Source organism: Crocuta crocuta, unplaced genomic scaffold, assembly GCF_008692635.1.
Source record: "Crocuta crocuta isolate KB4526 unplaced genomic scaffold, BGI_CrCroc_1.0 scaffold118, whole genome shotgun sequence".
NCBI classification, from domain to species: Eukaryota; Metazoa; Chordata; class Mammalia; order Carnivora; family Hyaenidae; genus Crocuta; species Crocuta crocuta.
The window spans coordinates 12,977,595-13,049,683 of record NW_027551558.1 but is presented as its reverse complement, the minus strand read 5'-3'; the positions used below and the strand labels follow the sequence as shown (position 1 = coordinate 13,049,683).

Below are 72,089 nucleotides of genomic sequence, written 5' to 3'. Positions count from 1 at the left end.
GAACAGGCATGGCTAAGGGCACAGACCTGGATTTCCTCCCTTTGCCTGAAGTTACATTGAGGACATGTGGGGCCCGTGGGAGCAAGTGACAGGGAGGCGGATTTTAGCTCAACCCTGGAAAGCCTACAGGCTCTCACAGGGGATACCAGCGGAGCTCAACATTGTGCAGACAAGACTTCTCTGGGGAGCGTGGCAGAAGGGACGCCTCCTGGGCTGGGGCAGACGGAGCGATGTCAGAGCTGGAAGGCCACAACCTGCTTCGACCCTGACCTCCTGGCTTCATGAGCTTGAACCAACGGTCTCCTCGTCCCCCTGAGCCACGGGCCCTGCGTTTGGGAAAATAGGAAAGTGAGGCCTTCCTAAAAGAGGGTGGTGTGAGGATTGGGAAGTACAAGCTAACAGATGCAAATGCACTCCTGGTGTGGCCCTGGACTGGTTTTTGAAAAACCTGCTGCGAACCTAAGCCAGTGAGGGCTTGGCTGGCCCGGAGGACAGTGCCGATTCCCTCCAACTCAGGGTGTCTACTTATCAGTACTCTGGCCACAGGCACCAAGTACCCAGGGGCAGAAGCCACCAGACCAAGTGCCCACAGCGTTGAGAGAGGATCTGCTAAGAGAAGGCAGGTACCACAGAGCCTTATCCTGGGACCGATGTTCTTCTGAAGGGGACAGTGGAGAGGACGGGAAAGAAAGCCCCATCCCATGTCCTCCGAGCTACATGTGATGGCTGTAATTGTGCCGTGGATGTGCTGGGAGGGGAGCAGCGACTGACGGGGCCTGGGCCACATTCTCTAGGTCCTCTTCCCACAGAAGCGTCCAGGGGGCGGAATCGGGCCCTCTTCGCGGTGCCAAAACAAACTCACATTGTTTCCAGCAACACAAGAGGCCTCGGTGAAACAGCTTTTGCCAAACCCTATAAGGAAGTCAGGGAAGGGAGGGGAGCCCGGAATGAGACATGCTCCCCGCTCCCCACCTCCCCAGCTTTCCCTTGACTTCCAGAAAACTCCATGTAGGCAAGCCCTAAAGCAAATACCTGTGGGTGCCATGGGAATCTGGGCTTTCAGGTGAAAAAGAAGGGACTGGAACTCCCATTTGTTGAATGCTTACTATGTGCTGCTTAACTTTGCTTATAAAGGCAGTCATGTTAATGAGTTGGGCGTGCACACAGACCTGGGTTCAAATTCTGGCTCTGTCAGTTTTGCTAACTGTGTGGTCTGGGCGAGGAAACACTACTCTGAGCTTGTTTCTTCATGGGTGAAATGGAGCTCCTAAGAGTACACTTCAGAGGGCCATATTGAAGATGAACTCAGGTAACGTGCTTCGTGCTTCGTTAGCGTAGTGCACGGGACAAAAATGTTGTCATTATTATTACATAGCTGCGACTGGTAATAATAATATTATTTTCAAACTTGTTGACAATGCTGAGAAGTAAGTGCTGTATGTAACTATTCCAAGTATGGAAACTGAGGCTTGAGAGGGATCTAGGCACCTTTTCAGGGCCTGACTCAGGACTCGAACTCAGGTCTACTTGGCTCTAAGGCCCACACTTGTCATGTCTGCATCGGAGATGGAGGCCCAACTGGGTATCTTGATGCAGATGCCAGGTTGCTCTGGGGCTGGGAATCCGGAGAGCAACCGAAACGGAGCCTGCTGGGCATCACTGTCATGGCCCGACTGCTCCATAGACTTCATAGGCTCGGCCACCATCCAGCTGGGCCTGGCTGGCCACCAGGTTGCCCTTGCCAGGCCCCAGGACTCCTCCGTCCCTGGACCATCGATCTGAAGTGAGTGTCTGCACAATCGGACCCCAGGCTGCCCAGCTGGCTTCCCATTCCTTCATGGATGGTTTATTGAAGTTGATCCAAAGCAGGCTGGGATTTAAATGTTGGCTCTGTCACTCACTAGCTGGGTGACATTGGGCTTATTACTTGCTCTCTCTGAGCTTCAGTGTCATCATCTGTAATGCTGGGGCAATGGTATCTAGCTTTCTGGGTCCCTGTGAGAATTACATGAGACGATGGACATAACAGTAAGTGTCTGGAAGGTGTTCGCCCCCACTCCCGGCCTCCCCTGTCTTGAGACAAATTCTCTCTGGGACCACGGGACTGGGGGGCCCCAGGCCGGCACCGATTTTTCCCTCCTTAGATATGGATTCTCTGCATGTCATCCTTAATGAAAAACGAATAACGCATGTGTTCATTTCATTAAATGCTGCCCCCACAAAAGTGTGGGCTTGTGCAATTCTCCAAAGACTGTCAACTGGAAGATATCTCAGAATTCCTCGTAAATCAGAAGGTTTCATTTTGCTGCCAAGACAGTCAATTTTCTCTGCCTTGAGTCAGGCAGAGGGGCGGTGCTGGGCTGGGATCCGAGTCAAGAGACCTGCCTGCTGGTCCGGGCTCCGCCAATGATCAACACAGGATGGGAGCAAGCCGTTTCTTTTGCACTGAGACTCTGAAGTCTCGGTTTCCTCCTCCAAAAAATGGGTGGTGTGTGTCAGGGTGGCCCGCTAGATGGTCTTCTGTCTCTTCCGCCACTTCTAAAATTCTGGAACTTGATCTCTCCTTCTGCCTCTGCTTCTCTCTACCCTCCCAGACTCCACCTCTCCAGCCCCCTTCCTGCTCTCCTTCTCCTTGCCCTGTCCTGTCTACCTTTCCTGTCAATCAGGCCAGATCAGCCCAGGGCAAGCAACTGGAGAAAAAAATGTCTATGCATTCCTGGCAGACAACAATCTTCTAATGCCCTTATTGCAAAAGCAGCCCTTCTTTGGGGTGAAAAGAAGGGCAGCCAAGATCTGTGTTTCTATGATGGGGTCCAGAAAGGGGGGGGGGCGTTTGCTCTTGGAGTTGGGGATGGATACATTTAGGAGTAAGAGGTGGCCCCTTCTCTGGCTGCGGCTTTGGGAAGGGGTCCTGGGCCAGCCCAAGGGGGCTTCGTGGTCGCCTGGTGGGGCAGATTCCAGGCCACCCAGAGGGGTCTGTGGCCTGCAGGGGGGTGGGGTGGAGAGTATGGAGGGCAAAGGGCCCAGAGGGAGTTCAGCTGCCTATGAACTGCAGTCTGAGCTGGTCTCTTGGGGTCAGTAGGGGAGAATAGCTATCGTATTTGGGTTTCTTCAGCACTGAGTTCATCTGGCTGACAGAGGGAGATAGAAATAGAGGCCTGGAAAGATTGCCCAGTGCAGGGGTTGGGAGGGAGAAGGAGAGCCAGAGAGAGCTCGAGGGGCCAAAGAGAGAAGCAAAGAAGGGAAAGAGGAAGAGAGAAAAGAGAGAAGGGAAAGAGAGAGGAAAGCAGGCAAGAAGGAAGGAAAAAAGAAGGAAAGAGAGTGAGGAAGGAAAATGTTTCCGAAACTGTGTCATCTGAGTGCTGCAGGCCATCCCTCAGGACCAAGGGGGCGGGGCGGGTGTGCTGAGAGTCCAGCCTGTGTGGGGCCACCTTCCCCCCATCCCTCTCCTGGGGTTTTGCGGCACCCATCGCTCCGCGGCCTCCCTGGAAGAGGCCACTTCCGAGCCTCCTCATTGCCCCACTCTGGGAGCTCCCTGTTTACCTAAAATACAAAGTCAGTAGCTGCTCTGGAGCTGTGGGAGTAGCGGGCCTGGTGTGACTGGCAAGTCCCAGAAGCAAGTCCTAGCAGCACAATTAGACGGGCACATAACCGAGTACTCAAAATACGGCACGCACTGTCCCACTCACTAAATCACTATGCTTTTGTCTCTGTTTTTACCATACTAGCACATTTACACGTATAAACCCACTCCATTCACCATGTTTGGCTTTAGAAATCTCTTCACTGGCTCTGAAAATAAAATCTGCTGAAAAACCTGCAACCACTAAGGGTTCTATCTGTCCATCTACTCATCCAGAGTCTGCCCTTTCAAGGGACTTTGATTTTTATCTATCTATCTATCTATCTATCTATCTATCTATCTATCTATCTAATGTTTCTTTATTTTGAGAGAGAGAGAGAGAAAGTATGAGTCAGGGAGGGACAGAGAGAGAGTGAGAGAGAGAATCCCAAGCAGGCTCCATGCTATCAGCGCAGAGTCCGATGTGGGGCTCGAACGCGTGAACCATGATATGACCTGAGTCAAAGTCAGACGCTGAACTGACTGAGCCACCCAGCCGTCTCTCAAGGGATTTTTAATTGAGTATCTATAGTGTGCCAGGCATTCGGCTTTACTGGGTCAACCACAAAACTGAGGCCTTGTCCTCAAGGGGAACACTTTCTGTTGGGTAAACACACATAAATAACTTATTATAATATATCATTATAAGTGGAATAATAAGAATGTTAGCAGTTGTTATCTGGGAAAAACAAAACAAGACAAATCAACTGTGCCAGCCAACTGTTATATATAATCTGTAACGTGGGCCCTGACTTCCAGCAGGGGGTGCCCTGCTCTCTGCCACCCATCCATGGATAAGATGACCTGTCTGGCTAGTGTGTCCTGATTCAGAACTGGCATCTACTTTTTTAAAGAAAATATTGTTTTTTAAATGCATGAAAATGTGGTGCTTTGTGGCTCAGTCGGTTAAATGTCTGACTTCAGCTCAGGTCACGATCTCGTGGTTTGTTGAGTTCAAGCCCCGTGTTGGGCTCTGTGCTGATAGCATGGTGCCTGGAGCCTGCTTTGGATTCTGTGTCTCCCTCTCTCTTTGCCTGTCCCCTGCTCGTGTTCTATCTCTCTCTTTCTCTCTCAAAAATAAAGTAAAACATTTAAAAAATGCATAAGACCTATAAAGCAAATATCTTTGTAACCACCAATGAGATCAAGAAATAGACTAGAACATCTCCAGTATCTGTGAAGTGCTCCGAACTCCACACCTCTCCCAATCAAATCCCCTCCCCTCCTCCCCAGATGTAACTCTATCCTGACTTTTCTGGTCATTACCTTGGTTTATGGTTTTACCCTCTATGTATGCACCCTAAAAATATTAGAGTAAACTGTAGGAGACAAAATGGTTGGATAACAGCAATTTTATACAGTTTAAGCTAGTGGTTAATCTACCTTTAGGCTTGGTAAATAAGCATTTACTGTATGCATTCTTTTTTTTTTAATTGAGATATTAATTGACTTTGTGTAACCTACCATGCTTCCCTATTCTAGGATGTGAGTATAATAAAACCTTTTATTTCATTTTTTAAAAATGTTTATTCATTTTTGAGAGAGATAGAGTGTGAGTGGGGGAGAGACGGGAGGTGGGGTGGGTACAGAGGATCCAAAACAGGTTCTGTGCTGACAGCAGAGAGCCCCGATGCTGGGCTCGAACTCACAAACCATGAGACCATACCTTGAGCCACAGTTGGATGCTTACCTGACTTAGCCACCCAGGTGCCCTAAAGCCTTTCATTTCATCTGCCTCTCCAAGTACAATGTCCATGGCCATGTTGGAGCGATCTGTAAAGGCCCCACAAGGTACTTTCTCCTCCTTTATGACACGTTTCCCCATTACTCTTTTTCTCCGGCATCATTTTTTCAAAGTCTGTTTTTCCCCCCTCACTGCTCTGTAACACTACCTCTATCATATATCAAGTAACCCTATATGTATGGATCTGTTCTTGGGTTCTCTATTCTGTTTCAGTGATCTATTTCTCTATGCCTGTGACAACGACACATTGGTTTAATTACTATGATTTTGTGGTAAGTAACAATCCCTGATAGGACAATTCCTTCACTTTGTTTTTCCTCTTCTTATTTCACTCTCATATTAATTTTACAATAAGCCTACCAAATCCTACGTGCAATAATGTGTTGGCATTTTTATTGGAATGCATTGAATCCACATATAAATTTTGGAAAATGACATCTTTACAATGCTGACCTATCTATCCACTAATATAGTATACCCCTGCATTTCTTAGAGCATCCTTTAATGTCTCCCAGTCAAGTTCAATGATTTTTTTTAAATAGAAGTCTAACATACCGGCCATTGGAGCCCTGTGTTGCTGCCATTTCTTCTGGGGCCAGCGTGAATGATGTCCTGCAGTGTCTGGTGGGAGCAGCTCAAGCTGGAGGCCAGCATGGAGAGGATCAAGGTCTCACAGGCACCTGCGGAACTTCAACAGTATTGTATGTGGAACGCCTGCAAGGATGCCCTGCTGTTAGGTGTTACAGCTGAACGCAACATTTTCTGGGACCCAGATCCTGCACTTTATTCTAAAGGCTGGGAAGAGGTTCGCTGAGGAATGCTTTTAAGCATAAAGTGATGGATGACTGCTTCAAGTCTCAAGAAAACACTTTTCTCCAGCCAAATGACTTTTAGATATTTCGGGCCTGTCTTGTGGCCTGGTCCTATAGCCAAAATTCTACAGAAATTGATGAGTTTCTACTCGGATAAGGGAACTGAGTGAAGGAACAGACTTTAGATAATAATGGCCTGAAGTGCTTTTATATGTAAGTCAAACAAAAATGTTGCCATAATTTTTTAAAATTACTAGTGTTTCTATACCTGGAATATTGTTTGTTCTATTGACTAGATGTTTACATTTTGGGAAGGAAAACATTTTTGTTAACAAATTAGTACTTTGTTAATTTGTTGTTCCTAAGATTTTTATACCATAACAAAACTTATTATTTTCTCATGAATTTAACAGTTTCTAAATGAAGACAAGCAAGTATAAAACTAGGGGTAAGCAGCTTTATTAATTAAATGATGTCTTGATTTTTCTAAATGAGAAGATTGTCTTATTTGTAACACTAAACGTGGGAGCCATTTCTTAGCAAATTTATTTGGAAAGATTCAGTCTTTGTATTAAGTTCCTCTACTATACAGTTGTGGTTGTACTTAAAAAAAAAAAAAGTACAGGGGCGCCTGGGTGGCTCAGTCGGTTGGGCATCCAACTTCCGCTCAGGTCATGATCTTACAGTTTGTGAGTTCAAGCCCCGAGTCGGGCTCTGTGTTGACAGCTCAGAGCCTGGAGCCTGTTTCAGATTCTGTGTCTCCCTCTCTCTCTGCCCCTGCCCTGCTCATGCTCTGTGTCTCAAAAGTGAATAAACGTTAAAAAAATCTTTTAAAAAGTACATCATTTCATGTCTTAAAAAATGTTTAGGGGGTGCTTGGGTGGCTTAGTTGTTTAAGCGTTCAACTTCAGTTCAGGTCACGATTTCATGATCTGTGAGTTCAAGCCCTGCGTTGGGCTCTGTGCTGACAGTTCAGAGCCTGGAGCCTGCTTTGGATTCTGTGTCTCCCTCTCTCTCTGCCCCTCCCTCATTTGTGCTTTGTCTCTCTTCCTCTCAAACATAAATTAAAAAAAAAATGTTTAAATGTGATCTTCTCAACATTGCCAATGAGTAAAAACAAAATAATGAAAAATACTACAAACTAAATGAATTCTTAATGCCACAAGTGTTTTACTTTGATGATGTGCCTTTGATTTAATTTGGGATACTTAAAAAAATTTTTTATATTTTTATTTATTTTTGATAAGAGAGAAAAACAGAGCATGACCAGGGGAGGAGCAGAGAGAGAGGGAGACACAGAATCTGAAGCAGGCTCCAGGCTCTGAGCTGTCATCACAGAGAACCCGACATGGGGCTTGAACCCACTGACCGAGATCATGATGAGCGGAGGTCAGACCCTTAACTGACTGAGCCACCCAGGCACCCCAATTTGGGACACTTGTAAAAGGATACTTTGTGTTTGTAGTAATCTTTAATGAGCTTGGAAATGAAATTTCTGCTTAATTCATCATTTTCTAAAAAAAAAAAATATACATTTTGTTAGACTCATTCATAAATACCTCATTTTTGTTGCAAATGTAAATGATCACTTTTTAAAAATTTCATTTTCTCTTTGTTCATGTATTGAAAAAAGTCTCATTTTTGCTATGTTAATTTTATACTCGGCAATCTTGCAAAACTTTCTTACTAGGTCTAATAATATTAGTTGACTCTTGGATTTTTATTCATATAATATTATTTCTATACATTTAAAATTTTGTTTCTTTCTTATCCCTTACATTGTTTTTCCCCCCCTTTATTTAAATGGGAAGGGCTTCCAGTACAATGTTGATAGAAGAAGGATTGTCTTGTTTTCCATCTCAAAGGCAGTGGTTGGACAAGACGAGCTCTTGAGTGCCTTCCAATGTGAAGATCTTGATTCTTCTCATGATCATATTCTTTCTGGATAAGACAGCTACTCAGCCGTCTGGAGTCTTTCTCCTGGTCCAGAGTAAAAGTCATAATTTGTATCCAGACCTTTAATAGTTGCATATGTCCAGCCCGAGTCTAGAAGATCCTAGAGTTTCATCTCTTATTCTCCAACATTTCATACTCGTTGAGTCATTTCCTCTCAAAAGTCAGTTCCTCGGCAAATTCTCAAACCATTTCTGGTTCAAATTTTGAATCATGACTAATACTCAAAAAAACTATGATGGCTGTGCACATCTTCCTTTTTCGAAATTCTCCCTAATGTCCTTCAAGGAGGGAGAGGAAGATAGTGACTTTGCTCCCCAGTCTAAACCCTGCCTGAAAGACCAGTCATGCTACACTGTGCTGTCTTCTCTGGGGTGTCTAAGCTACATCCTGATACCAGGTACAGCTAATCATCTGATTAGCCCTCTTTCACCAGAAGTGCCTAATATTCTAGTCTACTTTTATGAAGGTGATAAAACAAACAGCTATTGGAGGAAGGTTTGTAAAATAAGCATTGAGACTAGTGTTCACCATGTTGTTCAATCCTCATTGTATAGAAAGGAGGCATAGAATATAGTTGACCTTTGAACAATGTAGGGGTTAGGGGTGCCAATTCCTCATGCAGTCAAAAATCCACAAACAACTTTGACTACCCCAAACTTAACTACTAGTAACCTACCATTGACTGTAAGCCTCACTGACAACATAAACAGACAACTAATACATATTTTGTATGTTAAATGTCATATGTACCGTATTCTTGCAATAAAATAAGCTAGAGAAAATAAAATATTAAGAAAATCATAAAAGAAAATACATTTACAGTACTATACTATACAAAGTCCTCAGGACCTGGTGCAGTTCAAACCCCTGTTGCTCAAGGGTCAACTATACATTTCTGGTGAAATTTAATATCAGCACAGTTGGTTTCACCTGTTGAACCATTATGTTTCTGCAATGGGGATAGAACTTTTAGATGAATTTTCATATCCCGTAAATCTTGTTATTCTGGGGTTTCTTGTCCACTGAAGCAATGTTTGGGGCAGGCAGTGAGAGGAAGGCACATAAAACACTAGTTCAATTTACTCAGATTAGATTTTTGTCTGTATCTGTAGCAAGATTCTTGGATGGAATGTAGTCATCGTTAAGAGAACAGGCTTTCTAAATTCCTTCAACTCTCATTTAACACAGCAAGAATTAGGTCTGCCTGACTAGTTCTGAGAAAACGAAGAGCAGAACACCTGTTCCTTCTATTCTGACAGACTGTGAGGAGGAGAAAAGGATAGAGAGGGAATAGGTAGATCAGGCAGCAAAGGTTTTTCTCTGCCACTACCATTCTTGCCTCCACCACCTTCCCCACACACAACCTGGCATATTGGGACTTTCTGAAGCATCCAGAAAAGTATGAAAGAGACAGTTAGTGTCGGAGCCAGGGGGGCCCTTACATGTGGGGGAAGACCACAAGTCCAGGAGAAGCATCCGCAGGACAGCATGGGGGTGCAGCAGGAGGTGGTAGGTAGGGAAGCCTGAGAGAGCAGCAGAGTAGGTGCTGAGAGAGTTAGCAGAGTGGCAGAGGACAGGCCTGGTGACGGGACCAAGAGGTCACTTGGGCAACTGGGAGAGACCATGGGCTCTAGCGTTAGCTCCATCCTAGCAGAACACCCCAGGAAGCCAGATGGGACCCATCCTACTGTGTTGGTCGTCAGTTCGTGGAGCAGCCTAGTCTAGCTTCTCCTGGAGGAGGGCAGTGAGGATCCAGGGCATGTCACAGGAACTCAGGGACCCTCTCCCGGTTGCCATGAGGATCTTGGTCAGAATCACTCACGTTAGGTTTAGGAAGCAGAGAAAGCAGACTACCAAAGGTTGAGATTCACCCGAGTCATCCAAATTACTTAAAAAAGACCACTTTAGTTACTGAGTCAGATTGGATTACCAATTTAGAGAAAATTTAGTTTCTATCCCCCACCCCCACCCCCAACTCTGGGCTAGACCCCTAGCAGAACTGATAAGAAAGAGTAGATTAGTTATAAAGCAAATGAGGAAACTACACTTTCCCCCCTATAATCACATTGTAAAGTGAGTACATGTGGCTCAGTACACATCCTTTTCATGAAACAGAATTATTTATCTCCTTGTGGTCTCTTTTTAGTCTTAGAGCTGAGTTGCATGTTATGTTCAAAGACAGCAAATCATCTCACTTAGGCATGGAAAGAACACAGGTTTGGAGTTAGGCAGGCCGGAGTTTGCCGCACAGGCCTGCATTACTCTGGGGGAGTCTAGGCACTTTTACATTTATGGGCTCCTTCCTCCATTAAAAAAGTAAAAACTGTATTTTACAATTATATTGTTATAAAGAAATATTAATATTATGTATTAAAACATTTCTTCAAGCTAAGCTTTCTTCTTCCTCTTCTTCTCCCCTTTCCCCTCCTCCTTCATATCCTTCTTCTCTTCCTTCTCCTTCTTCTCATTTTATAAGAAATTTTAAGACATTTTCATGGGCTCCTGAAAGTATCATGGGCCCCAGACACCATGCCTGTTGTCCCTGCACTTGCCCTGACGCTCCTCTTTGTTCTTGGTTTTCTCATCTGTCAGATGGGGTTGTTGGATTCAACGACAGAATGCACTCAAGAACTTGGCACATGGTAATAACGTTGGTTTCTTTTCTTCATTTCCATGGGTTTTATTTTCTATTTTAGTTATCTTGCTGTATGTGTGGTTTTCATTGTGAGTCACCTTCAAATTCTCTTTGGAAGTAGAGGGGGTATAACTTATAAATAAAAATTCCTTTTTACTTCCTCAGCACTTAGCACAATGCCTTGCTTTATATTCTCAATCCTTGTTTGTTGACTATGCCGGTAAATGGCTCCCTCCCTTCCCAGCCTCCGCCCACCACCCTGTCCCACTCAGACCCTGACATACTGTAAAAGCATCCTTTCTCCCTTTCTTTTTCCTCTTTTCTATCCCTCAAAATTGCTTTTTCCTTAGTGGCCTGTGTTCAGTGGGCACTGAGAGTGTGGAAGGCACCCACGGAGTTCACACCGTTGAACCAGGTGGTCTCCTCACAGCCTGGTTGGGTAGCATTCTAGCCCTGTTTTGTCAGTAGGGCAGCTGTGGCTCAGAATGTAAGGAATTTGCTCAAGAAATGCTGAGACAAGGATTTGAACCCTGGCCTGTTTGACCATGGCATGGCGTGATGTGTTAAGCTCCTTCACAGAGCGGGACGACTACTTGGGGAGGTAACCCACGATATGCCTTTCCAGTGGGGAGAGAATGCTTTTAGACACTTCGCAAGGGTTTCTTCATGCTGCTCAGATCAAACATCTTAGTCCCTATAGGCGTGTGCTGAGCTTTGTCACTGTCACCTGCTACCGGCCATTCACCAACGTGAAAGTTTGTGCTGAACCCCCTTCCTGAATGTTAGAGGGCAGTGATGCCAGAAGTGATGGGGAACAATAATGAGCCACGAATATCAAGCTGGGGGTTAAAATGTTGTGTCCATCAAGACAGGACTGAACACATTTCCTTCACAAGCTAGAGAGTTGAGCGCTATTCCTCTGCCCAGCGTGGAGACTTTAAGATGGTGTCAGCTCATTCTGTGAGTGAGTGCTTAGAGCAAACAGCACCTGGCATAAATGTTGGCCCAACAGAGCAAAATGCACACCTTAAGCACCTACTGTGCCACGTGCTGTGGAGAGAAACGTGGATAAAACATCTTCCCACAGATTCAAGAGAAGACGAGGCAAAAATTGCCCTGCGATGGGATGGAATCTACAATTAAAAAAAGGCGAGGCATGTGAAGGCTTATTTATGTCCTATTACACAAGCTCCTCCATTCTCCGCCTCCACCCTCACCCCCAATCTGTCACATTCGGGGATCTGGGGCTCCAAGCATTAGAATGAATTAAATAGATTCAGTGGCATGTCGGGGCTGGGAGGCAGAGAAAAGAAGGTGGAGGAATGAGATGGAGGGACAAGTTAAAAAGTCCATACGCGAATCTCCTGGAGAAGAGACTGTGGGTCAGACAGAGACCTGGAATGTTCCAGTTGGAACCATCATGGTATTAATAATAGTGACAAAGCCTCACATTTCCTGAATCTGTCCACTGCCAGGCAGCCTTCTAAGCCTTTTTACACATACTAGCACACGTCATCTTCCAAATTACCTCGTGAAGTAGCTTCTATCACAAACCCCATATTGCTGATGAGAAACCAGAGAGGCCCAGGGACTTGAGCCAGAGTAATGCCACCAAGAGGCAGCCTCCCACCTGAGCCTGCCTGCAGCTGGAGACAGGTGAGGTCAGTGTGGGCTATGGTCCCTGACCCGAGGGGGTTAGAGCAGAAAGTGCAGAGGGGTACTGCATCTGGGCTCACCGCTGCTAACTCCGTGGCCTTGGGCACATTCCTCATCCTTTTTGTGTGTCTGGTTTCTCATATATTAAATGCAGACAGATGATGATGATGATGATAGTGGTGGTGATGGTGATGGAGCAGCACCCCTTATAGGGTGGTTGTGAGGGTCAAATATGATTCTGCAAAAATCATATTTGGTTTAGCATAGCGCCCGGTCCCACAAGTGCTCGGTGAATAGCAGGAGTCCCCAAGTCTACGATTTGTTTCCTAACTGGGCTCCCACCATGCCTTGGGCTTTGTGGACGCACTGGGACTCATGCTCACTCAGCGCTCGTGTCCAGCAGCCAGCCTACCGTGCTCACACAGGCCAGCCTGCACCTCAAAGTGGGACCACAGAGAGAGAGAGAGCGAACGGCTGATGATAAGTGCCTCCGCCCATGGGGCCTGTCCCCAAACCCATGGCCACGTTGGGAGTTGAGGATGGCTGGTCCTGACCCATGGGAACACCTCGGACATGGGTGGCCTGTGACTGGCCACAGGGATGCTGGAGAACAACAGCTGGTCCCCACCTTCAAGTGGGCACGGTCTGGCTGGGGGCACAGGGCTCTGCCATGCAAAGCAATGAGTGGACGAGGCAGGATTTCCCTAGGGCCCCGCAAGTCCTGGCACTCAGAGGGCAGGTGTGAGCAGAGCAGACAGGGAGAAGGCCAAGGGGCTGCAGAAAGTGATGAGAGAGAGAGAGAGAGAGAGAGGAGAGAGAGAGGGAGAGAGAGAGATGACTTGGCTCTCCCAAGGACTTTGGTTGATCTCCACACTTTTGACCAGGCATGTATACTTTTCTTCCTTCTTTTCCTCCTTTGTGTGAGGAGCAACCTTGTGGCCTTAGGTGAGGCACAGCTGAGCCTGAAGGTCCCCTTTCCAGGGCTGCTCTGGCTCAGGCTGACTATGCAGTTTGAACGTGCAGGGCTCCTGCTGCACTGTCCCCCGCAAAGCGGGCCAGTACAAAGAAGCCCTTCAGAGATGTGCTCATGCAGATGATTCTGTCCCACCTGTCAACGAGGGAGGCCCGGCAACCATCTGTTAGATTCTTGATTCCCACCCCTCCCCTTTCATTTTTAACCACAGATTTTTCACAGTTTGCACTACTTATTTAAATCTGTTATTTGAAAAAACACACGTACTGCTAAGTCTGGTGATGGCCGCTTTTGCCCAGTGAAGTCTGTTCTTTCCCATTCTTGGTCGCTGGCTGTGGCCCCACGGGAGACCCTCTGCAAGCCTGCGTGTCCCTTGATCAGGATGGATTAAGATTCAAGATTAGGACATGATGCTCTGTACCTGAGTTGGGGAAGGGGGACACAGAGTAAGGATTTCATCCTTGGGGCTTTGTTGCTGATTCTCCTTGTTCCTTACTGTGAATTTTAACAACCTAAGAATAAAAATGAGCCCTCAGTTTCTTTTCTTTTTTTTTAGAGAGAGACAGAGACAGCGTGAGTAGGGGAGGGGCACAGAGAGAGGGGGAGAGAGAGGATCCCAGGCAGGTTCCACATGTCAGCAGTGAGCCCAATGTGAGGCTTGAACTCACAAACTGTGAGATCATGACCTGAGCTGAAATCAAGAGTCAGATGCTTAACCAACTGAGCCACTCAGGCGCCCCGAGCCCTCAGTTTCTTGATCTCTATGATGGGAGGTTGCTGATCCCTACTCTAACCCAGGGAGGACACTACATGTTTAAATTCAATGCTCCTCAAGTCATGCTGCACAGCCAGACCATGAGTCAGTTATTCAGCACCTACTGTGTACCAGGCACCAGAGATACCTTGGGGCAAGCGACAAAATCCCTATTTCCATGGAACTGACACTTTGGTGGGGAGAGATAGAATAAAATCCAATAAGGACAACTTGGGGTCAATGCTGTAAAAGAAACAAATGGGACCACATAGAGAAAGAGAAGTGGGAAGGACCTATGGGCGAGGAGAGCCCCTGGGGGGGGCACACGGAAGCTGGGATCCAGAGGATGAGAGGCAGGGACAGTCCTGCACACAGAAGCAAAGCAGGTGCAGAATCACTGAGGTACAAAGAGCTGGACATATGGGAGGGGCAGGAGAATAATCTGGGCCTGGGCCTCCTTCCTACCCTCAAGACCTTGGGTCCCCGCCTGGCCATGTCTGTCTTTGGAACTCGTCAAGAATGGGAAGGACCAGACACAGCACTTCAGCCATTCCTGCAGAGCTCCCAGGAGTGCCTGACCTCCCTGCTTGCCCGTTGCTTAACCGACTGAGCCACCCAGGCACCCCATCCTGCTTACCCATTGGTTTCAGGTGCTGCCATGCCTGCACCTGGCCACAGGCCCGGAGATCTGAAACCTCCTCTTGCCCACACGTGCTTGCATCCCACCCTGCCTCCCTGTGGCGGCCGGCTCACCAACTCTGCTGCCTTCTTGAGTCTCCAATCCCTCCCCTACAGCCTCATCACCCTGCTTTTCTTTTGCTGTGGCCACAAAGCTCCATTCACTGCTCCTGTCCAAATCTTCAGCCTTCAGCTCACTGCCAGGAAGGTGCTACTGCCTATCAGCCTTTCTTCCTGATGATTTCTTCAAGGTCTCTTAATTTTTTTTAAGCTTGTTTATTTATTTTGAGAGAGAGACAGAGAGAGACAGAATCCCAAGTAGGCTCCATGCTGCCAGCACAGAGCCCCATGAGGGGCTTGAACCCACACAGCCACGAGATGATGACCTAAGCCAAAACCAAGAGTTGGACACTTAACCGACTGAGCCACCCAGGTGCCCCTCTTCAAGGGGCTATTCAAATGCCACTCCCTTCCACACCCCCAGATGCTTTCCTCTCTCCTTCCTCTATGTTCTTGGCACTTCACTATAACACTGACCCATTGCTAGTATTGGAGTCCCTCTCTTCAGCTTCCCAAGGACTGAAGCACTTCTATATTTTCCTTCCTAGTACCTTAACAGAGTAGATTGATCAATAAAGCTTTGTGGAATGAATTCCTCCTGAGCCCCTTAGAATAACAGCCTCATTCATTTATTCGGCATTTGCCAAGGCTCTTTCAAAACTCTGTCCCAGTCTCCAGACATGATGGGAAAGCCTCTGTAGGACACTCAGTTCAGCTGAGAGTGTGACTTCTCTTCTCCCCCTGCTAACTGAGCCCATGGGGAAATGGAGAGGGGGACAGAAGACCTCAATGTAGGCCCACAGCCCCACCTGACCTGTCACTGAGGTTGTGCTGGAACCCTAGTGAGGCTCCAAAGCTTCCCTAGGTTGGCTTTAAAGCCTATGGACTTAGCACATGTGAATCGCACAGCAAAGCAGGCTTGGTGGAGCCCTTCTCTAATCCTTCATTCAGAGCCAGGCATCAGCACTGGTTGGGAAGCAGGCAGGGCTCTACAACCTTTTATTCTGTCCTCAGGCAGCACAGATGCATTTTAGCAACTCTTTAACCTCAAAGACCTGTGGGTCACTGTGGAGCAGATGACATGCATCTCTGGCTGAGCCCACTGGCCTTATCACAATGTCCTTGACCTGCTGTTCATGGCCTATGGAGGCCATCAGGTAAAAAGTCATACAGTCCTACATTGCTCCTCATGGCTCAACACAGGAGATAGTCACTGATGAAAACATCTATTGTGTTCCAACAGATATCTTGGGGGAAAAGTCCTCCATCCTTTTTTATAACTTCTCTCAATGTTTGATATCTTTTCTTCAGCTCTAACCTAAATTTAACCTCATATTATAAAACAAACCAGTTCTTTTGGTCTGATCCTCTGAGACAGCCCATTGAGGGAGAAACTCCAGGCTCTACACATTATATTGGGAGTGGGATGGTGGGGGACAGAAAGAAAAGAAGAGGGGAAATCCCTATAGCAATTTCAAAACAAGCAGAATTGTGGTAGATGCCACAATAACCATGGTCACCACTGATTATTGAACACCCCCTTCAGAGTAGACACCCTTTCTGGACTTTACAAACATTCCACTTGAACAACACATGTAGACCTCATTAGCCATCCTACAAATGAGGAAACTGGAGCCTCAGGGACGAAGTTACTTGCCTGATGTCATAGTAGTCGAGGGCAAAACTCATATCTAAGTAAACGCTTACGAGTTCAACCCTGTAATATTCACCTACTTAAAAAAAAACCACTTGTGGAGTATCTACTATACACCAAGCACTGTTGTAGGTATTGAGAACATGGGCAAATACAAACATAGACAAATGTCCCTGTGCATTTCAGAGACATTCGCGGAATCACAGCTGCCCTGGGGACGTAAGTAATCAGTACAGATGAGTGAGAGGGGCCCAAAGACACTGAGTGGCATGCTCTTGGTCACTCAGGATGTCTAAAGGCAAAACCAAGTGTCCCAACTTGGGTCTTTCCTTGCTATTCCCACCATCTTTGGAATTGAACCTTTACCAGGCAGTCAAAAGATCTTTTACTTCCTGGATTCCCTGGCTGGGAAGTCCTCTTCCATGCCTTGGAGGTGTTGTCCTTGCATAGGACCTCTAGGTCTAAGGCCTGGGGACCTTGGTGGGGTCAACTCTGTTGGGGTCTGGTGTGCAGAGAGCTGGCTGGGTGCTGCCGCTTGCAGCGTGCTCTGTTTCTTGCCCCAGACCTTCATCTTTTGGAAGGATGTAAGTGCACGGCATTAATTTTGTTTTTTAATCACTGGTATTTATGAGGTTTTTGTCCCCCCTGGGACCACACCATGTTCTGAAATGTGAACATGGCAAGCAGGATGGATACATTTTTAGATCAGTAAGTACAACCAGATGTGGATGGGGCTGAAGAAACAGCAAATTTTTGTGAGGTATGCAGGGCCCTTTGATGTGGCCTGGTTCTCTCCTCCCTGGGGAAATGAGTTCATGACTGGCAAAAAACCACACAGGTCTAGGTACTCTCTGGATGAGTACCAGCTCCATGTAGCCCCAGCCAGGTGGGGGCCCTGGTCCTGCATCTGTCCACTCAGCTCTCAGTGACAGCAGATAACAAGCAGGTGCCTGACACGGTTCTCTCTTATCTCACTCCAACACACACAGCCACAAAATTGATGAGGAAAATGTGAGTCAGTCTGGCTCAGTGACTTAGCCAGAGTCACACAGGTAGGCAGCAGGCAGGGCTGAGATTCACAGCAGGATGACTGGACTCCAGAATCCATTTTCCTTAGACCACTACATAGTTTCTCTAGACCATCATTTTGTCCCCAGGGGTATGCTGGCCAGGGGTGGGAGACCCGCAGGGATCCAGCAAGCTGGGGAGTCTCCGTCCCAGGTAACAGACAACTGGAAACACCTCCTGGCAGTGTTGGGGCAGGCAGTGATAAGGGTGCAAGGGATAAAAGGTAGTAGTCAGCCTTGAGGAATTCAAAACCAGAGGAGAGGCAAGACACAGGTGCATCTATACGTTGTGCACGGCACATGGCACACACAACCATGCTTCACTCTGCCCCTGGGGAAACACTTAAAGCGAGTGCTTTAAGAGTTCTGAACTGTGACTTAGAATAACATGGGAGGCATTTGGGTTGGAGGGATTTAAGTCTCACCTTGAAGGGCAGGAGGAATTTAGAAAGGGAGAAGGCTGTGAAAAGTGTAAAAGGCTGAGTGTGTAAAATGGCAGGAGCACAGAAAGGGATTAAAGAGGTGAGACTGGGGTGATGACAAATAATATTTATTAAGCACTGATCATGTGTCATGAATGGTGCTGGGGGGCTTGGATGGAATTAACTTATTTATTTAAATCAATTATATTTAGTTTTAATTTACCTGTAAGAAAATGCATACACTTTAAGTGTACAGCATAGCCTCGGTGACCTGTGCAATAATACCAGGCAGTTCTGTGTCCACGAAACTGGAATTCCAGAAAGATACAAGAGAGGAGGAATAAAAAAAATAAAGAAATTATGGCCATATTTCCCCCCAAATTTGATGAGAACTATAACTGTACAAATCCAAATGTCTCACACAATATGATTAAGTTTCTGAAAAACAGTGACAAAGAGAACATCTTTAAAGCACCCAGAGAAAAAAGACACATTTTGTACAAAGGAACAGAGAAAATTCATCACAGACTTATTATTACAAGTTATGCACTCCAGAGGACAGTGGAATGCATCTTAAAGTGTGGAAAGAAAAAAAAATGTCAACCCAGAATTTTAAATCTAGCAATAATATAATTCAAAACTGAAGGTGAAATGATGACTTTTTCAGACAGACAAAAAGATGAGGGCATTTGTTGCCAGTAAGCTTGAACTTAAAAAATATTATAGTTCTTCAGGCAGTAGGAAAATGGTGCCAGATGGAAACTTGGATCAACACAAAGGACTAGAGAGACCAGGAAATGGTAAATATGTGGGTAAAAATGAAAGACTTTTTTTTTCTCATTTAAAATTTTTGTGAAAAAAAATGATTTAAAGCAAAAGAATACATTAGAGCGTTAATAACACATAGGGCAGCAAAATGTATGACAACAACAGCACAAAGTTCAGAGGGGGAGAATGGCAACACAGAAGGTTGGGATGTTCTGGTATTATATTCACATATAATAATATTTGAAGGTAGGTTGTGATATATTAATTTTATTTTAAACCCTACAGAAATTGCTAAAAAAAATAAAACAAGGTAATACAGTTTAGCAAGTCAATGGTAGAGATAAAATGGAATACTAAAAAATGCACAATTAATGCAAAAGAAAACACAAAGACTAAAAGGGGAACAAGGAACAGATGGGACAAGTAGAAAATGAGTAGCAAAGTGGAAGATATAAACTTGACTCTATCAATAATTACATTAAATGTAAATGATCTAAACTCTTTCCCCTGATGCACAAATGGGTTTCAGAAACACTCCTTCCTCCTCGAGGTGGCTCAGGGAAGGAGGTTTAGTGCAAAGATCTGTGTGGAAGGGATGGTGACCACTAGAACAGGTGCCTTGACTCAACTGGCTCTCATGGGAGCTGGGATCTGAGATGGGAAATCTATCTTGAGCTAAGGCCATACTCCCCATCTTTCTAGGAATTGGGCCTCTAGCTGTTGCCCGAGTGTCTGCTCCATGATCATGTCTCTGCCCTTGGCCCCTTCAGGCCCTCACCCCACATGTGACCATCATGGTGAGCACCTGCTTCTCTCCTCTTTCTGCACCACAACCTTCTGCTTTGGCTCCCATTTCTAAATGTCAGTAGCCTCTCAGTTTCCCCTGCTTACGTCCTGAAAGAGTCATCTTAGTAGCCCAGATCATCTTTTTCACCAGGCCACAGCTCAGGAGACGTAACCTCAGGTCAGAGGCCCACGCTGGTAGGTAGTTGCACTTGAGGTGGGAGGAGGGGCAGTTTCTGGTGGGAGTGGGCTATAGAAGAGTGAACAAGATTGGCCTCTCACCTGACATCCTTTTCCTCAGTGGGAACAGAGAGGACAAAAGCCATTCTTCTGAAGATTCAGAGATGGCCTTTTCACAATATTCTCCAAACTTTAAACTTGCGGTTAATTCTGTGGCAACTGAAATATTATAGAATCCACAGAAAAAAAAGTTTCCATGTGAAAATAGACTCAGAACTTGAAGGCCTGAAAAGGAGCTAAGAGAACAGTAGTTCTTATTGGCCTCTTGGGAGAGCTAGGCATAACAGCATAGCATTCATAATTGACTCTCTTATTAAAGACCCCCCCCCCCTTTTTTGTCTGATTCCAGCAGAGGAGTTTATAATTTGCTTTGTTAAATCTTCATCTTCCTGGGAGGGGACAGGAGGTTAGAGTGAAATGCTGGTCAAGACAGGTTCCAATTCCCTGCAGGTGTTGAACGTAACAAACTGGCAGGTGTTCAAGTAGAAAGAGCATTGATCAACCTCCCTGCTCCCAATCAGGAGACCCTGGGCCACCTCCAGGACTCTGAGTTCTCCTATCCATGGGGCCAGGCCTGCTCCACGTGAAGGCTGAGCAGCAGAGCCAGGCCCAGAAGGATTTGGAGTCAAGGGAGCTGGGGCAGGGCCCCTGTTTCCAGCCCCACAGACAGCCCTGCCAGGAGGGCTTGGAGCTGCTCCCTGGCCTGGGACCACCCCCTGGGAAGCAACAGGCTACAGGCTCTGAGCCAGGGCATCAGATCAGGGCTGGAAGGGTCACAGAATCCGGCCAGAGCAGAGGCTGCCATGGCCCTAAAGCAGCCTACCTTACCCAGGGTGGGGAGAGCAGGAAGCCCAGCCTTGGTCACACAGCCTCCAAGTGACCACACTTCCTTATTATTGCTTTCATCATATTAACACAGAATAACAAGTATTTTCAACATCCTAAATGATATATTTGGAAGCTGTAGCAGGTTAGAAAAACACAAAGCCTACGAAGACTTGGCCACTTGTCTGAGCTTCACGAGGTTCACATCACCTTGAGACCTGTCACACTTGATCCTGAACTCGGCCTAGCGTCACCAGGTTGTCGTGCCTCAGCAAGGCCAGACGCTGTGGGTGTCCTTGCTAAGGCACCAGCCAAGTTCCAATGTTCTATCCAAATGTCGCCATCTCCAGAGCCACTTACAAGAACTAGGGTTTGGAAGCTGGCTTGGTAAAAAGAGCTCGCCATTAGAAACACAGCCAGCCACAGTGGGGGGCTGGGAGGGCAGGTGCTGTGGAATCAGGGTGGGCAGGACTGCCTTGGGCCTCAGGTGGCTGCATCTATTCACTTGATCTCTGCCCCCAGAGGGACAGCACTGTCCTCTGTTGTAATAGTTCAGTCTGGCCCCAGCTGAGGGGTCATACTTTCAGGGGCCTGCAGACCACTTCCCCCCCATGCTGCATGGAGTGAGTGAAGTCACATGCCAGGCTCTGGGAGCCCCCCCCCCCGTAGGGTGGTGCTACTTATAGCTGGGTCACCTTGGGCACATTAGCCAGCATCTCAAGAGATGGGAGTACAAGACTCCCTTGCCTTGCTCACTGCACCAGACCATTGTGTCAGTGTAAAACGAAAGAGCTATATAAATAGCCAGGCACTGAAACATGTAATGATAGCACCTACTGAAATGACATTTAACCTGGAGGATGTATTTTATTACCCACTGCATTTGCCCACAAAAATGCAAGTGGCATCTCTTCCTTCTCTTCCTGTTGTACTAGATACCAAACGAGATGCCTTCCCCCTCACTTTGTGGAAACTGCCTCCCACCAACTCAGTGGGTAAAAGCCACTGGCCCTGTTAGCTACTGTGTGCAGTAACTCATGATCGTGGCCCCGATTATGGTTAATTATTTCAGGAGTGGGATAAAAAGCTATAAATTTAGAATATGAACATAGCAAGAGAGCAGTGAGACCGTCTCTTGGTGGCTGGATGTGTAACGTAAACTCAAGAGCTGGAGAGCAGCCAGAAGGGCCAATGTTTTCTACCCCCTCTCGAACCTGGGGCACAGAGCCCATGCAGTCCTATCGAGGGGGTGCACCGCACTTGCTCCAATGGCCTCCTCCACTCCTCTCTTTTTTTCCCCCTCCTTAGCAATGTTCAGTAGTTTTCAGTTTTTCTTGAGCAATTTTGGTTAGATTTAGTCCTGGGTACCTGATGTTTTTTATTCTATTGTAAGTGGCATTAGGTTTTAACAGATAGTTTTAATGTTGGCCAGATGGAAACCTGGCAGTCATGTCTCTGACTTCTGAGGCCAGTTTGGGCCCCAGAGGGAGCAGGTTCTAAGGGCCCCTAGCCACTCTTTCTGCTCTATTCCTTTCTGGTGATTTGAGCTGCATTCTGATATCATTTCTTTCTGTCTGAAAAAAAAAAAAAAAGAAAACCAACAACTGCCTTTAGCCTTTCTTTGTGCTGGTGTCAAAATCTCTTAGTTTTCTTTCATCAGAAAATGTCCTTATACTGCCTGCATTCATGAAGGATATTTTTGCCCACTACAAAGTATGGGGCTGACAGATTTCCTTTAGAGCTTCGAAAATATTGTTCTACTCTCTCTTGGCCTTTACAGTTTCTAATGAGAAGTTAGCTCTTTATTGAAGTATTGTTCTCTGGATGTAAAATGTTGTTCTTTTCTTGCTACCTCTGTACGATTTGTCCTTTATATTTGGTTTACGATAGTTTGACTCTAACATACTTGGGAGTTCTCTGAAATCTATAAATTTTTATTTTCATCAAATTTGGGAAATTTCTACTCATTATTTCTTCAAGCATTTTTTTCCTATCTTATTTTCTCTTTCCTCTCCTTTTGCAATTTCAATGATACATATTTTAGACTGATGCCATCAGAGATCTCTGAGGCTCCATTTACGTTTTCAATCTTTAAAAATAAATCCCTGTGTTCCATATTGGATAATTTCTATTGATCTATCTTCAGGTTCACTTATTTCTCTGTGTCCATTCTGCTGTTAAATTTATCCACTAGATAATTTCTATTGATCTATCTTCAGGTTCACTTATTTGTTCCTCTGTGTCCATTCTGTTGTTAAATTTATCCAGTAGATTTTCTAAGCCCAGTAGATAATGGAGTATCTATTTTGTTTCTATCTGCTGAAATTTCCTATCTTGTTTCATTGTGAGCATATTTTCTCTTATTTCATTGAGAATAGTTATGATGACGGTTGCTTTAAAGTTCTAGTCTACTAATTCCACATCCAGTTCAGCTCAGGTTTCCCTCTCTCCCATGAATATTCTTTCCTCAGGAATGTGTTCCATATTCTTGGTTCTTTGTATGTTGGGTACTTTGAGATTGTATCCCCCTGGATGTTACGAAGGTTAAAATAGGAACTCTGGATTATGGATTATGTTATTTTGATGAATTTTCTTTCTTTTCTTTTTCTTTCCTTTTAAAAAATCCTCCCTTCCTTTCTTCTTCTTTTTTAAAAATTTTAAAATTATTTTTTAAGTTTATTTTGAGAGAGAGAGCATGCATGCATGGCATGAATGGGTAAGGGACAGAGAGAGAGGGAAAGAGAGAATCCCAAGCAGGTCCCAGACCATCAGTGTAGAGCCTGATGTCAGGCTTGATCTCATGAATCCCGAGATCATGACCTCAGACAAAGTCAGATGCTTAACCGATGGAGCCACCCAGACACCACTCTTCTTTCTCTCTCTCTCTCTCTCTCTCTCTCTTCTTTTTTGTAAAAATGTTTTTCTTAATGTCTATTTATATTTGAGAGAGAGAGAGAGAGAAACCTAAGCAGGCTTCATCCATCCACACTGTCAGTGCAGAGCCCAACGTGGGGCTCAAACCCATAAACTGTGAGGTCATGACTTGAGCCGAAGTCAGACGCTCAACCAACTGAGCCACCTAGGCGCCTCCCACTAGTTATTTCATTTAAAGAATCAGAACTCCGGTGATCCAATTTTAGGCTCTACAAGACACATCAAACAAAGAAAAAGTAGCATACTCCCCCCTTCCCAGCATATTTAAGAAAATTTAAACTCATTCAAAACTGTTGGCTCCCTAGGGTGTAGTGTGGAACTCCTGTGGGACTCTCATTTTCCGGGGGGTTTGTGAGGTCAAAACTATTTCACAATAATACCAGGACATTATTTGCTTTTTTCACTTTCATTTTCTCACGAGCATATAGTGGAGTTTTCCAGGGGACATGTGGTGTATACTGACATTGCTCTGGCAACTAATGGAATGTGTGTTTGGTGTTTTTTAGAGCTTTCTAAGGTGATAGGTTGAGGGTACAAATATGTGCATTTTCAGACATTAACTCAGCATGTTTGCAATACCTGGACTACACTCTTTCTATCTGTCCTTATACCTGCCATGATTTCTATAACTTCATTATTGTCCAGTGCATTGTTGTGAAATCCCAAAGTTTTCCTTGCACCTGTCTGGAGACTCACCAAGAAATGAGTATATTTTATTGTCGCTTTTTGCAATAATTTAAGTTTTTTCAGAAACGTTTCAAATTTTAAAAGTTGTATCTAAAAAGTTTCTTTAGAATTCCATATTTTATTCAAAGATTAAAAAAATTCAGAGGATATTTTTATTACTTGTAAGGATAGACCAGTGGCCTGAAAACAAGAGATAAGAAGACTCACTCTCTTGATCCAGCCCTGTAGCCTCTATGTCCAAAGATACTGGGGAAAATGAAACTGAAGAATAGCCACAGTTATTTGAAAAGGCTGCTAAATTCCTCGTCTCCTTTTTCCAACTACATATCTATGTGAGGCCAGATTTTCTTCATATGTTTTAACCAAAGCAACGTATTGCAACAGATTGAATGCAGAGGCAGATAAATATAGCCGGCTGTCTTCTATTAAGCCAGATATTGAAGAGACTTCAAATATTATAATAATGCTGCTCTTCTCACTATATTCCTACAAAACATACTTATTTTCCCCCCAAAATGTATTTTATGTTGATGTATGATGGATTATTATTTTTAAAATAGCAAGTACATATTTTATTTTGTCTTCATTTCTAAAAGTGAGTATTGATAAATGAACAAATAAAAGGTTTGGGGGGTCATCAATACTTTTAGAGAGTGTGATGGAGACCAAAAGAATTTGAGAACTGCTTCCCTAAACTGATGAGAGTCTAGGATTTTAGGGAAATGGGCTCAAGCAACACTCCATTCACCTTGACCTTCCTTTACATCCTGACAGGCCTGGGGCGAATATGTGCCCCTGCACTGAAATAGCACACATCACACATGCCACTACACAGGCCAGGATGCAAGGACAAGATGAGCACTGGAAGTCACAAACCGTTAAAGTCAAAATACTGCTTTCTTTGGCTTGATCTGAATCATGGTTTTCAGCGACATTCCTCAAAAGTGTAATATAGTTCACAGAACATTCCATGAGAAACTGCTCCAGTGTGGGTCCCAAGGACAAGATCCTGCCTTAAGAGAATGAAAGCACTTGGGGCGCCTGGGTGGCTTAGTCGGTTAAGCGTCCGACTTTCGCTTAGGTCATGATCTCACGGTTCGTGGGTTCGAGCCCCGTGTCGGGCTCTGTGCTGACTGCCAGCTCAGAGCCTGGAGCCTGTTTCAGTCTGTGACTCCCTCTCTCTCTGATCCTCCCCTGCTCACGCTGTCTCTCTCTCTCTCTCCTAGAAATAAATAAAACATTAAAAAAAAAAAAGAGAATGAAAGCACCTTTCTGGATATCCATCAGGCATACACAGAAACATTCAGGAGGGACAGCTCTGCGGTCTTTCAACTATGTCCCACTGTCTTTGGTCTCTTTTTAAGGAAACAACTCTATATGTGAATTAGGTAGAAGCCGTTCCCTCCTTTTACAGATGCCCTACAGGTCATATGAGCCCCACTTCTCAACAAATGGTAGGCACATCAACTCAAAGCAAAACTGGCATCTTCTAAACCTCCAGCATTTCTAGAATTGAAAGATGTGAAGGCAGTCTCTTTATGGTTGAAAAGGGGGTTTATAATAAGACCTAAAAAGGTTGCATCTCAATTTCAAAGTTAATAAAGTTGGAGACTTTTAGCGATAAGGCAGTCGCTAATTAAGTCATACAGTTAGAATAAAGCACAGTGACTTTTTATTATTAAGGTTTTTGACATAAGGCAAGGTAAAACAAGAAGTCACACAAGGCCATCTTGTTCTTCAATTCTTTCAAATCAAAGGGAATAAGATTTTAGGGGAGAAGACCATGTTTTGTACTTTTAAAATATATGCACAATAGATACTTAAGTTGTTTTTGAAAATTAATTCATTCTTTCAACAAATATTTACTGAGTGCCTGCCATGAGCCAAGTAGTGAGCTGGGCACTTGGGGATACAGCTTATAAACATGATGGCAAACTCTTTGCCCTCAAGAAGGCCACAGTAACAACTGGCAATGATTCCATATGTAAAATGGGGAGGTCCCAAACAGATTAGCTGAAGGGGACACTAGGGAGTTTTTCCAGAAATCTCAATCATGAAAGGAGCCACACTGGTTTTCAAAGTGTCAGGCAGCAGTTGATAACACTGTGGATTTCCTACAGGATGACACAGTTGTGATCATTTGTATTGGTACAAGATGGCTACTATAGGTGTTATGGCACACTGCAGCCATGCCCCATGCCGTGTGTGTGTGTGTGCGCGTGTGTGTGCGTGTGTGTGTGTGCGTGTGTCCTGGTCCCACAGCCAAGGTTATAAAACAGAGTGGTGCATTTGGGGAAAAAGAATTAATGAAACTCTTCTATGTCTACTGCCATATTTCTACTAGAACGTAAAAACATGAATTAAATTTATAATAACTACACTTCTATTAATTTCAAGAATAAATTCTTTTGCTTTATGGAAGACTGAAACACCTTATGAGCACTGAAATAAAATCTGAATAGAATCATGGTTGGCTTTATTCTATCTGCTTCCCAGTAATTCTCTATCCAAGAAGTTTTATAGATTTTCTTCCCCATGAAGATATAGAGATCATGTTTCAATGTTTTGACTACGTCCTTCAATAAAACCACATATTTAGCCAACAGTACATAGGAGAATTACTGGCTGAATTTATATTTTAGCCATGCTTTCAGCAGAAAAAGACAGACCAATTTTGATAAGGAGCTCTAGATTTCAGTCCTGCATTTCTACTAATGGGATCATTATGATGGATGTAAGGATCGGGAAAACAACCACATTTATTGAGCACGTATTACATGCCAGGCACTGTGTGTGCTATGCATGTCTCAAGGACTATTCTATGCAGCATTTCCACACCAGGATGAGGTAGATGAAGAAACCACACCTGAGAGGTTAAGAAGCTTACCTGTTAGTAGGTAGCTGAGCTGAGGCACATCCCGGGTAGTTTGATGACAGCTACACAGCTATGAAATAAATTTTAGTTCCTTAGGAGAAAAATGCTTATAAAGAAGAACTCCCTTCAAGTATGCCACAGTATTTTGTTCATGACAAGAAGCAAAGGCAAGAGAGAACTGTGACTTGACCAAGATGACCTGAATGTTGGCTCCTGAGCCCGAACACACGTCTTCCAACACCGCCACATGCCAACTCCCTGTATACCTCATCAGACCTCATACAATGTTCCTTCAAGGGCATCGCTTTCGTTCTTCTTTTTTTAATGACTCTCAGTACCATGTAACTAAGGTCTGTATTCTCACTTATAGTTTCATCCAACCCCATGTTTATTACCTTAGTGTTTCCAGCACTCATTTGTTCTGGGTTTCATTCATGGGTTTCCCCATTTGCCACGCAAGGCCATCACATTAGTTATTTCCTTGTCTTTTTTTGAAAGCTACCTTGATGGCCAGCTTTGGGCCCAAACCATGAGAGAACAGTCTCTGCATTTCATCCAAACATGAGCTTTTAAGTCCCCTTGAATCTCTTCATTCAATTAACAAGGACTGAAGGATTAGTAATCTTGCAGCAATCAGTCCACTAGAGGTTTGGTTCAGTCAACTGAGATTCTAACCACAATCCATTTGAAAACATTATACCATACTTAGAAACTTTCTCCATTTCAAAGCAGCATCCTTTAGTGGCCTTACTGAAGTTCTAGATAGCTTTAAGGTGTTAGTATGAAAACACTCTTTACCTTTTGTAGTTATTTTATATATATACCTTCTTTGTATTGGAACTCACTAGAAGCTACCCAAAAGACTGAAGAAAACAAAAAAGACCATGCATGCTTAAAAAAAATCTGAACGTATGTAGGAGGAAGATGAAGTGGACACTAAGTAAGAAAACAAGATTAGGGAAACAGATGAAAGAAAAAAAAATCGAGCAGCGTCTACTTGGTTTTATCATTCCCGGGGTCCTGCATTCTGAATATTCAGGCAGAAAACACCAACTATATTTTTTGTTCCTATCTTATTTGTATTATACTCTGAAACAACTTTTTAAAGTTTCAGAGTTGGTATATTTCCAACTTTCTCTTTTAATGAAAGATCTTACTCTTCACTCTTTTAAACATCTAGCTGTACTTTTAGCATTTACTACACTGGTGTACTTCATCTTAAAGGGCTTTTCAAGAGGAATTATTTGAGAGTCACCTGTTTTTGCTACACAGCTGTGACATATTTAAAGATGATCCCAATGCATTGAAGAAGATATCCAACCTACTACTAGGAAAATATTTTGATTTAAACACACACACACACACACACACACACACACACACAGTTTTAGTAATGTAGGAGATAAGTAGATGATAAAGAAAGTCAGTTGTATAATGTTAATGGATGATGGGAAAGCAGAGTTATCCGATTCCTGCTACACCGCCTTTTTCTGAAAAAGGCAGAAGAAATGCTGGCAACAGAGCGTCAATGGTCCAAATGGGTGAAGAGATTTTAGGAAAAAACCCAGTTGATATAAACATGTTCAAATATCCTGGCCTAGGTTAATTTTTTTCCCCTAAGAATTCAGAATCTGCAAATAAGGGCTCTGAAGGCTGAGTCATCAGAGGTGTTGAGGAAAGGGAAGGTACACTGGAAGACCAGAGAAAGGCCATTCCTATCTTTAAAAAACGGGAAGTAGGTGGTTCCACAAACTGCAGACCTATGAACTTGACATAATCCTGGGCAACATTCTGGGAAGGATTACTAAAGGTAGGAGGGCCTGTGAGAATTTAGGAAAGAAAGTGGTAATCTCTAGGAACCAGCATGGGCTCCCCAAGAGCAATTCATGGCAGAATAACATCTCGTATTATAAAATAACTTAATAGATTATGGAAATAGGTAGAGCAATCTAGATTTTAGGACATACAATAAGGCTTTTACTATATTTCTGTCAGTAAAGTGGAGAAATGAATGTAAGTGGATTATTAATATGTTCACTCATTTAGCAAATATTAAGTATCTACCTATCTGTGTTAAGCATTCTGCTAGGCACTGAGGATAAAACAGCAACCAAAATAGACATGGTCTTTGTTTTCAGAGTTTCTCAAGAGTGAGAGTCAAAATCCAAAAACTCAAATAAAATATATGCAAATTTTTATAATAAAGACTATAAAGAAAACAAAAGCAGGGCAGAGACAGAAAACGATAGGAAGGAAATCTCCTTTAAATGGCGAGATCAGGTCTCTCTGAGGAGGTGACATTTAAGCTTAGGTGTAAAGAATAAAAAGACGCTATCTTGCTATGTGGGAGATGGGGAGATGAGAATTTCAGGAGGGAGCAACATGTGCAAAGTCCCTGAGGTAGGAAAGAGACAAGAGTGGTAGAGCCATTGAAAGGCCACTGTGATAGGAGAGTAGTGAGCAAGGGGCCAGAGTTGGAGAAATAGTTGGGGGCACTCACCAGATAATGAACTGGAGAATATGAACAAGGAGACTCTCCTTGGCCTGTTCTTTCAACACTTTACCAATGGATGATGGGAAAGCAGAGTTATAGCAGGCTTATAATCTGTTTTTACCAGTTGTTGAAAATCTACTGTCCTCTTGAGATGTCAATAAAAAATGACAGCGGTAGAAGAATCATTAATTCGGCCAACAATATTAATATCCAAAAAGTATAGCGGAAAAGGGCTTAGGTTCTGGCCTCAGACCTGTGTTTAAATCTAGCTCTGACATTCACTCTCTGTGACCTTGGACAAGTTATTTAACCCCTCTAGGTCAGGTATCAAAGACACGTCGAGGCAGCTCAGGTAAATCTTATGTACTACAGAATAATCCATCTGATTCCAGGTTATATATGGTTTGCTGGCTCCAGAAGCTATTCTGACCGTTTTCCCGCTACGATTATTTTTAGGTATATCACCCAGCCTCTGATGTAAGTGTTTATAGATCAGATGTAGACCCTTCCATTTATTTTGTTCATGTCACCAATACTGCCTCTCAGGCTATCTGATTGTTGGATATTAAATTTAGCAGAGCCAAACTTTATAAATTATTTTTGGTGATCTAATCCTATTATCATCATTCAGAAAGAAATTGCTCTAAATTAAGACAGTGTTTTAAAGATATGATTTGCAAATTTATATCATCCAGTGTTGGAACTACCATACCAGAATATTTCTCTATCCCCGAGATTTCGTTAACATTCAATAGTGTCTCAACAGCACCCAAGAGCACCTACAAAATATTTATAAAATTACATGGCAAAGTGTTCAGTTATTACAGTTCAATTTTGAAAGTATCTTAAGGGGTTTAAAAAAAAAGCCCTAAACATTTTAATAATTCATCCTAAAAACAGAAGCAATAAAAGGTAGGATGAAGTGCTTGACTGTATGTATTTTAAAACAGATGAGAAAAGAGTAAACCATTTAGTGTAATGATGAATTTCCCTGAAGTTAAAAAAAAATACCCTAAAATCTTGGGTTTCTAGTTAGAAAGGGGTGACTAAACACCAAGAGAAAGAAATGTCACGTGGTAATATTATACATTTCTAAATGTAACCTTGAGTATTAAATAAAAATTCAATGCAGTTTTCACTTATTAAAATAAATGAGACAAACTATGTCAGTCACGATAGCATTTCGGGGGTTAAATTCATGAACCCCCTCTTCAATCCCTTTTGCCGTGCTTTCACAGCATTTTTGTCAGGTGAGAAAAAAACTTTTGATGTTCCTTTAGATTTTACTTAATTTTCCCATTTGCTCTATGAAAGTATATCTAGGAGTGCTAAAGTTTTCCTTATTTGATCAAACATTTATTCATTTTTTTGCATTAAAAATCTGCCTTTCAAAAATGTACTATCTATATTTTGCTATATTTAAAAACAGGATGTGGATTATATTAAATGGGAGATACTAGCTTGGCTTCCTTATGATTTGCATGAATTTGGAGAAAGTATGACAAATTTAACTCGAAATCTCTTAGGCAAGCAAATTGCTTGCCTTTCTTTACCCCCAACTGTGCTATTTTTCTTCTCTTGCAGCTTCAGATGTACTCCTCAGTTTAATTCTAGTGCTAGAAATCTGATCTAGGCAAATTTCACAGGGCTTCCTGTCTCTAGTCTCTCCCGGTTACAATCCATCGTACAGCTGCTGGCATAATTTCTAATACTATCTTGCTTAAGAACCTCGATAAATTCAGACTCTTCAGTCTGGCACATTCAAATGCCACAAACAACAGGTTCTTCTCCCTCAGTCCTGCCCTTCATCAGTTGCTAGTCACCATCACCCTTCCAGACCTGGCTTCTCCACTACCATCTGCAAAGTCCAATTATTAGACATTCTTGTAATGAAACAGACCTAAGACACCAAATCACCCCGCGTCCACTTGGATCATTTCTGTTTTTCCTTGTCAAGCATGTAAGCAGGTTTTTTTTAAAAAATGGTTTTTTTATTTTCATTTATTTCTGAGAGAGAGAGAGACAGTTTGGGCAGGGGAGGGTCAGAGAGAGAGGGAGACACAGAATCTGAAGCAGGCTCCAGGCTCTGAGCTGGCAGCACACAGCCCGAAGTGGGGCTCAAACCCACGAACCATGAGATCACGACCTGAGCCGAAGTTGGACGCCTAACCGACTGAGCCACCCAGGCGCCCCAAGCAGGTTTTTTTAAAATTACTTTTTGCTTGGTCTATTTTCATATATTGTTGTCATTACACATTTCTGTATTTGTCTGTGTCCCCACTAGTTTAGAAGTTCCCTGTGGCGAGGGTTCTCCTATTGAAATTTTATCTGAAGAAGCTATCAGTGACAGGGCTTTTGCAATGTCAGTTACTCTTACCCACTGAATGATCTGTCTCAAGAGTCGGAAGGGACCGAAGAAGATCTAAGGTCCCTGCTGTTTCAAATAATGGGTTGAATCTGTATACCCTTCTCAAAATAATTCAAGGACTACAACTATCTTCCTCTTTCTGTATGTTACCACTTATCTGTATCTTATAAAGTTTTGAAATTTTCACAGTAAAAACTCACGAAAGAATAGTGGAAGGGTATATAATAAGTGTTGATAGCAGTTACCTCTTGGAAGATTACAAAAACAGGAGTTAGGAGGTGCAGGGGCATGGCTTGTGATGGGAAATGATAGAGAAAATGATACCATGGGCTGTTTTGAAATTTTGGGGGCACAAATTCTTTATAATCTTCAGTCCTTCCTAAATATTACATAATGAACTTGGATTTCTCACATAAAAAAATCTATACTAAAAAAGAATCACAAGCTAATTTGGCATAGGAACCATGACAATCCAACTTGACATGGATAAAACTTTAAAATTGAGTGCAAGGTTTGGGATTCCAGTATATAAAAACTTTTTGAAAGGTGAAATCCTCCACCTCTACCAAATCCTTTAGGTTTTCAAAGAATCTAATGATAAAGAATCTTGAATTGACAAATTAAGATAAATGTGTCCATAGTTACCCTCCCCAAAGAAATACTTAGTCCCATGCAAAATTTCTAGCCATTTCCATCCTGTCCTATGGTTTGAAATAGTACCCATATAGTGACCTCCACCCCCCCCCCCAATTTCTTCCCCTAATTCTACTTTCATATATACAACTGCCTGCTCAGTGTGTCTGTTGTGGGTAATTAATAGAAATCTCAAAACTCAACATATCCAAGGCAGAATTTAATTTACACCTTCCATTTTGCTCCTCCACGGGTTTTCTGAAATCTCAACTAATGGCATCACCACCTTTGCTCAAAATCATTTTTTCTTTCTTTCTTCCTCCCATCTGATCCATTACCAGATTGTCAGCTTTACCAGTAAAAGAGACATCCTCAATCTGAGTTCTCCCTACAACTACTACCCAAGTCCAGACTCTCACCAAAACTCACCTAGATGACTATGATAGTCTCCTTTATTTTATCCCACTCTAGCCTCTTTTCAATCTACTAGAGAAACAGAACATCACTCCATTGCTTAAAAACCTCCAAAGGCTTACCACCACAGCCAGAATAAAATATAAACTCCTTTCGATGGGCCCACAGTCTGATGCAGTCTGGCCCTTGCCAATCTTTACCTTATCATCTGCCATTTCCCATCACACTCATTGGACTTATGGTCTTATGGCCATTCTCTTTCTCATCATATAAGCTCATTCTGGCTTTAAGAGTTTTAGTTTCACTGTTTCTTTCATCAAAATGCTCTTTGCTTTGATCTTGGTTATTTTCTTCTCACCATCCAAAATCACTATTCCCTAGTGATCCTATAGCTTTGTCTCGTACCCCAATGTATAACCATCACCTAAAATGGTAACTGGCACATGAGCCTTCAACAAATAATTGCTGAATGATGGCCAAAAAGAATCTAAATATTGAATCAAGCTTCCTGGGCACAAAAACAGTTGTTCCAACTGATCCACACTTCGCAATGTCAACTCCTCCATCCATCCCACCCCCCTCAAAAAACCCCACCAACCAGGTACCTTCCACAAAAATTCCAACCCCAAATCTCCTTAGAAGATACCTATGTTTGGTATCAGCTGTTGCAAAAATATGAAACAAAACCTGAGCCTCATAGATATACAATGTTTATGCGCGCGCGCGCACACACACACCACACCCCGTGCGGTATTGTCCCCTTTGGAGACCTTTTTTCACCTTAAAAGTCAGCCCTTTGTGTGCATTTTATTCTAATTTCATCTAGGTAAAGTCATGTGTTGGGCTACAGGGCAAGTGGAGAAACTGGTTTGAGTTCCCCTGTGTTAACACACTCCCAGAGATGGAGACAGGCTCTGCCTCTTTCCTAGGAGACGGCTGACTCACCCACAGCCTCTGTGCCTCTACCAAAAAGCAACTTTATAGCTTTCTGTGCTACAAAAATAAAAGATCTAAAGACCAATCTCAATAAAAGTTACCAAACTAGTGTTTAGTGTCATGGAGCAAAGGAAGCTTGGGATAAAAATGAATAGCAACCAGATGAAAAAGTCAAGTAAAAAGGTTCATAAACTCTGAATTTTGTCAAAGTGAAGCATAGAATTCAAGTTTCAATTTTTATGGCTCAAGCCATTTTAAATCTTATACAAACATTCCAACGGACCATAAGAACATAGAGCAGGATGATTATTGGGGCTCAATTTTCGTTGAAGAAATATAAATTTAATAATGACTTTTAGTAACTGTATTTAAACCAAGTTGTTTCTTCTTCAACAATTTTGTACTGTGTTTAGCCAGAAAATAACTGATGCACGCTTTCTCGTTGCAAGGGGACTGCATTACAAGTAAGACTGTATCAGCAAGACTAACCTTTAGGTGTAGATAGTCAAATTTGAATGGTACAAGGATAGTGTGTGTGTGTGTGTGTGTGTGCGCGCGCGTGCATATATATACACACATATATATATATGAATAAGGCCTCTAAATGATTTTAAATCAGATGGCAATATTATTGTTTAAAGTAATATTAACATCATAAATATATATACGCATGTGTATATAATCCGTGTGTGTGTTGTGTGTGTGTGTACGCATACACAGAGAAAATGAATGAATCAATGGATGAATGAGAATGGACAGGAATCAGACCACCCTTTCCTTGGGTTAATTACTTTACTATGAAGATATGTCCAAACCTCTAAAGAATTTCCTGGTTTGTATTAAAATGCACTTCAAAAAGACCATGAAAACAAAAATTTAGTTGACAGGCTACAGTGGGATTCAGAAAAAGACACAGTGAATATAGACTAAGGTGCAATTTCATGCTGGTGATTTTTCTTTTTTAAAATGTAAGCCACTAATTTTTTAAGAAAAAGAATTTTAAACCAAAGGTTGCATATTCATATTACACAGAAACTGGAACATGTGACTTTTAGCACAGTGTATACATGCTCACACAAAACTCAAATATTTACACATTTAAAACAATTTCCATTTAACATATGAAAGTTCTGAGATACATAAAAGCATTAGTATTTTCTATAAAACTACAATTAGAACATCAATTTGCTACAAGCATATAAAACATCAAGTGTTTTCTTGGAGTTTCAAGTTTCCTCTTTAAAACAAGATCTTGCTTGCATATATAATTTTTCTCCAATAATCAGTAAGGACTTTTTTTTCCCCCCAAGCGATTATTTTCCAGATACATTATAAGCTCAAGAAAACGGACCCAACAGTTATGCAATATAATTATGTCATAACAACTTAATTGCACATAATGCTTTAAAGTAGGTTTGGACGACGTTCTCGAACACTTTGGTATAAGTTCTTCAGGGACTTGTATTAGAAATAACAGGAATTATAAGTCCCTTCAATTCCCATTTTGCTTTAAAAATGGACAAGTCTTTGGTTAAAGTTCTACATTTTGGGCATTTATGATTAATAAAAGTGGTCCCCAAACCAATAAATGGCGCTGATATATTCTTTAGTTCACAAGACTTCATTTAACTTGTTTCTGATGAAGTGAGAGACTAAAGATCTTCACTTATTATAACACGTCATTGATAGTTTCAAACGGTCATTTACAAGCAGAGAAATCAATAGGTTAGTCGATATTTCTCTGTTCCATTTGTGTTATAATCTAAACTGTACAGTAAGGTGCAGTAACTATAGATACTGTTCCACAGTATACGTGAATATGATTGGAAAGACGAATAGCATTAAATTTAGAGTCTGCTTACTCAGAATAAGTCAGTATCAGACTGTACAGTAATTCTGCATTAACTATAGTAGGTTGTCGGGTAATGCTTGTTTAAAAACCCCAATACCATTCCATTTATAAGAGAAATTGTTGCAAATGTATAAAACAGCAGATATACAAGGAGAACACCAAACATACTTTATTAGCACAAAAAAGCAGCCATAACAAGGCACAGCAAGCAGAAACGTACATTAGCAGTCAAAGGGTTAGTGTTGCATACAAATATAGCTTCTCTTTTTTGTAGCCTTGGCAATAGCCTTCAGAATGTAAAAGAACTTTCCATAGCAGCAGGTAAGGAAACCAAGGAGCACTCACCAGTGGTACAGAGCACATTAACAAAAAGACACAAGAATGGATTCGACTAGTGCAAAATGTCTAGGACAGAACTGTAAATTCAGTTCAATACTAAGAAGCAAACACTAGAACTTGGTATTACTTCCAAAATAGCTCACTCAAGTAGTATTGCATACTATTCTAAGTGACAAAAAGGTGCTAAGTAAAGTTATTTACAGATACCAGGGTTGTACAGTACCTTTTAAATCTGCAATGTAGGTTTCAGATTTTGCATTAGAAATTAACTGCACTGAAATTCTCTAAATTGTACTTAAGCAATTCAGCTACGAGAGTTTACAACAAAGATAAATACTGCCATCCAAATTGTTCATTACAGTTTAACAATAATCTCAACACCAGCAACCACTGTAGTTATTATTATCTGAGTTGGTTGGGCATCTTCTAGTCTCATTTTCTTCATGGTTCACAACCTCATCATGGGCACAGAAAGGTCCAACTTTAACTAATGAATGATTAGAATGCACGTATTAAATTTAAAAAAAAAAAATCACACACAGGACTACATTGCAGCTATTCCCAATGTGTTTTAAGTTAAAGCACTCATTAAAAAAAATTAATACCTAAGGCCTTTAAATAATATTCTACTACCAACTTTGTAAGCCTGAAATTTTAAGAACTATTTAGAAAACCTGGTTTATTTAACAGTACCTTTTGCAGAAGAGACAGGGGACTGACTATAAACTACATCAACACTTAAGTGAACTGCACTATGCCCTTGTGGCCAGAAAATTGCATTTTTTTATTCTCAAAGGAAGGCAGTCTTTATTTTTTGGACTTCCAAAGCTTGATTTATAGTAACTACAAACATCACTACTTTTGGAAGGTTATAGAAAAGTTCTTAGAAAAAATAACAATTTCAAACATTAGTCACACTGTTGAAATACTCATCCAATAGTAATAATTTGTTCTTCAGTAAGAAATAGAATTCTTCATAGCAAATGCCCCCGAGTTGCCTCACTCAATTACTACAGTCATTAAAAACCAAACTGTCAGCTCAATCGACAAAGCGTTTTGGTAGCCTTACCGAATACCTGTAGCTCTGTCCTCTGTTGTCTCAATAGGCACCACGTATATCTGAGTAACAGCAGACCGCATCTGACAGATACTAACACTAAGACTACATACTGCACTGAAAAAACCTAACACTGATACGTGTGCTTGCTATAGGTGTACTGTCTGATGCACATAAAAGCAGATCTAGTTAATGCCCTCTGGGGGCAGGAGAGTTTACTTCGCCTTGACTGGTTCTCGTTCTAACCAGCGAACTCTAACTTTCTGCTTATAATGATACTCTTTCAAAAAATCCTGCAGCATTGATGGTAAAGGGAGGCCATCTATTCCATCATATGTAGTGCATCTACAGATTACCGCACGGCAGATATACTGCAGGCTAAAAGGGAAAGTCCTGTTTAGCGAGATAGTAAGCAATGGTTCAAAAAACATGCAAGAGCTGGGATCTTTATAATGTTCTAAAAGTCCTGTTACAGTGGAGGAGTGAAATACACATGGGTCGTGGGCGTCAAAACTAAAGTTGTGGTTCCACTGTTCAATCCGGGCGTGCAGAGATCTGTTGTAGCGCCGGAAGCTCACGGAGAAGAGGTAGTCCTCTTGCGCAGAGTCCCTGAGCAAGAATGTGCCTTCAGGTTTTCCTTCAAGGAGGGCTTCTGCTTCGTAACGGTCCATCACTCCCCAGTAACAGGGATTCCCTGTAATCTGAAGCAAATCAGGCACGAGGCAGTGTATGTAATCAATCTGCGTATGGACTTTCCAAGCCCCCTGTCTGCTAACGTGGGCATGGCTGTCTCCAGACACCTGACGCTGCTTCTGCCTCCGCGACTGCAGACACAGGGTGGTAGTGTCCTCCTCCGAGTCACAATTAACTTGTGGAATTGCAGCACTGTCCCCACTTACGTCGGTCATGCCAGGAGCTAACTTTGGTCCCAGTTTATATAATGGATTAACCTGCGCGGTGGCTTCAAATGTATGTATTTGTGCGTTGGGAGGAGGGTCAACCCCCTCTTCAATACTAAGCCGCCTTCTCTCTCGAAGCCTATCTTCTTCATCTTCTGTAGAAACCAAGGACGGATCAAATGTATCAAAAAATGTTGAGTGTGGGCTCACGGGCGCCGTATGCTGTTTAATCAAATGCCATTTTTGGGCTAAATCTGAGCCGGCAGGAAAAGGGCATTTCTCAAGCATTAATTCGGAAAGGTGTATTTTTCTTTTATTAGAGAAGAGGGGTTTTGACTGCTTGCTGTAAGTTCTCATGGGAAAACACAAGCCCACAGTGTCCTGCAACCTCTGTCTCAGAGAGCGACTTCCCACAGTTCTGCCGGACACGCCGTCCATATCGTGCACCGAGCTTACGCCGTACCGCCTCTCTCTCCTTTGAAGTCCACTTCGAGTTCTACCAAACTTTTTATCAGTATCCAATGAACTCTGTGTCTTTGTAGAACAGGAATGTTTTTTCTTCCCACCCCACGGGGCATGCCGAGAGTAGGAATCTCTTCTTGTGAGTCTTGTTCCTGGGGTGACACATGAATCATTATCCTTTTCGATGCTGATTTCAACAATCTGAGGAATTTCGGTGGCACAGTTAGGGTTTCTCCTGGAAGAATTCTTTGAAGGGCTTAATCCCAGTTGTAAGGCAACATTTTCTCTTAAGGGACTGCTTTGTTGCTGAGGAGCTGAGTCTCCTATACTGATGTTTCTCTCTTTAACAGACAGATACCTGTTGGAGTTCATGTCCATATTGTCACTACGGCTCCCTCCCTCATGACCGAAGAGATTCTGACACCTGTATTTGAAGTTATTCCACATCTTCCCCACTTTATCCATTGATTATAAGATCTAAAGACAAAATAGGAAGAAGAGAAAACTGTGTTAGGTGGTGTGTGCGGACAAAACAGGAAGTTCCCATGCACCCTGCCCTTCTCGCCGGACGTTTCATTTCGGTGACGCGGAATTCAAAGTGGCCCTCCACTGCTCGCTAAAGCGATGAGGCAAACAATGCCGGGAGTGGTAAGGTCTCTGGCCCTTTTGTGACAATCATAGCAACACTAGTCAAGCTCGTCCTCACTGGCCATTTCCTTTCAGACAGAATACTCAGATCTCATGGGAAAGAAAACAAACTCTCTCAATTAAACGCTGGTTTCTTTTTCCCACGCATCAACCTAAGTTCATTAGGACACTGACTTCGGTCTCCAGACTACAAATAATTCAGGCACTGGCTCAAGTATTACAAAGGGAAGATATGTTCTGTATGGTTGAAACATATCTGTACTCAACTACTCCAAAGTTGAAATCAGGACATTTGTGTAACACATTAAAATTACTTCAAAAAGCTTTGAGTACTAATCTTCCTGACTTTGCTTACCAACTTGTTATCTCATCAGGCATCCTAAAGCTTACAGATAGACTACTTGTAAAAATTCAGTATCTTCCCTTCCTATTCTGCAATGTATTGAATCTTATCCATGATTTTGAAGAAGCGGTTTGAGTAGGAAAGAAAATAGGAGGAAAGAAAGAGAACATTGAGATATAAATAGAAAGGTGTCTTTCTGCTTCCCAATTCTTAATCCTGGAAAAGGCTGGAAGTAATAGAGTAACAGAAAAAGCTATGATATTGCAGTAGTAATTAAGAAAACCAAACCAAAAATATGTAATGTGGCTTCTTTATTTTTGTTCCTTTAAAAAAATCAAAAGTAGATTATCACACTTTACAGATTATTTTACGACTCTTAACACCAACAGTCATGCTGCCTCATTCAATAACCTAACAGTCAACATTAGGAGAAGTGGAAAAATGTAAACTTAAAATTCAAGTCGTTTTAGGGGCGCCTGGATGGCTTAGTCGGTTAAGCGTCCGACTTTCGCTTAGGTCATGATCTCGCGGTTCGTGGGTTCAAGCCCCCGGTTGGGCTCTGTGCTGACTGCCAGCTCAGAGCCTGGAGCCTGTTTCAGTCTATGACTCCTTCTCTCTCTGACCCTCCCCTGCTCACCCTGTCTCTCTCTCTCTCCTAGAAATAAATAAAACATTAAAAACAAATTCAAGTCACTTTATCACAAAAGGGCAGCAGAAACTTTATTAAAAAGTTCTCTTTCTATTTTGCCTTTTAATGAGCCCGGTACTTTTTTGCCCTGAATTTTTTTTTTGTTCATGTTTCTCATTATGCAATACTCTTCACAACTTACAGTCTGCTGGAATGTTTTTTCTTACAGTGGTGAGAAGCATTAGAGCTGATCCTTCCATTAACTGTGACTAATGCTCTTTGTGATAAATAGTTGGATTTTCAAGACATTGACTAGGGTTAAGACAACAATAAAAACTAAACTTTATATATATCTTCATTCTCGTTTCTTACAGAAAGGGCTCTTGGACTAATGATGATGCCAACATAGAGAATTTATGCCTATGAAATCATAAAATGCCCTGTCAGATTATTCTTTATTACAAGCATACTGTTAGGTATATAGGAGTTGGCATCGTAGGTGGTATAGATAATTCTAGTACAATCTATTAGATGGATTAGATTTAAAAAAGTTTTCTTCTCATTGAACTCTATCAGAACATTTTCCCTCCTTCTCTTTGTTTTGAGGTTTACACTATTTGAACTTAACATGCCTTGTTATTATCATTTATTCTTCTTTTCTCTTTTACATTAAGATTCTGTTCTTTGCTCATAGTCATGTTAAATATGAGCCTGCCAATAAATACCTGCCACATCCTTGTTGACTCCAACACCTTTGTAGATGTACTCTTCCAACATCCGAGAGGTCGCTTCTAGCTCCATTTCCTCCTCATTTCTTTATTTAAAAAACCTTTTTAAAAAATGTTTATTTTTTTAGAAAGAGACGGTGCCAATGGGGGAGGGGCAGACAGAGAGGGAGACACAGAATCTGAAGCAGGCTCCAGGCTCTGAGCTGTCAGCACAGAATTCAATGTGGGGCTCCCAAAATGTGACCTGTTTTTATTTTGTGAGACGTTGTAGTTTTTCTCTTTATCCTTAGCCTGGGACTTTTTTTTTTTTTTTTTTTTTACATTCATTGTGTCCTTTCCATGTCCTTCCCATTGCCTCCATCCTCCCTCCGAAAAGTCCTTTCATTAGACAGCAGACCTCTTAGATTCATCTCCTGATTACATTTATTTTCTTTTCAATACTGCATTTTTTTTCCTTTTCTACTGTCTGGAAGATTTCTTTGGTATCACTTTGCACCACTTCTACTGCTGTTAGAACGTTTCCTGTCACAGCTTTAATTTCTAAGACGTTTTTCTTATTCTCTGAATGTTCTTTTTAATAACATCCTATTCTAGCTTCTTGGATGAATATCTCATTTCTCTGAGGATACAAATTTTTCAAATGTTTTCTTCTTTTTTTTAACACTTAAAATGTTTTTATCTGTTTCCTTTCTTTTTTCTCCCTAAGTCTTCAGGTGTCTGTTTTTTATTCTGGAGGCTTCCCACAAGTGTCTGATGAGTCCCAGCCGTCCATCACAGATGAGGCGGCCACTAACACGCTGAACAGAAGCTCTGTCTATGTGGTGGTGCCGGAGGCTGGGTCAGGTACTTGTCAAATGACTGGCTTTCCCTACAAGGTGAGGAGGCAAGGAGTTGGGTTTTTATTAGGAAATCCACAAATGTCAGGAAATGTAAGTCTTGTCTCCTGGCCCCTTATCCTGGAGAGAAATCCTCCAATTTCCCCTCTGGGGCATGGGGGCACCTGCCTGCCATGTTCTGAGAACAGGGGAGGAGAACAGTAGGGTTTTCACCACAATATTCAGACTTTTGCTTGGTCCTTATTTTCAAAAAGGTGTCCTTATTTTCAAAAGATACTCTACTTCAGCTCTGACCGGACCTCTTAGATTTAATTTCTCCAAACTCTAACCTCTAGTTTTATCCAGGGTAAAAAAGAGCAGTAGTCTTCCTGACTGCTCAGGGTAAAGGAGGGCATGTGTGAGTCCAAAACATACAGACTTTCAAACATTCCTGTGTTTAGCTGCATACTTCACCCTTACCTTCTGAGCTAATTGGTTCCTCTCATTTCTGAGCCAGCACTATACTGTTTTGCTTATTTTTAATATCCTTGTTTGTAGACATTTATATAAGTTTTCTCCATTCTGCTAATTTCTAGCTACCTGCTTCTACTGAAAACCAGTTGATCAATCAGGTTTACTTCTGTTGCACATTTGCTTTCTACTTATGGGTTTATACCTTTTTTTATTATTTGAGAGAGTGAGCACGTGCACAAGTGAGCAGGGGTGAGGCAGAAATAGGGAGAGAGAGCATCTTCTCTCAATATAGGGTTCGATCCCACGACCCTGGGATCATGACCTGAGCCTAAATCAAGAGTCGGATGCTCAACTGAGTCACTGGGTGCCTCCCCTTATACTTTTTTTATTCCTTTAATTTTAGTGAGGTTTCAGGAGTGAATAAAGTTAAAGTGACATATTTAACTTGGAAAGTCCTCTTTTCACAATTACAGACAGAGAATAGTACACCACACAGAAAACCTCTATCCAGATCAGTGATTCTTTACAAATGGAGAAACAGCAAAAAAAATTTTTTTCTGGGGTAAAGGATCCACACAATAAACACTGGCTGCGTGATATATGATATCGCCCGGAGAGCTCTTTAAACTCCATGATACACAGGCCCCCTCCCAAGAGATTGTGATTCAACTGGTCTGGAGATGGGTCTGGACACTGCTGTTTTTTAGAAGCTCTTGGGTGATACTAGAGTGAAGCAGGAAAACCACTGACCTACTCCAGCCGTGGGCTCCAATGGCAGCTGTGAAAGAGGGAAGAAGGAGGGCACTGCTCTGTAGCCGTACTAAGTACACCACCCACCTCAATCTTATCACCATTTCTCTTTTCATTTCTGCCATGTACACAAGAGGCCCATGGAATCTCAGGAAAGACTGTCGACAGCAGTGCCTCTTAAACTATCCAGAATGAAGAGGCCAGTTTTTCATTTCGCAAATCGATTCCTTTGTATGGCATTCTAAGAATACATTGTTAGAAAAGTGAAATGTGAAAAAAGACATGAAATACAAGTGTCAATCTTATTAGATTGAATAGACATAAAATAACTATCTAATAGCTATAAACTATTTTAAATGCTTGTGTTTAACTCCTATACTTAACTTGTCCCAGACTGGTAACAAACTACACTGGCCCCAGTTCACAGCCCTTACAGTAGCTCACCATCTAGAGTTGTGCTGTCCAATACGTGGGGTTATGGAGCCCCTGAAATGTGGCTGGTGTCATATATTATAATGACAAATAGTTTTAATATAACTAGCCAAATATATTATTAAAATTAATTTCATCTGCTTTTTACTTTTTTATGAATGAGGTTTTTTTTTTTTAGGATAAGTGCCAGAAGCTTATTTAAAACTTTTTTTAATGTTTATTTTTGTAAGAGAGAGAGAGAGATCATGAGTAGGGGAAAAGCAGAGAGAGAGGGAGACAGAATCTGAAGCAGACTCCAGGCTCTGAGCTGTCAGCACAGAGTCCGACATGGGGCTCGAACTCACGAATCATATGATCATAACCTGAGCTGAAGTCAGATGCTTAACTGACTGAGCCACCCAGGCACCCCAAAGTTTTTTTTTTTTTTTAATGTTTATTTATTTTTAAGAGACAGAGAGACAGAGTGCAAGTTGCAAAGGGGCAGAGAGAGAGGGAAACAGAATCTGAAGCAGGCTCCAGCCTCTGGGCTGTCAGCACAGAGATCATGTCCAGAGCTGAAGTCAGACACTTAGCCAATTGAGCCACCCTGGCACCTATGTGAATGACGTTTTACTTTTAAAGAAAATTTTTAAATATTTATTTTTGAGAGAGAGAGATACACAGTGTGAGCAGGGGAGGGTCAGAGAGAGGGAGACACAGAATCTGAAGTGGGCTTGACTCTGAGCTGTTAGCACAGAGCCTGATGTGAGGCTCACACTCATGAACCGCAAGATCATGGCCTGAGCCAAAGTCAGACACTGAACAGACCAAGCCACCCAGGTGCCCCGAATGATGTTTTTTAATATTTATTTATTTATTTTGAGAGACAGTGCATGTGTGTACATGTGTGTGGCAGAGAGAGAAAGAGCACGAGCAGGACAGAGGCAGAGAGAGAAAGAGAGAGAGAGAGAGAGAGAGAGAGAGAGAATCCCAAGCAGGCTCCACACTGTCAACTCAGAGCCCAACGCAGGGCCTGAACTCATGAATTGTGAGATCATGACCTGAGCCAAAATCAAGAGTCAGACACTTAACCAACAGAGCCACCCATGTGCCCTTGCTTTTTACTTTTTAAATGTGGCTACTAAAATATTAAAACTCACATACATAGTTCAAAGTATATTTCTACTGGAAGGTATTGATCTGGATCAGGGGTCAATAAATGACAGCCCCAGGACCAAATCTGGCCAGTGGCCTGTTTCTGTATGGACCCTAGCTGAGAATGGATTTTACATTTTTAAAGGGATAAAACAACAAAAACAAAAAATCCACAAAAAATATTTGACAGAGACCACATGTGGCCTGCGAAGCTTGAAAGGTTTTCTGTTTGGCCTCTTACAGAGGAAGTTTGCGGATGCCGGTCTAGACTATGCCACTGTGGACATCAGGAGAGCAGTAGTCAAGAAGGCCAAAAATTTCTCTTCTCCGTGTTTATAAGATAAATCCTGTAGCTATTTAAAGATATTTCTTTGACAAACTATCCCTTTTAGAAAGCAACCAAACTTAAAACCACTTCTCTCCTCATGAAGTTCTTTATAAGCTGCATGAACAGGCGGGGCGTGTAGAAAGCATGGACTTGCCCAGTTACAGAGGCTGTTTCTAACACTGAACCTGTGGTTCATTTTCATAGAGCAAGAAACTGAGTGAATTCTCCATTCCTAATCTGGAGACTGTTGCTAGACTGCATCGTGACAAGATATTCTAATTTAAAGAAAGACTATTATGCTTCCACATCCCTTGGGGATAGAAAGTAGATTTTTCTCGATGTGGGGAATGCTATGTGGGCGGCTGTAATATTGCAAAGAAAAAAATACTGATAGTGATTCACAGATGAGTCCATGCAAGAAGAATCAGGAAGGCATTTCAACTATCTTAATATCTACAATGTCAGTTTTGAGGTTCTTTGGTTTGTTTTGTTGTTAAATTTCTAGAAATGTATTTAGCTGAAACTCTTTGAAACTTATAAGTCCATTACTTTAGGGTTTTATGTAAAGTTACACAGTACTAAACAGTTTTAAATTCTTTATGTACTGACTCTAGAATACATGCTCATCATCCATTATAAGCTTTCACATTTTTACACCTGCATAGCTGTCCTTACAACAATCCAAAGCAAATTCCTAAAAAGTCATTCCTTCCCCCAAGGACAATCATAATTTAAAACTGGTTTTATAACTGTTGTAAGTTAAAGAATTTTGTTGAAAAATGATATCTGACAGGATAAGCTATAAATCAAAATAATGGAAAATGAGAGGTCAAATTCCATTTCTACAAAAATTTACATATATAAAAAAATTAAGGACTATAGTCAATGGCCCTCTTAATGTCAAGTAGTGTATGTTACAAGATCTCCACAAAACAAAATAATTGAAACAGTTCCTGGGGTTCATTTCAATGGGACTTAATCCATACTTTATTAGAATAAATTAAATGCAACAAGTTTTAAGACTACATGGCATATATCATAGTGGGTAAAGAGGAGGAACGTAACCCAATCCACATCCCTCCTCTAAGTCTATCTAGACTACTTCGTCATGGTAATATCTGCCCAATGAACAGTCCTTCAGCCACAGTAACAAAAATTAAGACACAAGGACTGATTAAAGTATTTCTGTGCCAAATTCAGGTACGAGAGGCAGTTTAGAAGAAATGAGTTTTGACCGATATTTTAGTGGCACTTCAATCATTTTTAGAAAGAGACATACAACATTTAATATTAAGAGTGGAACAGAAATCCAAGGATGCATGGCTGTCATAGCTGTCATCCCGTAAAGAATCTGAGAACCATTTGGGCTTTTAAGAATGTTATTTTTAATTGTTATCTATATACTCTATTGTGACATGGTCTATGTTATCTAATTGGATGCCTATTTATCTTTTATACTGCTATTTATTACTATGTTTTGTGGGTCATCAATGGTCATATAATTCAACCTTATATACTTTACACTTTTACAACACACATATTAATACAGTAGACCATGTACATGTACATGTGCACTTAAAAGTGTGAGGCCCAGAGCCCCCTGGGTGGCTGAGTCAGTTAGGTGTCTGACTTTTGATTTTGGCTCAGGTCATGATCTCACGGTTCGTTAGTTCAAGCCCCACATCGGGTTCTGTCACAGCTGACAGTGCGGAGCCTACCTACTTGGGATCTTTTCTCACCCTCTCTCTGTCCCTCCCCTGCTGTCTCTCAAAATAAAGAAACTTAAAAAAAATGTTTTTTTAAATGTGAGGTCCAATGATCTAGTACACCCAGATACTTCTGTTCCCACCAGTTGAGTTATACTTTTACTGAGTTATGTTAGCTTCCAAAACTACTCATGTTATTTATACTTTTTATTGTAACTATGTGATTTAACTGTTAATTAACCTAATGAAATGTGGAGGGGTAGGGAAGACTGAGTTGAAGGACTCTGAAAGCATCAATAAAAGGGAGATACCACTGTTGAATTAGGTATAAGCAAGAAAATAGTAAAAGAAAAAAATTTAGAAAAAAAATATTGCAAAGATCTACAAGGAATTCTAAAGTCAGAATGCATGATCAGAGTCTGAGTTCCTGTTCTACCTAAAAAGCCCACACTGGAAATCTTAGGTGATACATTATGGGTATGGTTTCTACAAGATAAGCAATATGGAACTGCAACTAGTGAACCTACTCTCAAAGAAAAGATCTTGGCCTCTTACTAAAAAATCTGGCAAATGAACATGCAGTCTTATTCTTGAAATTAGAGTAAAATATTTAAGGTCTGTATCCCTTCCTATGCCCTCTTCCTTTATTACACTTTGTAGACTACTGGTTCTGAGTGAATCAGGTAAGAGAGGTCTTCCTCACTAGCCACTTAATTAAAATTTATAGTAGTGCCAGGAGGATGCAGTAGGAAGTCCTAACAGTAGAGGCATGACCTAGTTTAAGGGATGGTGGGCAAAGATGACTTGTCCCCGAGGAGGTGACAGCTCAAAATTTTGTCCTGAAGAATGAACTAGCACTGTTCTAAAGGCAGAGGGAACAGCATCTGCAAAAGTCCCAAAGCAGGAGTGAGCATGGCCTGCATAATGGCTGGATGAGCAGAGATTGGCAAGTGAATGGACGAGAGTATAGGGGAGGCTGAAGAGGTGAACTTCGGAATCCACGAAAAGAGAATAAGAAAAAACGTTAATACTGCACTGAAGACAACTGCAGCGTCTAAGTAAGAGCTCGACTAGGATGGTTATGGTAAAGACGGATATGAAATATTGAGAAAAGTCAAATCTATCAGATTAATGACTGATTGGAAATGGGGAATGAGGAAGAGGCAGATGTCAAAAATAACTGCCAGGTTTCTGGCTTGGGGAAACGGGTGTATACAGATGCTATCACAGAGACAGGAAACACAACAGACAGAACAGTTGGCAAGCAAGAGGTTGGAGAGAGTAGCAACCCTAAGTTAGGAAATGCTGTATTTGAGACTGTCACTGAGATATCTACGTGAAGCTTCATTAGTCCATAAGTGTATATCATATAATGTATTATTATACAGCAGGCATGATATACTACGGTTGTTTGCACACGTGAATCCTGAAAACATAATGCTTAGAGAAAGAAATGATATAGATGATACCTACATGATGAATCAATTTACCTTTTAAACAGGCAAACCCCAAAACATGTTGTTTAGACATACCTAGATATATAATAAAAATGTAAAAACCAAGGAAATGGCTCCCTATTGAGGGGAAGGATACAGAATTAGAGGCACTTAGGGAGCTACATGGTTGGCGGGTGCTGGCTGGCTTAGTCAGTAAAGCACACAATTCTTCATCTCGGGATTGTGAGCTCAAAACCCCACACTGGGCATGGAGCCTACTTAATAAACGAATATGGGGCACCTGGGTGGCTCAGTTGGTTAAGAGTCTGACTTCAGCTCAGGTAATGATCTCTCAGTTCGTGAGTTCCAGCCTCACATCAGGCTCTGTGCTCACAGCTCAGAGCCTGGAGCCTGCTTCAGATTCTGTGTCTCCCTCTCTCTCTGCCCCTCCTCTGCTTGTGCTCTGTCTCTCTCTCAAAAACAACAACAACCAAAAAAACCCCACATTAAAAAATTAAAAATAAAATAAAACCAAACACTGGTAATTTTCTTAGATTGGGTATTGAGTACATGGTTTTATTTATTAACTAGTCTTTAGATTGCACTTACATTTTATTCACCCTTTCCTGTGCGTGATACATTGCATGACAGGAAAAATTTAAATTATACAGGCCACATTTTGGCCACAATGGGAATTAATAGCCAGATATTAAACAAACAAACAAAAACCCATTCGGAAAATATTAAGCTCATAACTCTTAAGTATAAAAGAGGAACCCAAAACTGAAAATTATAGACCACTGAGAAAACAGCATATTCATATACTGGGGATTTTTTTCTGCATGGAAATTTGGTGATCTTTATCAAATGCTCTTACTTTTAACTTGGCAATTAGAGATTTTAAACTAGATGGTTACCCCAAAGCAGGCAGAATTAAAATACAAACGCACGCACGCGCGCACACACACACACACACACACCCCCCCAAACAACCAGAACAAAATTCTAAACAGATTTCTCCAACATAGTACAGGTGTTGGCAAACGTTTTCTGAAAAGGGCCATATAATAAGTAAGTATTTTAGGTTTTCCAGGCCATATACTCTCTGTGGCAGCTACTGAACTCTGCCATTATAGCCTGAACACAGCCACAGAAAATAAGTAAATAAGTATGACTGTATGTCAATAAAACTTTATTAGTGGTCAATGAAATTCAAATTTCATGTCATTTCCATTTGTTACAAAATTCTTTTTTTTCTGATTTCTTTTTCAACCATTTAAGAATGTAAAATTTATCATTACCCTCATGGGCCCTACAAAAACAAGTGGCAAGCCAAATCTGCCCTATGGGACATACCTGGCCATCTCTGATATAACACATTATAACACCTTTGATATTATACTCACCAAAACTAATAGTCATTCTATGGAACAATTTAGGGAAACAATACCTAAGAAGAAAACCTTAAGTTTGTAATGATAAAGGTATATGGATGGTTCCTAGAGCATAACAGTAAAAAAACTGGGAACTATTTCTTATAAAAAATGAAACATACATACTATGGAAGAATTAAAGCACTATATAAACATAGCAAAAAAAAAAATCTAACCTCACCTGAAGTTCCACCACTCAGAGATAACCACTGGTTATCTCTATTAGTATATGCTCTTTTTTATACAAGAAGCTATACATAAGATTCTTTTACAATTAAAAAAATCTCCATGTTGGTGGCTATATCCCTTCTCATTTCTTGAAAAATGTATTTTTATTTAATTAGCTATGTCAGAGATGGGATCAGATTAGTAAGAGAGAAAAATGTCTAGCAGCAATGTTTTTTAAATCAACAAATAAATCCAAGTGTCTTTGAAGTAAGCAATAAAACATCAGACAAACAAACAAACGTCGAGAAAGCTGAACAAAAGAGCAGTGGTGACGGGAGAGCTGAGGATGACTCTGTTACTGACTGCTACCATGTGCCAGGCACTGATACACGAATTTTGCTTCTCCCAACAATCCTGCGAGTAAAAATGATCTCAATTTTAGAGATGCAGAAATGAATACGACTGAGAGATTAGAAATATCTTGGATGTAAATTTCTTCCATTATCATCAGTCTGTTTAAGGTTTTCTACTTCTTCTTGAATACAGCTTACTCTGTACACCAACAACTCTAGTCCAGGGAGTGTCATGACAAAGCTCATTAAAACCTCAAGGAAAACATCATTTCTATGTTTCTTCAACTATTGCAGAGCAAGAAAAGGCTGGAACTGATATTACAAGTCGACAAAGCTAGCACACACATACTCAAAAGAAAATTATGTTTGTTCCATTTCAATTGTAAAGAGTGAAACAATAACCTGACCAAAAGAATGCAGAGTAAAAGATATATGATTCACAGGCTTATTGTGAATGTTTTGCTGTCTATGCTATGCCTATTATGAAAGTCCTCAACCTTTGTGTAGGCTCTTGTACCACTCAGAAATATTCTGACCTTATTAAAACTAACGGATCTATGTAAATAATAGGCTCTTCTTTTCTAGAATACTAGCAAGGATCTGTTAAGAATGTGTTTGAGGGGCGTCTGGGTGGCCCAGTCGGTTGAGCATCCAACTTCGGCTCAGGTCATGATCTCGCGATTTGTGGGTTCGAGCCCCGTGTCGGGCTCTGTGCTGACGGCTAGCTGAGAGCCTGGAGCCTGCTTCAGATTCTGTGTCTCCTTCTCTCTCTGCCTCTCCCCTGCTCACACTGTGTGTGTCTCTCTCTCTCTCAGAAATTAATAAAACATTAAAAAAAAGAATGTGTTTGAAACCACATGCCTAATTTCAAGGGATGAAGCATAAGAAGTTCTTGTATTTCTTCCTGCATATTAAAAGAAATACAGTAGTCCATTTTTTAAAAAAAGAAGAAAAGAGGGACATCAAATTAAGAGTCAAGTCACAGTGTTAGACTGCTTAATACTTTCTCCAAAAAGATAACTGAAGGGCTATTTCTAATAATAATAATAAAAAAAAAACCAAGTAAATAAAATTTGTATCTCTGTGTCTCAATTTTTACTCATATAATCCTAACCTCCAGGGGAGGAGGGCGCTGCAGGCCACCAAGATCCCATTCTTAAACCCAAATCACTTGCAGAGCTGCTGCCTGCCCTTGTCTTCCAGCAGCATAATGTAAAGGACACAGGCACGAGACCGTCTATGGGGAAGTGGAGCAGGACACGAGGGTCAAGTCCAGCTTTACCACTTCAGAATGCTGTGAACTTGGATGTGTTCGTATTTGGATGGATTTCTGAACTTAAATTTCCCTCTTGGTAAAATGAGGATAACACCAGCCACCTCATGGGTTGGATCTGAGGATTAGAAGTCATATCTATTAAAGTCTTTCACATATGAGACACTCAAAAGACAGAAGGCTTCAAAAATGCTACCAGTACTATCTAGCATAAAGTTTTAACTTGTCTTCCTTTTAAAAATTAATTCTCCCATTCAGTTTTGGGTCATGGCAAAATGTCAGTATCTTCCAATGTACAGTATCCATCAGACCGTAAATTCTATTAACCATTTAAAGTTATATTACTTCCAGGGAAACACAACAGGGATTTCAATGTTCCATAGCAGTGGAAGCTATAGTTCATCTACAACCTAAACTAAGCATAGCTAATCTGCATAGCACTGGGCAAGGTCCAGAAACACAGTCCTCATTCACTTACATTTTTGCTCCTATGTTCCTTTTTAGTCTATGAAAACAGTGTCACAATTTAAATTTTACCATATAGATACTGCATACGAGGGAAGCATAAAATCCCAATAAGTTCCACTTCATTTTCTATGGAGAAAGCATCTTATGTAATGAGCTAACAAATACACCGTTCACTGAAACGTTTCTTACCTGGCCCGCATTATTGGCAGACTGCGGTGGAACACAAGGAACATATGCTTTAGCTTCAGAAGGCCCGAAAATCAAATTCAAGCACTCTGCTAGCTGTGTGAAATCTAAGTCTCGGCCTTTCCATATAAAACTAGGAACAATGAGCCCTCTTTTACAAGGGTTTTTAAGAGGATAACATGATATAAGGTGAGTACAGCTGAGTCAATCACAGGGGCTCAAAAATGGTAGCTTCTGTTTTATGGCCAATCCAAGGCAGGAGAAGGTACCTGTTGGTGACAGTGGCACAAAGCAAAGCTGTTTTATGTCAGGGAGAGAGAATTGGTGAGTTAGTCTTCCCTTTATCTCTCTCACCTCAAGGGAGGCTGCTTCAGTTGGGCAAATCAGGCACCTTCCCAAGCTCCGGAACAGTGTGTGGTTAGTACTGTAGATACTGCCTCTATAGACAGGCACACAGACGTGTGGCATCGACAGTCCTGTTCCCCCATCTCCCTTAACACCAAAAGGCAGCTACAAACAAACAAACAAACACCAACAAAGCAAAACAACTCTCAGCTGAAGAATTTGGTGGAGCAAGCTACTAGGCTGGCTAGCTTTAATCCAGAAAAGAATCTCTGACTTGGGAAAGTGCTTAACAATGAGCTCCTTGTGATTGTGCTAATAATTTACAAAGAATATTCAGTTACTAATGGTAAGTGAGTAACTGTAATCTGGACCATTTCCTTCTCTAGGAAGGGTAACCACTTTATAACCCCAGCAGCTTAGTATCACAAGAAATTCAAAGACTCTAAGGACGAAAGTAAGATGATTTTTTTTTAACAACACTTTCCTTAAAGGACGAAAGTAAGATGATTTTTTTATAACAACATTTTCCTTTTATCCTTTTACTTTTTATCTAATACTACTGAGAATACATTTACCCTCCTTGTATAAACTAATGGGCACTACTCTCTTCTATGCCAAACTTTAGGCCTGAAGAAAACTAAGGGTCTTCAAATAATTTGAGAGCTTGTAATGAATCTAAGAAATAAAATGAACATAATTAGGACAACTTCCCTTTTTTTGATCTAGATTCTCTACCAGCTTAAGAAAAAAGAAAATTTAAGCACCTTGAAATCAGTCTATTCTTTAGAAATTATGGGAGGGGTCTTGAGAAAAGTAAAGGCAAATAAGGATACCTTTTAAACGCTTAAGAAAACTAATGTCAAAAAGAACACTTTGACCAAAATTACAGACTAGGAACTCTAATACACCCAGTTTTGTGTTATCTATTACCACACAACATACAATTTTATTTAAAAAAAAAAAAAAGAGGACAATTAAAAATCTTTAACTTGTTAAAAGAACAGAGTTAGAACCTTATCTATCAAAAGCTGAGATACAAGGAAGCTGAAAAGATGATTAGAAATATACTCATTTTAACATTTACCGATATCGTACATGGAAGACATTGTAATAAAAGTTCACGTTCTCAGATGAATACTTGAAGAATACTCAGAGAATACTTGAAGCCCTTGCTCCATGCAATATTTATTCTAAGCTGACCCGCATTTTAAACAACTTTATTCTCTGGATACCAAGTGTATAGCAGCTTAGAAACTCCAAATTAGAAACGGCGCAGGGGGTTAGGGAAAAGAGATGTGCTGTGTACCTGCGCACTGACCAATCAAGAGAAGACCAAAACCCTTAGAAAGCACAATAGTCTAGGGTCACAAACTACAGGTATGAATACTGTAAGACATAAGGGGAACAAATAAAGATATAAAATAAAGATTTAAAGGATAAAAGGCCATATGAACAACTTTAAGCTAATAAACTTAGAAGTGGCTAGATTTTTTGAAAAATATAAATTTCCTAAGCTCACTCAAGAAGAAATTAAAAAATCAATAGTCCATAATTCTTAAACACTTTGAATCAGTAATTAAAAATCTCTGCACAGGAAAGCCCCAACTCGGGCAAGCATTCCAGGCAGAAAAGTTAGCCTGTCTAACAACTGTGATTTCTAGTCACTGGTGGCCAGAGCAAGAGCTTAGGGTCAAAAGAGAAGAGACAGCCAGCACAATATGGCTAGAAGAAGAAATAAATGCACACTAATTGGAAGGGAAGAAATAAAACTGTCCATTCTCAGATGACATGATTGTCCACATAGAAAACCTTAAGGCATCTTAGGAGGGAAGGAAAGGGGAAGGAAGGACGGAAGAAAGGGCAAATGAACACCCTAGAACTAATACAAGTAAGTTCTCGGCAGGGTAACAGGATACAAGATAAACACACACACACACACACACACACACACACACACTCATATATTTCTCTGCTAAGTACAAATATATCTATATACTACCAACCAACAGTGGAAACAGAAATTAAATGACTTGCAACAAAGAAAATTACCTTAAAGGGCAAGAAAACAGATTGATATTTCTGTTAAATAATTCCTTTAACCAAAGTTCTAACTTCTACATGCTCCAGAAGGATGAGATTAAAATGGAAGAAGGAAAATGTGCTAGAGTTACCACTGCCTTTGTGCTTCCCTAGGGAGCAATGAACTGTAAGAATATGGTCTACAGTCCAGCCCACAGCCGTGCCAGGTCCATCCGTTCCATCTCACTGCCCCTCTCCCAGGTCCAGGCTTCAGCATCATTGACACGTCTGAGGTGTAACCACTGCCTAGCCTATCTTCCTCCACTCCCTGCCCTCTGAACGTCTTCCACAATATTCATTCCAGGATTTTAAGCAGCTAGGAACAAAGTCCAGGTACTCTATGTCTGGCTACTTCCTCCATACTTTAAGAACTGTACATCAAAGGAGCAAAAAAAAACCCAATTAATTCTCAGTATCCTAACTTAGGGATACAAAGGTAACTGACATACCTGAAACTGTATCACTTGGAGAAAAAAGGTGACCAAATGGTTGTTTTTCTGTGTATAAAGAATCTTTCTCTAAAAAGGAGAATTCCTTAGAAACTCTTAGGAAAAAAAATATTGCAAATAGTTAAAAATGTAAATAAACAACCAAAAGAGATTTGTGAGGAGTCTTTCATGGGAGATGTTAAAGAGGATAAGCAACCCTCTGTCTCTAGCCAACTCAGGTAGTCTTTCCTCTACAAGCAACTGAATGCACTAACCTCAAAGTGCTGTGATTTTTTTTTTAATGTTAGCATTTAAAAAAAAAAATAAGCACGGCATTCCACAAATAGAGTCACATTATTTCATATCTAGCACTAGCACAGCAGTTAGTTACAGTTCTGACTCTTGATCACACTATTGTCCGATTAAAGTATAATTCTAATATCCAATGTACAGAGTTGTCTAAATAGTCTCATTACCTACAGCTAGTCATGTTTCAGTCAGGCGCTGATTTAGTGCTCAATTTAAACACTGCAAGTCAGTGCTAGTTGCAAAAATACCTAACAAAAGCCACACTGTTCTGTCAATACAAACTCCCCTCACTCCCCGACACCCCCTAAAAAAAAAACCTTCCTACAGAGTTAAGGGAATATTTACTTCCCATAAATATAGCTTAAGATGGGGGTTCTTTTTACAAACAGAGAAAAGTAAGCTTAAATAGTTTCAAAGATGAATCGAGCAGTTTAAGGGACAGTTAATTCTCATATTCTCCACCTTGTCAAATAATAATAGACTCTAATTTCCCCCTATGTCAAACTTTCCAGCTAAACACTTGGATCTAATGTGGACGAACCACTCCCAAACTGCTATTTCTAACTGGGAATCACAAATACACATAAGTCAAATCTGATTTTTAGAAATCTTGACTATTATGTTCAAACACCTGGTTTAAGCAATACTGAACCATCCACAAAGCTTTTCTGTGCTCTGTATTTGATCAAATTACTTCAAATATATGGTCTGCATTATTTTGACTCCCTACAGATGTACTTTACTAGAATTACAACTTAATATTATACTCTCAACTTTTATTAAGAATTTATAAAATGGGCGCCTGGCTGGCTCAGTCAGAAGAACATGTGACTCTTGATATCAGGTTGCGAGTTTGAGTCCCATGCTGGGTGCAGGGATTACTAAAAAACAAACAAACAAGCAAACAAACAAACAGAAATAAGCTTAAAAAAAGAATTTATAAAATAAATGGCCTGTATTATTCCATGGTCTAAGAAATGGTATCAAAGACATCATTCCTCATATAAAGATCCACACAAAAAAACTCCTCTTTGACTTTACTGCCAAGATTTCTCTCTTAAAAAAAAAAAAAAAAAAATCAATATGCTTCCTCCTTTAAGCAGACAATGAAAAACCTAACAGACTGTTTCTCCTCTTTTCTGCTATTACCAACAGGAAATCCAAATGGAAGACCTTAGTTTATAAGTTTCTGATAGACTTGGAGATCCCCCTTCCACTCCCTTATGTAAGGCTAGATCAACTCTCATTATACTAAATGTTCAACTATAGGTTTATTATTAATCATCTTTTTCCCTTCTGTTTGGAAGTAGATGGGAATAAAAATACAGTTAGCCGTCAAATTTTCTGAAACTTGAAAACTGCGCTTCTCGGTCTATAATCTAGTCATCTCAAATGTTCCTATAAAAGGAATGGGTGAGAATTTCAATGGAGTAAATAGAAAGAACCATATGACCTCTCACAGAAGAGATAGGAAAGCCTATTTAAGCAAAATGTTGAAGAATGAAACCAAAAGGAAATCCAAATGACACAATGACATAAAACTTTAAACTCTGGATACCAAAAAATATACACACAAACAAAATTAAATGACAAATGACATACTATGCCTTTAGACCATAGGTTTTACAATTAGAAATTTATTCCAAGAAAATAGTCAGATAAGGACACACATTTTTATACAAGAAATAGTCTTCATAGTATTATTTTAGCAAAAAATTGGCAATAACTGTATTGCTGAGTTAACAGAGAATTTGTTAAATAGCTTGTGTACTTATATGGTGGACTAACAAAAAGACATTAAAATCATGTCTTGGGAGTATTTAAAATTCTGGAAATGTTCATGATATTAAATGAATATGGACATTAAACCGTACATCTAAATTTACCTCAGCATACACATATACATATAAATATATATTTAATAAAGACATTATGAATAGGAAATACTAATGTGGTAATCTTGGGTGGTTTTTTAAATTATAATTTCATTTTTTTCCCTTTCTGTATTTTCTAAAACATTACATTCAAATGTGTCGGAAAAAACTCTATTGAAAAAGGAAGTAAATCTTGAAAAACACCAACCTAATTTCATATTATAAATCCAAAATTATGTGTAAAATGCAAAGGAAATAAATGATGAAGTATTAAAAAACACTTTTTAAGAAAAGGTGGGAAGACAACGAGGAAGGAAAAAGTCACACAAAGACAGAGGAGGTGAGGAGTTGGTGAACAAAATCAGTGGGGAAAGGAATAACAAATACAGAGATCTCTACAGAGCCAGCTTGATTTTTCTCAAATAGTGCTAAGTAACACTGGATTGGGAAATACAAAATACCCTTTCTCAAAGAGTCCCAATAGTAAGTAATGTGCAGTTTTTGGTACATGAAGATACTATTTATAAGACAACCAACAGAAATAGATTATGCGATGCTATATAACAATACCACTTTTGACACAGCTGAGCTCAGAAGACAAGTTTCTAAAATGTAATCAAAAGGAGAAGGGAATGAGCAGAGGTGGCAATGGTGTGTATTCCATCTCCATGAAAACAACCTCGAGTTGTTAAGCAAAAAAGCAGCACTTTGATAGGAATTCAACTCTTCTGTATCAGTCTCTTCGGGCTGCAGAGTATGGACATTCACTCAGTCTGGCAAATGTCGTTGTGCGTGCTGGTGGCCAAGGACTGGTTCTAAGTATGGATGTGAGGATAAAGGAGTTAAAAATTAAAAGGAGTTAAGTGCAAAATCCTTGACTTTTTCTAAGTTCTGTGATCCAACATCATCATGTGTCTCCTTATGGCAACCACTCCCTTCTACTTGTCTACCCTGAGTACATCCAGACAGAAAATTAAAAGCAAGAGTTAGATTTTTTTTTTTAACCAGCCGATGAGATCTGTGGGAACCTGACTGGTTCGGCTGGTTCCCAGCTGGATGAAATTGTGCAAGTGCACCCGGCTGGCCAGTGGCTGACCTATGAGTGGCGCCTCTGATTTGGGCACCCACACCATTCCAACCACCTACAGCCAAGTAAGAGAAGGTCATTTATAATGTAGAGCATGGCTGCCTTGGTTTACTCCCTCAGCAAATGTTCCCCTTATACATGACTGGGAAAAGTCACAGTCAACCTATAGTTGAACAGAGCTGAAATTGCTCTGTGACAACACGCAATAATACAGAGGTATTTAATAACACTCCAAAATCCTACTCCAGAATTTCAGAAATCATGTTCTCTGGGTTCCTAGGATGCCATAAAATATTAAGAGGCATTCTATAAAGTTTTCAGTTTAAGTAAGGTAATGCCTGAGCTCTCTGAGAGAAGATACCTTACTGCCTAGACTTATTTGGCAATGATACCTTATCAAGATTTCAGAGGACACTAATATTCTGTGTATCAGTTTGTAAAATGCTATCTTATAGTGCTACTACTTTGCCCACAATCCAGAATCCACTATGTTAGTTTCAAGAAAGCAGGAACTTTGTTTTGTGTCATGCTTGGTACATAGTAAATGCTCAATATATGAATGTTTGTGAAGGTCATTAACATGGAGGCTGAAGGAAAAAACAGGAAATAGGAGGCTAAGTGGGGGAAAAAATCAAGATCAAGAGGATACCATATCTGGTAATGACAGACTAGGATTTTTCAGACCAACCCTCCTGCTGAAAACAATTAAAAATCCCTAGATTAAAAAAAAAAAGAGAGAGAAAGAAAGAAAAAGAAAAAATCAACAAAAACCCCAAGCCCTAAAAGCATCTTAAAGTAAAAAGCTGACAAAATGGTGGGAAACTGCCGGAACAAATTCTAGGGGCACCTGGTACCCCAGAGAGGTAACCAGACCCCCTGAAGACACTCTGGCCCTGAAGGCATTTGCAGAAAGAACACAGCAAATCACCCTCACAGGGAGGGGCGAACAACTGTCAGTGCAAAAATGCCTCAGAAAGTGGAGTATAAGGGAACTCTTTCCCACATTCCACTAGGACCCCGAAGAGCTATAATCTTAGGTAAAGGTGAACTGTACAAAACCTAAACCCTAATGCCAACCCTAGGGGATTGTAGGGAAGATTGCTTTAGCCCAGAGAGAAGCAAGAGAAAGAAAGCACGGTGGGTAGGATATCCAGGATACAAGTCCCTAAGAAGTCTGTCGGCCCCAGACAGTGGTTTGTAGTCTGGGTTTGCACGGCGTATTCATGTGATGGAGTAGAATGGGTACAATGCATTAGAGAAATAAAAATATCATAACATATGGATGAAGAGCACAAAAGTAAGTCAGACACAAAAGACTCCATATTGACATATATACATATGTCTGCATATATGTGTGCCAAAGGGCAAAAGAAAACTTTTAAAGAAAAGTAAAGCACACACAGGCATCTTTAAAGAGAAGAAAAAAATGATTATCACCAAAGTAGGAATACGGTTACTTCCGGGAGACGGGACAGGGTAGATAGAAACAGCTGAGGTTGGACTGGAAGGAGCACTGGCAGGCACTGTATGTGGAAGGGCACGGACAGTGCTCTGTGTCTTAATCTGGGTGGTGCGCTTTTAATTACTCTTTAAACTGATCCTTTATATTTTATTCACTGTTCAATATATACACGTACTTCACTACAAAAAAGGAAAATAAAGAGCAAAAAGGCAGCATGCACAAGAGAGAACAAAGAAAGCAAGAAGCAGTATTTGTTGTAGGCAGTAGCGAAGTGCTAACCACCACCTCAGGAGCCTTTAGTGAAACTCCAGTAATAGTCCATCTCTATACCAGACGATCGTTTCCCGGATTATATGACCTTTTTCATTACTGTAACATACTACGTCTTTGGACAATTTCTAATCTAATTATAAGAGAAACCCTCCTTTGCCAAGTTTTTCTCCTACTTGACTCCATATGGTTATATATGTTTTGCTATATACAAAAAGCCATTCTGAGAGAGAAAGCCATAAACATTTGGCACAGCAGACCCAACAAAATCTTCCACTAAAGAGAAACATGAAATATTCAATTACATACTGGCAGATTACTTCCAATGTTATGAAATTCAGCTACACCTTAAGTAGTTAATTCAATAACTTACAATATTTAAGAACATAACTCTCCATGGTACGATGGTATTCTGCCACAATACTTACTTATTCTAAGATGTGGTGCTTAATGAGGGAACCCTGGTTCTTGCCCCTGTTCTGCATCCCACTAGCCATGTAAACAGTTTGGATTCACTTTCCATTTAACAGTGTGGGAGAAGAACTTCCGTTTCCTGGATGCAATTTCTAAACGTCATCTATTTAACTCAGTCCCTTCAGTTGAAATAAAGCTAATGGGAAAAAAATTTTATTTGATTTTAAGAGTTTTCACATATATAGAGAAACTAGAAGAACGTGTGTTCTTGCCTTTACTGTTATATCATGTATTTTCTAGGACCAATTCTTACCTCGTCAAGTACAGCTGGGTACATATGAGGAGCACACTTTCAGACCACACATTCCACCCACTTTTTCGTCCTAATAGCGTAAAAAGTCTGTCTCCATTCGGCTATTCCCAATTGTACCTCCTAGTCACTACATCTAAAATTATCTTAAGATTCTTCCCCAAATTGGGATATCACTACCCATTTCCTACAGAATTTCTCAGAAAAGTTTTACTTTATTCTTCTTCCACTTACCACCCTTACATTTAATGTTACTAGGTTCAACAGTTTCTTTTTCCAGAATGACTCTCACTGCCAGTAACCCTGTCCAGGTTTCTACTGGCACATTCCTGGACTTCTACAACACCTTAGTCTCCCCCCTCTTCCTACACTCTTCCCACTGCTGGACGCCTCTCCTTTCAGGAACAGTCAACAGTCACGTGTAGTGGCTTGTACCTGACTTTCACTTGCTGCCATCCACCATCAGGCCCTGTCTTATCCCAACTTAAGCCTCTTCCCTCTCAAACACTTTCACTACTCTGTACTTCACCATTCAATTCAATGTTTACAGTCTATACCAAGCTCTAATTTCTCAAAAAGGGTTTACTGCTAACATCACAGTTCTCTTCTGTTCAGATTGTTGCAGGCTTGTTAATTTTATCTCTACAATGGTACTGTAAGAGTCAAAACAAGGAAATCTTATGCTTCTTCTTGCAACACAAAATACCTAGGGGAGGGATGGGAATTTATATCCAGACGTTTTTGGAAAAGACAGAAAGGTATTAGGACCAATGTGCTCTATTCTATTCTGGCGCTTCAGTCTTGGCTCAATCAATTGACTAAATCAGCTGCTGGCCTGTAAGTTGGCTAATCAAGTCTGATTCACCATTTTGCCAAAATGACCAAACAATCAGCAGCAATGGGAAAGCGTTTGAGATTCTGCTTAAACCACTGGACATGCATTCTACTTAAATAATTATTTGAAAGCTTGATCTGAGAATTTTAGTACAAGTATTAGATTGCTATTTGGACTATGCGACCAGTTGGATAGAGGCCAAAACCAAGAATTCCCTAGGCATCAGTCATATTATTGGCAATCAAATATCCAATCATTCTTGTCACTGAGATAACTTCCACCTAATAACAAAAGGGGTCAGGTGACAGGAATAGATAGAGCTAATCTTCCCTACTCCACCCATTCATAACCCTTTTTTTTTCAATGCTAGAGAATTTCATAAAAGCAAACCACCAAGCTACAGTCATAATTTCTTTCTCATGGTCCAGTGACAGTAAAATCACCGTATTTAGTTATTTTTAAAAAATCTTTATTTATTTAAGTTCTCTCTACACCCAGTGTGGGGCTCAAACTCATGAGCTGCACGTCCCTCCGAGAGAACCAGCCAGGAGCCCTTAAAATCTCTATATTTTAAAATGATAGGGACTCACAGGTTGTACTCTCCTATGGCTTTACCATATAGTCAGAGACTCTTAATTAAAACAAAATCTAATCTTTTCTTGTGAAAATCCACTTATGTTTCTTCCTAATTCCACTCTTGTACCCATTTTCCAGATTTCACACCAGGATGTTTTTCATAGCTTAATTTTATTTTTTTAGTTTATACTTCAGAAACTGTGATTGGCAAAGGGGAGTACATTACTTCCCATAAAGCTATTTTCCTAATATAGGTGATTATTTTCACCTTGTTAAATTTCTTTTTAAAAAGGTATATGATTATACAGTTTGATTAAATTATGATTATGATTTTTGTGGTTTGTGTTTGGGGATAGTGGTGGTGAAATTACAGTAGAATAAGACTCTATCTCTCTTGAGGATGTTTGTAAAAAAAAAACCAAAAAACAAAAAACAAAAAAGAACAAAAAACTCACCAAACCATAACACAGCAGCTCAAACATCCATTGATAAATGAAAGGATAAATAAAAGGTGGCACATACACATGAATTATATTCAGCCTTAAAACGGAAAGAAATTCTGATACAGGCTACAACATGGATGAACCCTGAAAACATTATGCTAAGTGAAATAAGCCCATCACAAAAGGACAATATTGTATGATCTCACTTACGTGAGGTACCTAGAGTGGTCACATTCATTGAGACAGAGAGTGGAGTGGTGGCTGCCAGGGCTGGACAGAGAAGAGGTAGAGTCAGGGTTTCATGGGGACAGAGTTGGGGAACATAAAAAAGCTCTGGTGATGGATGATGGGGATGGTTACACAACAATGTGAATGTACTTAATGCTGCAGAATCATATATCTAAAAATGGCTAAAATGGTTACCTTTTATGTGTATTTGGCCACAGTTTAAAAAAAAAATGAGTAGGACACAGAAGAATATACAAGCTTTTAAGTAACTTTGTACTCTGTGTGGTTAATTTGGAGAAGCCACGCCCTCAATTAGTGGCAGTGTCATCTCCATGTAATATAGAAAATGGGAAGAAAAAATTAAGTCTAAGAAATCAGTGTTTACATAAGCAGTTTCCCTTGTTCACATGGGTATTTAAATATCATTGGCTACTTAGGTCGCTGACAATTTTGCTGTAATCTTCCCAAATGTCTTTATCTATTCATTCAATACTCTATGAGCATGGACTATTTGCTGAACTTTATGTAAAGTGCTAGAGATAGAGAGAGAAAGGAAAAAAAAGAAAGAAAAACACATTCAGTCTGCGAAGTCCACAATCTGGTGAAGAAGGCAAACAAATTACAATACAACCTAAACTCTAATTAATTCTAATTGGTGCTGGGAACACAAAGTGCAAAGCAACTACCTCGAGCTGGGGACGTGTGGCACGCTGCTAGCTGCACCCCATACTTGTCCTCCCCTTCTTCCATAACAATACAATTAGCTGGTACAAAGCGACCAAGAATAAACACATTTATGCCAATGAGGTGCACACAGATACGTGCGTGAGAGACCCCGGAAATGCTGTATGCTCTTGGTCCCTTTTTTTGTTCCTTCCTACATCAGGCTGCTTAAAACAGATACCTCCACTCTGGACCATGAGGACAAGGGTCAAATCTGAAGGACTTTGGAGCCGTGAGTTGGAAATTACTTCCCTAAAGTCATTTCAGCCCTATGCTGCAAATTCTAAACTTTGACAGCAGGGAAAGAAATTCTCTCTTGTCTTTAAGCCACTGTTATTCTGGAGGTTCTCTTACTTGCCTCTGTACCTGATCCTAGCTAATGCAGGGGATCAGGGAAGGCCTGACAGAAAAGGTGACTTTGAGCCAGGGTTTGAAGAATGAAGTTACCTACCAAGTGGAGAAAGGCATTTCAAGCAGAGGTCATGCAAAGGCACAGACTCAGGAAAGGGTCTAGCTTTCCAAAGGAAGAGGAGTGGTTCAGACTGATGAAGTATAGGGCAGGTGGAATGGAGTAAAAGAACAAGCAATCTTTAAAGGTGGGAAAAATAGACTTTAAAGGGTATTACGTGCCCTGCTAAAAAAAAAAAAAAGTGCTTTTATTCCTGTACTTGGCCACGTTAAATGACTATGACTTCATCAATTATTCTCTGCATATTCTAATTTTTTTTTCCATTTTATTTATTTGAGAGAGAGAGAGAGAGAGAGAACGAATCATGGGGAGGGCAGAGAGAAGGGGAGTGAGACAATCTTAAGCAGGCTCCACTCTGAACATGGGGCTTGATCCCATGACCCTAGGATCATGACCTGAGCCAAAATCAAAGAGTTGGATGCTCAATTGAATGAGCCACCCAGGCGCCCCTCTGGATATTCTAGATGAGCCAAATGGCCCAGTCAGAAACAATCAAAACTGAATGGATTAAAGTATGGTGAGAACAGGGGTTAGGAAAGAAAAGAAAATCTTAACTTCTGTAAGAGTAAGGTGCACTAGTATTTCTGTAAATGTTGAGGTCTAGAAGTAATACGTATCTGGCCCAAAGAAAAGATTAGGACTCCTGAGAAAGTTAAGTGAGAGGAATACAGACAATATAGAAAACAGTGAGCATATGTAAATTTTGGCAATGTGTAGACCAGATAAAGATTAGAATACCTATCTCCATTTTAAAGCAAACTGAGGCCAATGAATTATAGTATAACTATGAGCACCTGATTATGATTTTATTTTTATTATACGCTTATACCCATGGTTTCCTTTCACAAGTGGCTGCCAAAAGTTAGTAAGAGTCGAAGAGCACTAGTCTACAGTACGAATTTGATACCTGATGATCAAATACCTTTTCCTAACAAAGAAGGGTTATAAACATGAATGAGGGAGGAAAAAATAATCAGTGTTCTTTAAAGTTTTTAAGAGTTTTAATTTTTATTCAAGTAAGTAGTATTATGTTTATGCAGTAATCATGTATTATTGTTCTGAATTTTTAGTTTTATAATTTAAAAAACTACCACCAATGCCTCATCAAAAAAAAAAATCTAAAAACAGCAACTATTACCTTATAGAAATATCAGGGGCAAATTACTGAGAGGGTATATGGCCTCTGTGAATCCATAATCCATTAATTATATTCTCCAAAGTTTCAATGATCAAAAAATTCTTTAAAAAAAGTCTTACAATGTTTCTGTTATTTCTGTCTTTAGCTCTTCCTAAATTTATGTACTGCATTTTAGCCTTTTAACAAATATTTACTGAATGCTGATCGTACAAGACTGTGTGGGATAGCAGAATTTGTTAACTAGAAAACTGTAGAACACGGCTTTTTATATTTTATCCTGATATTCTTGTTTTCAATTAGTTTTAGAAAGGGTCTTTGGTATCTTCAATCGGATTAAAGTTTTATCAGTATTCTACTCTGATCATAGGCATCAAAACACTTGCAAAGGAACACTAAGAAAAACAGTTTAATATTTTAAAGAGTGAGGTAGATGGCTTTCTCAATTTAGACTTATGATTCATATATCATTTGTATCTAACTTTTGCTTGAAAGAACGCAGTTATATCGCTTATTAGCCCCTGAATTTCTCCTGACATTTATCCATCCCTTACAATGTTATTTTGTATTATAAAATAGTTTGGGCAAAAATAGGAACCCAAATGGCAAAGAGATCTTTGACCCAAGTAATTATTTCTCAATGAATGCACATTACAATAATAATGAAAAAAACCTCCAATAATGAGTCACCACACCCTTTATAAGCACTGAAAAAATTAAGCTAACAGTGAAACTGGCTCTTGTGAAAACTGGTTAGAAAGTCACCTGATTCATTCATCACCATAAAGAAGACTCACGGCCCCAGTCCTTAACCTCAAGAAATGGCAGTAAAGTAATAGTGAGGTCTAGGAACACAGAAAGGGCACACCTGCTAGTAAGCACTTTCAGCTTTTCTAATATTCTCAAAGGGGTCAAGGCCATGAAAGATCCACCCTGGCTCTTCCTCACCTCACTAGAGTCCCAGACTCCACCTGCGTGTCGTTCCATCTGCCCTCTTTACTGTCACCGGTGAATGCCATAGAAACCAGTCTGAGAAAATAGAATTCTCTGTTCAAAATGTTTCAGTGTTCTCTACCCTCCTTGAGGGGCAAACTGTAAATTTTTTCAAGTGGCATATAGGGCCACTAAGAGTCTGGCCCCCACCTTTTAGATATTACGTTTTAATAAGTGTTTCCTTTTCCTTCCAAGTTCTAACCATCTTTTAATACTGAACTACGTGAGAGCTTCCCGAACACGTCAGGCTCCATCTGTGTGCTTTTTCAGGCTGCTGTTCCCCTGGTCTGCAATGCCCTCCCCCACCTGCACAATACCTGGCAAAACACTGCACTCGTTCCTAGGTCACGGTTCAACAGCCATCTTTTCGTCAGGCCCTCCGTCACTCCTCCAGGCTGGCCCAAGAGCTCCCGCTCCCTGATGTCTTGGTAAACTAGCTCTCAGAAGTGGGAAAAAGCCCTGATACTGTCAGTTCTCCCAACACTTGTTTTGAAAACTCATGTTTGTTTCAGTGCACTTGTTACATTTGGGAACAACACAAGCACAGCTCGAATCCCATTTGCTTATGTGCCAGGAAGTGAGAACTGTGCTGAGCGGCACCCAGCCCTGCGTGCCCACCTCAAACATCTCCCAGCTACCTCAGGCAGCCTCCTGCATCAGGGTCACCCCCTTCCAGCCCTGGGGTTAACTTTCCCTCAGGTTTCAGACACCCACTTCGACTGCTTCACAGTAACTCACAAGAGACCACCTTTCCTATGCTCACTTCCACAAGGAGACTTTAAGTCTTTTTCAACGTAAAGCACAATAGTTATTATAATATTTACGTTCTTCTTAATCATTTTAACATGTAGTAACTGCTGCTCTTTATTTGGTTCCTACCTTTTTTATTTTTTAACGTGTTACTGAGGAAGTTTTTGTGTTATGGCTCGTTTTTCCCTAAGATTGGTGATTTTCAGAAACGCACATGTCTCATGATGGCACAACGGACTGTACGTATGTAGCATTTTCTGAGTCCTATGGGATGCATACCACCACAGACCATTTCAAATACTAAGAGCTGGGCTCCAACACAACATACCTGCAGTCTGCTACAGGTCTTTATCATAGCAATCTTTTTTTCCCCCATAACAACCATTTTCCTGTTTAAAGACAGTAAGCTCCTGGAGGGGAGGGCCCTTTTCACCTTAATACCAACATTCCCTAAATAGTACTCAGCTGTTAGTATGTGTCCTGCTAATGTAGACACCACAGAGTAACAAGACTAAAAATGTAACATGAATAATGCTAACTATAGTGGCACCTGGGTGGCTCAGTTGGTTAAGTGTCTGACTTTGGCTCAGGTCATGATCTCGTATCTCAGTTCGTGAGTTTGAGAAACGCATCAGGCTCTGTGCTGACAGCTCAGAGCCTGGAGTTTGCTTCGGATTCTGTATCTCCCTCTCTCTCTGCCCCTCTCCTGTTCTCTCTCTCAAAAAAAAAAAAAAATTAAAAAAATTAATATTGTTAACTATAAAACCTATTTCTACAATGGAAAATTAATATCTGCTCTGACCCAACCCCTGCAACCCTATTAGTAAGAGGAAAGATGGGATTGTTTCTAACTCCAAAGTTTATCACAAGGCAATGTTCTAAATCAATCTACATATACCTCAAGGTATATGTGGCTTACAGATTAATTAAAGTAAAAACAGATTCTGGAGATGTGGTCTAATGGATTTTTTCCCCGACTGGTAAATTTATATAAAATGTCTTACAAGGGGCACCTGGGTGGCTCAGTCAGTTAAGCATCCAACTTCGACTCAGGTCATGATCTCACGGTTTGCGAATTCGAACTCTGCGCTGGGCTCTGTGCTGACAGCTCATAGCCTGGAGCCTACTTTGTATTCTGTGTCTACCTCTCTCTCTCTGCCTCTCCCCTGCTCACACTGTCTCTCTCTCAAAAATAAATAAACATTAAAATAAATCTTTTAAATGTCTTACAAGAGCATGCAAATTTAACTTAGTTATTCTTCTGTGAAAAAAATAGAATTACACAAAATAGGACCTATTCTCCAAATATGGGCCATTTTATTTAACCCAAACTTAATCTAAGCCAACCTATTCTAAGCCAATCTTAATCTTAATCTAAGCCAATCAAAATCTAAGTTGATTTCTTTTTTCTTCATTTAAAAAATTTTTTTTACATTTATTTATTTTTGAGAGACAGAGTGAGACAGAGCGTGAGCAGGGGAGGGGCAGAGAGAGAAGGAGACACAGAATCCAAAACCGGCTCCAGGATCTGAGCAAGCATTCATCACAGAGTCTGATGCGGGCTCGAACCCACGAACCATGAGATCATGACCTGAGCCGAAGTCGGACGCTCAAGCGACTGAGACACTCAGGCGCCCCCTAAGTTGATTTCTTTACATACATACATACATACATACATACATTTAAAACTTTAAAATTCATGGTATTTACATTTTAACTACTGTTTTCTTAATAGAGACAAATATGATTTTAAAGCTCTATGTCAGTGATTTCAATAAAAAAAATTAGGTAAGTCAGCATATTATTGTATGTCTCAAGCAATGGAGAAAAGTTACTTCAGCTTATTTCCCAGTTCTGCTAAGAAACTAAAACATACTTAGTGCCTGTGAGTCCTACAACAAAGAGAACTGTTGCTCAAATTTAGCATGTGTCCAGACAGGAGAAGCTGATCAAAATGAGTTACCGGGGCTCCGCTCTCAGAATTCTGATTTAGTAGGTCTAAGGTGGGGCTACAGATACTGCATTTGTAACAACTTCTCCAGTGATTCTGAGTCACTGGCCCTGGCACCACCACGCCTTGGTCATTGGTCCCAGCCACTGGTCCTGGGACCACGCCTTGTGGTCAGAAGTACCTGTTTAAATCCCAGCCTGTCACCTAATATCTAGCTACGTTCTCTTTATATAGTTTAAAAGTTTTACCCCTCAATTTTCTCATGTCTAAAAGGCAAAGAGTTGAGAGAAAATTAAACAAATAATATATTTAAAGTGGCCAGCATATGCTGAGGACTCCAATGATAAATACCTATTTTGGCTGAATAAATGAATGCCATACTTCAAAGTACACACTACAAGTACTGGCTGAGATGGGGTGAGAACACTCCACACCCTGTCTCTTCTACTGAATCTGGCTGTAAAATCTAAACACAATGCATGGAGTAGCTATTTAAAGACTGAAAAGTAAATGGTAGCAGGCAGACTGGGAAAGAAGATCAGAATTCAAAGTACCACAGAAGCAGCATCGTTTACTTTTCCTGCCTTGTATATTGCTGCCTAGACTGGGTGAAACCTAGAAGTGGCATCAATGTATGCAGTGTTCCAGGAGAAGCCCTGGAGTTCAGCTGAGCAGAGAAAGGGATTTTCCAGGCAGGAACAGCAAGGGGCGCATAGGTACCCTAAAAGTCTGAGTAAAGTCTCTAAGCCCAGAAGCTGTGGTTTTGAGATGGTGTTGCAAACCACTCTCCCAACTTTCTCCCCTCTCTCTTTGCTCCTACCATTTGTCCCTGGATGTGGGTGCAATTACAAGTCAGCAGAGTAGACAAAGTTTTCTGGCTGGAGGACTAAAAAGGGGAGCCCCCAGGGAAGTAGAAAGTATAAGGGAAACTGATGAATGGGAGGAACTCATTAAAGCAACTTCTTAACATATGACCTCCTGGGCTCACTCCAGAGCTAAACATGTCATGGATTTCATCCTAAACACACAAACTAGAAACTCTGAGAATTGAACAGAAATAGAAAGTCAACTATCTTCAACTGGCCAATGTGCAGTATACTCATAGGACAGATCTAGATAGCAAAGTGTGCAGTCTTTAAAACCAAACCGATACTGAAATCACAACCCAAAGAAAGTTAGCTGCAAGTTCCATGCTGAACCCAATGGTGTGGACTGCATGCTAAAACACAAAAATGAACATTCCATAGAATTTAAACAAGACTCAAGGCCTAAACAAGGGCCTTAAAATACTGCAGAATGCAATCTAAAATTGTGTAGGAAAATCTCAGCTTGCATGCAATAATAAACAGACATCAACACTGCGATGACACCAAATGTTGGAATTACCTGATAAAGACTTAAAGCATTATTATAAAAATGCTCCAAGAAGGGTGAACACTCTTGACATGAATATAAAGTCTCAGCAAAAAAAGAGAATCAAATGGAAATTTTACAACTGAAAAATAACTGAAATAATTCACTAGAGAGGTTCAATAAGTACAATAGAGATGACAAAAAAAGTCAATGAACTTGAAGACAGACTGATAGGAATTATTTAGTCTGTACAAAAAAAATGAACAGAGCATCAAGGACATTTAGGATACCAAGAGGACCAGTGTCACTGGCATCCTATAAGGAGAGTGAAAGAGCTTGGTACAAAGTACTTGAGGAAATCATAGCTGAAAACTTTACCAACTTGGTGAAAGACACAATGTACATGCAGATTTGAGAAGCTCAGAGAACCTAAAGAAAATAAACCCCTAAGAAATGCATGCTTAGACACATCATAATCAAACTGATAAAAATGAAAAATAGTGAAAAAATTTGAAAATAACCAGAAAAAAAGTTCAATGCATTACGTACAGGGGAACAGCAACTTGAATGAATGCGAGTCTCACCAGAACCATAAAGTCTAGAAGGAAATGACATTATTTTTTAGAGGCTAAAACAAAAGAACTGTCAACACAGGATTTCTATATCCAGTGAAAACACCCCTCAGGAATGAAGGCAAAATAAAGATACTCTCCAGTGAAGGTAACACTATGAGAATTCATTGCCAGCGCATCTATTCTAAAAGAATCACTAAATGGCAGAAGGGAAATGATGCCAAGGGAAAAGCAGAATATTAGTAATGGTGAAAGAATAAAGAAATCATAACCATCTGGGTAAAATATAATAAACTTTTTTTCTCTTCCTGAAATCCTTAAAATATATTTGGTAATTGAAAGCCAAAACTATAACATTAACTGAGTTTTCTATGTATGTAGATATAATATATAAGACATTACATCAAAAAAAGAGGAGGGTAAACAGACATACATAGTATTAAGATTTCTATATCCCACTTAAGTGTAAAAATATTCTAAGTAGACTATAAGAACTTAAATACAGGTTTACCTCAGAGATATTGCAAGTTCAGTTTCAGACCACTGCAACAAAGCAAATATTACAATAAAGGGATTCAAAAGAATTGTTTGGTTTTCCAGTGTATACAAAAGTTATGTGTATACTTTGCATAGTCTATTAAGTTAAGTGCAATAGCATTTTGTCTAAAAAAACAATGTACAGGGACACCTAGGTGGCTCAGTTGGTTAGTTGTCTGACTTCAGCTCAGGTCATGATCGCATGGTCCAGGGGTTTAAGCCCCATGCTGGGCACTGTGCTGAGTCTGGAGCCTGCTGCGGTTTCTGTGTGTCCCTCTCTCTGCCCCTCCCCTGCTCACTCTGTTTGTGTGTCTCTCTTTCCCAAAAATGGATGGACATTTTTAAAAAATGTACATACCTTAATTTAAAAATACTTTATTGCTAAAAACGCTAACCATCATCTGAACTTTCAAGGAGTCATAGCCACTGAACACATACAAATACCAAATACAATGACAATTAAAAAGTTTAAAACATTGTAAGAATTACCAAAATGTGACACACAGACATGATGTGAGCAAATGCTATTGGAAAAATGGTGCCAATAGACTTGCTTAACTCAGGGCTGCTTCCCCATTTCAATCTGTAAAAAATGCAGTATCTGTGAAGTACAATACAGTGAGGTATGCCTGAACATATATTATAACCTCTAGAGTAACCACACACACACACACACACACACACACACAGAGGCACTAGAATGATATACAGTAAAAAAAAAAACAAACCCACAATAGGGAAATTAAAAAGGAACACTAAAAACTGTTCAAACAACGCAAAGGAAGTCAGGAAAGAGAAAAAGGTGAACAAAAAACCGAAAAGAACAAATGGAAAGCAAATAGTAGTCATAAAATAGTAGTACTAAATCTAAACAATTATATCAAATTTAAAACATCTAACCATACCAAATAGAAGACAGACTATCAGAATGAAAATTTTAAAAAGATGATCCAATTATATGCTACTTAGAAGAAATTTATTTCAAGTATGATGGTATGGGTAGCTTAGAAGTAAAAGGATGGAAAAATGTGTATCATGGAAATA

General features: G+C 40.7%; 1 protein-coding gene across 2 annotated transcripts; it reads right to left on the bottom strand.

Annotated features, from left to right (window-relative positions):
- Positions 1 to 34,752: 34,752 nt before the first annotated feature.
- On the bottom strand, positions 34,753 to 65,856 carry SOCS5 (suppressor of cytokine signaling 5). 2 transcript variants are annotated; one of them, XM_077749291.1, is made up of 2 exons: positions 65,838 to 65,856; positions 34,753 to 39,076 (listed from the first exon to the last, which is right to left on the bottom strand). In XM_077749291.1, the coding sequence occupies exon 2, from the start codon at positions 39,062 to 39,064 to the stop codon at positions 37,454 to 37,456; it is 1,611 nt and encodes a 536-aa protein (XP_077605417.1). In that variant the 5' UTR covers positions 39,065 to 39,076; positions 65,838 to 65,856; the 3' UTR covers positions 34,753 to 37,453. The 2 variants fall into 2 exon arrangements, with proteins under 2 accessions (XP_077605417.1, XP_077605418.1); XM_077749292.1 differs by lacking the exon at positions 65,838 to 65,856 and adding an exon at positions 52,257 to 52,275.
- Positions 65,857 to 72,089: the final 6,233 nt, after the last annotated feature.

Bases quoted from the DNA above. Each gene is read 5' to 3' on its own strand.
- SOCS5 (XM_077749291.1), bottom strand. From the start codon at position 39,064: ATGGATAAAGTGGGGAAGATGTGGAATAACTTCAAATACAGGTGTCAG.